General features: G+C 45.3%; 3 protein-coding genes and 1 pseudogene across 4 annotated transcripts; all 4 read right to left on the bottom strand.

The window, feature by feature from the left end:
• Positions 1–3,984: 3,984 nt before the first annotated feature.
• Positions 3,985–28,845, bottom strand: LOC142363185 (SUN domain-containing protein 1-like). The gene is made up of 20 exons (XM_075436057.1): positions 28,131–28,845; positions 27,608–27,798; positions 27,419–27,445; positions 27,123–27,314; positions 25,346–25,468; positions 24,249–24,332; positions 23,818–23,928; positions 22,304–22,402; positions 21,540–21,633; positions 21,369–21,427; positions 20,005–20,150; positions 19,623–19,847; positions 18,740–18,773; positions 12,887–13,049; positions 7,232–7,403; positions 6,605–6,689; positions 6,141–6,256; positions 5,486–5,653; positions 4,554–4,646; positions 3,985–4,098 (listed from the first exon to the last, which is right to left on the bottom strand). Exons 1-20 carry the CDS (start codon positions 28,427–28,429, stop codon positions 3,985–3,987), a joined length of 2,595 nt encoding a protein of 864 aa, XP_075292172.1. The 5' UTR covers positions 28,430–28,845.
• Positions 28,846–30,836: 1,991 nt separating this feature from the next.
• Positions 30,837–43,559, bottom strand: LOC142363184 (SUN domain-containing protein 1-like). Its single transcript, XM_075436056.1, is given in 18 exon segments — positions 30,837–30,950; positions 31,406–31,498; positions 32,338–32,505; positions 32,993–33,108; positions 33,457–33,541; positions 34,082–34,252; positions 34,338–34,562; positions 34,721–34,866; positions 36,084–36,142; positions 36,255–36,348; positions 37,019–37,117; positions 38,533–38,643; positions 38,964–39,047; positions 40,060–40,182; positions 41,837–42,028; positions 42,133–42,159; positions 42,322–42,512; positions 42,845–43,559. Coding segments are annotated over 18 exon segments (2,397 nt in total). The 5' UTR covers positions 43,144–43,559.
• Positions 43,560–45,470: 1,911 nt separating this feature from the next.
• LOC142363317 (SUN domain-containing protein 1-like) lies at positions 45,471–51,845 on the bottom strand. 2 transcript variants are annotated; one of them, XM_075436920.1, is made up of 6 exons: positions 51,295–51,845; positions 50,772–50,962; positions 50,584–50,610; positions 50,288–50,479; positions 47,411–47,495; positions 45,471–45,564 (listed from the first exon to the last, which is right to left on the bottom strand). In XM_075436920.1, exons 1-6 carry the CDS (start codon positions 51,591–51,593, stop codon positions 45,549–45,551), a joined length of 810 nt encoding a protein of 269 aa, XP_075293035.1. In that variant the 5' UTR covers positions 51,594–51,845; the 3' UTR covers positions 45,471–45,548. The 2 variants fall into 2 exon arrangements, 1 of the variants encoding a protein (XP_075293035.1); XR_012765653.1 differs by lacking the exon at positions 45,471–45,564 and adding an exon at positions 48,509–48,631 and having other exon boundaries at positions 47,422–47,495.
• Positions 51,846–53,998: 2,153 nt separating this feature from the next.
• LOC142363183 (SUN domain-containing protein 1-like) overlaps positions 53,999–56,355 on the bottom strand; it is a 12,880-nt pseudogene continuing 10,523 nt past the window's right edge.

Raw genomic sequence — 56,355 nt, 5'->3', positions numbered from 1 at the left:
TCCAACCATGAACATAACACCGCCAAGTCTACCACTAAACCATGTCCCTGAGCACCACATCTACAAGTCTTTTAAATACCTCCAGGGATGGCGACTCAGCCGCTTCCCTGGGCAGCCTGTGCCAATGCTTGACAACCCTTTCAGTGAAGATATCTATCCCAGTATCTCCTCTAAACCTCCCCTGGCACAATCTGACAGGAAAAATTGTTCTAAGCATGCCCACAAAGTTATCAGGAACCCACTATTCTCTAATCGAGTTGTCCCCCAGTCCATTGCTATGACGAAGGTAACCCTTAGCCATCTGGGAGGGCATACAAAAAGCATTTCAGGTTGCACAGTGACTGTTGTTACCAGTCTCCAACTCAAAGCACATCTGAGCAACGTCAAAGCGAGTGCAAAAGTCACCTCACCTAAAGGTCCTCTGCTACTTTTGCATCCGATTTCTCCAGACTCCAAACCCAGCACGGACACATCAGCAGCACTGTTTTGCTACAAAACAGACAGATGCTGCTAGTGATGAACATATCGGTACAGAAAAGAAAACATCAACCAGAATTTTGTAGATTTAGTCTTTTCATCAACATCTACAGCTAAGGCACAGTACCAAGTCTCAACATTCCCTTACACAAAAGTTATAGTCATTTGATGGCATCAGAAGAGAAGCTTCCAGGAAAGCAAAACAGATGTGGTTACGCTGGGTGCGTGGGAAGGCTCTGGAAGGCCGGGGGGGGAGGGGCAGGGCGGCGGGCCGGGCCCCACCTGAGGAAGAGCGTCCGGTACATCTGGTGCGCCTCGTAGCAGTCGCCCTTCTCGACGCTGGCGCGCAGCTTGCCCTCCACGCGCTGCACGCCGCCGCGGTTCCTGCCGCCGCCTTTGACGGCTTCCTGCTCCGCCGCCATCATCGCGGCCGCCATCGACGCAGCTGAGGGAAGGGGGCTCAGAGAGCGGAATGAACCCAAGCCCCAACATCTCAGGCACGAACTGGGGAGAGGGTATTGCAGACCGCTGAGACCCAGCCGGGGGGAGAGAGGAAGGGGGAGAAGGCATTTGGCAACAAAGCCCCTGCGTCTGCCCCTCGGGCAAGGGGCACTCCTTGGGTTTTACTGGCGTAGCGATTGCAGCAGGTGATCAAAAATACAGGAAAGAAACTTTGATTTCTTCTTTCAAGCATTACGCGCGCTTTCAAAAATTAAAACTCTTTTCTTTAAACATCTCACAGAATCACAGAATGGTAGGGGTTGGAAGGGACCTCTGTGGGTCATCTAGCCCAACCCTCCTGCCGGAGCAGGGTCACCTACAGTAGGTTGTAGAGGACCTTGTCCAGGCGGGTCTTGAATATCTCCAGAGAAGGAGACTCCACAACCTCCCTGGGCAGCCTGTTCCAGTGCTCCGTCACCCTCAGAGGGAAGAAAATCTTCCTCATATTCAGACGGAACTTCCTGTGCTTCAGTTTGTGCTCATTGCCCCTTGTCCTGTCACTGGGCACCACTGAAAAGAGCTTGGCCCCATCCTCCTGACACCCACCCTTCAGATATTTGTAAGCATTTATTAGGTCCCCTCGCAGCCTTCTCTTCTTCAGGCTGAACAAGCCCAGCTCCCTCAGCCTCTCCTCATAGCAGAGATGTTCCAGTCCCCTCACCATCCTTGTAGCCCTCCGCTGGACTCTCTCCAGTAGCTCCTCATCTTTCTTGAACTGGGGAGCCCAGAACTGGACAGAGTACTCTAGATAGAGGCCTCACTAGGGCAGTGTAGAGGGGAAGGAGAACCTTCCTCGACCTGCTGGCCACACTCCTTTTGATGCATCCCAGAATGCCATTGGCCTTCTTGGCAGCCAGGGCACACTGCTGGCTCATGGTTAACCTGTCGTCCACCAGGACACCCAGGTCCCTCTCCGCACAGCTGCTCTCCAGCAGGTCCGCCCCAAGCCTGTACTGATGCCTGGGGTTGTTCCTCCCCATGTGCAGGACCCTGCATTTGCCTTTGTTGAACCTCATCAGGTTCCTCTCTGCCCAACTTTCCAGCCTGTCCAGGTCACGCTGAATGGCAGCACAGCCTGCTAGTGTATCTACCACTCCTCCCAGTTTGGTGTCATCAGCAAACTTGCTGAGGGTACACTCTAACTCTTCATCCAGGTCATTGATGAAGAAGTTGAACAAGGCTGGGCCCAGTACTGACCCCTGGGGGACACCACTAGTTACCGGCCTCCAACTAGACTCAGCGCCGCTGATGACAACCCTCTGAGTTCTGCCATTCAGCCAGTTCTCAATCCACCTCACCGACCACTCATCCAGCCCATACTTCCTGAGCTTCCCTAGGACGATATTATGGGAGACTGTGTCGAAAGCCTTGCTGAAGTCTAGGTAGATAACATCTATGGCTCTCCCTTCATCTACCCGGCCAGTCATGTCATCGTAGAAAGCTATCAGATTGGTCAAGCATGATTTCCCCTTGGTGAATCCACGCTGACTACTCCTGATAACCTTCTTTCCTTCCACTTGCTTGTTGATGACCTCCAGGATAAGCTGCTCCATCACCTTTCCCGGGATGGAGGTGAGGCTGACCGGCCTGTAGTTCCCTGGGTCCTCCTTCTTGCCCTTGTTGAAGACTGGAGTGACACTGGCCTTTCTCCAGTCCTCCGGCACCTCTCCTGTCCTCCAGGACCTCTCAAAGAAGATGGAGAGTGGCTCAGCAATGACATCCGCCAGCTCCCTCAGCACTCGTGGGTGCATTCCATCGGGGCCCATGGATTTGTGGACGTCCAGATCGCTTAAGCGATCCCTCACACAGTCCTCCTCGACCAAGGGAAAGTCATCCTCTCTGTAGGCTTCCTCTCTTACCTCCGGGGCCTGGGATTCCTGAGGGCCTGCCTTGGCACTGAAGACTGAAGCAAAGAAGGCATTCAGTAGCTCTGCCTTCTCTGCATCCTCTCAACAGCATCTTGTCAGTTTGGAGGCAGCAGAGAAGAACAGACCGCACAGTGAAGGGCTCCGGAGCGAGTGATCGCACCGGGGAAACCTTTTCTCAGCGGCACAACAGCCGAGACAGCCGCCTGGCGAGAGAGAGCGTGCCCCCCCAAACCACCCTCCCCCAAAGAAGAGCGGGGTCAAGAGTGACGGCGGCACCCTCCCCCCTCACAAAAGCAGCCCCGAGGGAGCACGAGCGACCCGCAGTGCGGCCACCAGGACAGGCAAACAGGGCCTGCCACGGCAGTTGGCACGGCAGTTGGCACGGCAGCTGGCGCAGGCAGGGCCCCGACGCTCGGCCAGCTACCGGGGTAAATTCAGCCGGTGGTCATCACTTGCTCAGCTAGTAGCTAGGGTCTCCACTCGCCTGAAAGCCGTCACCAGGCGGAATACGGCGACCCAGACAGAGCTCCCGCATAAACAGGCAGCTGTGCAGGTCTCTGGCTGCAGGGAGTGCCCGAGCCTGTCACTGGTATGGGAGGGCAGCAGGCAGAACGCCTGCGTGCGCTGTGACCAGGTGGATGATCTGCTCGTCCTGGTGGCAGAGCTTAAAGAGGAGGCAGAAAGGTTCAGGAGCATCAGGGAGTGCGAGGGGGAAATAGACTGGTGGAGCCATGCCCTGCCACCCCCGAAACAAGCGCACAGGATGGACGTTCCGCAAGAAGCAGAAGATCCCCTGCCCTCTCGCCACCAGGCTGAAGGAGAGCACCTGAGAGACAGCGGGGAATAGAAACGGGTCCCTGCTCGGGGCGGCAGGCGAATCCCCTCCTGGCCTCCCTCTCCACACCAGGTGCCCTGACGCAATAGGTATGAGGCAATGGAACCGGAGGGGCAGGCAAATGACGAGGCGGACGAAGGCCCACGCACGGGCTTGCCCAGACCTAGGCAGTCAGCCCCACGCATCACGACTGCCTCCACGAAGAAAAAGGCAAGATTCCAGTCTTCTAGGCTTTCCGGCATATACAAAAATCGAGAACAAAATGCACAACCGTAAAACCAGTCCAAGCTGAAGTGCTGGAGATTATTCGGCAAGTTTCCCATGCACTCTGAACCGATAAAGGCAGGTATATTCCGGATGTCCCCAGTTAGAAAACACTCTCAGTTCCACTATTTGGAATGCGTTTTCACTTTTCTCCTGCAGAAGGAAAAAACAAACACACAAACCAGAGTTCGGTTTGGAGTATAAACAGGTGCAACTGAAGGCGCTTTCCTTCATTCCTGCAACTACCAACTTTGATTAACAACTGAGTGATGCCTTGGGAACCTTCTGCCACTTGGAACAGAACCTTCTTTGCCTTACAACCGGTTTGTTGGGGTTTTTTTTGTGAAGGGAGTCAGAAGCAGCATGAAGCAGACTCCTCATACGTTCGGTATCTTCACACCACTTGTGTCCACCTGGCACAAAACTTTCCTCCCCTCTAAACTATCCGAACCTTAGGTTTTGAGGCAGATCAGTAGCTACTTTCCACCTCAGTTTCTACAGTGCCCAACAGAGAATGAAGCCTTTTTCCTTCACTGCTCATTGTGCACTACCCTAGAAAATATGCGTGTGCTTCTTCTGACACTTGAAATCTTCTCATCCAGACTTACCATCACTGGAAAGGTCTGCAGTGGTTCTCCGTCTTGGTCGTAGACATACTGTCCTAGAAGCTTGCCGCCTTCTTGATATTCATTATCTAGACCCTACAACAACAGGAGAAAGACGTTTGCTTCCATCACATTTCAAGTCAAACCAAAGCCAGAAGCATGCCTACCTAACTGCCTGTCAACGCAAGTCTCTGAAACCGAGATCAGAATACTTCCCGTGGAACTTCATGCTTCTTCAGCCACAGCTCTGCATTTGACTTTCCTGAACTGCAAAGAGCTGTGCTATGTTTGTATGTTGCTGTTTTCATGGTCAAACCCCATCATTTCCATGGCACAACCAAGATCGCAGTGTACAATGTAAACTGCTCAGGACAAACAAGAATGAGAAAACAGCAACATCACAAACAAGACGGAAGCCAAGATTCAGATGCTTGCAGATGGCGGCTTCAGCATTTAATGGAGCTAGACAAATGTTCTCAGGGATCACAGCTACACTCTGATGTAGCCTGTGGTCTTCTGTTCTGCAGTCCTGCCTAAGCAGCTGTGGTGCTAGTTAAAATCAATTTAAAACACACTGAAGGCACATCACAGACAAGATGCAAAGCCAACACTGGGGAGGGAGAGGGTAAGCAGTAGGAGTGGTGGAAGGATGGAACAGTTCCAGTGCCTGAAAGAACGATACCAAATCAAAAACAGTCACCTCCCTCCAAAAATATTTACTACTGTATAAAGCAGGAAAAAAAGAAACAGCTCCCTCAAAATTAGCTGCAACACTTCTTATTCCTAATCTCAAAGCTGATTACAAAAACAGCAATTTTAAAAGCAAGCAGTTTCTCTCCTTAGCTGTCCTCCCTTCAGTCCTTATTTTCCAAGATCTGCGCCACAAATATTCTTTATGCATACAAATATCCTCTGAAGTTCACAGACAGACTTACATATACTGCAAAGCTCCTCAGAGCACTGGAGATCTCTCCTGTTGCTGAAAGTGCTTTTGGGATGTGTTCCAACGTAAAGGCAGTCGGATAGATCTTCCTTGAAAGTCGAACTACGAGATACCCCTGTGATCCTTTGAAAGCCCAGCAGTTTCCTGGATACACGTCCGGCTAGACAGGAGGAAAGGGGAGAGAACAGGATGGAACACAACAGCAACAACAAAACCTGCAGCCACAAGCATTTTGCCAGAAAGAGTTGTGGCGAATTCTGAATTATTAGGGACAGTCTTAGAGAGTAAGTGGCAGAATATAATCTATTTGGTAGCATCCTTCAGGGAGACAGCACATCCACCCAAACAGCCAGCAGCGTTTTGAAGATCCGCCTGGAGACTACTTCACAACAGGAACCCTCCCAGTGCTCACACTCTGCAGAAGTCCAGTGTACCACCCAAGCCTCCTAGCAGGGTCTTTGTTTTGCTAGAAGACGACTTGAGCAGTGCCCAGGAACTACCAGAAGAATGGCACTCTTGGGAACATGGTTCAAAGGACCCGTGCCCCACAGTGTGTTGCAGACAGAAACATCCAGCATCCAAGAAACAATCCAAACCCCTCAGCACAAAATAACATTGCTGAATTTCTTCACTCGGCCTTTAATTACCTGAATCACCGCCCTTGGAGGCTGAGAGAGGTACCACAGAGGAATTCCAAAGAGGCTGATCACTGCTGTTTTGCTTTCATAGGTTTCAGAACAGCGAGCACTCAGAATGCTGCCACCTTAAAAAAGAGGTATCAGGTTAGCCGAAATAATTACTCATTTCTTCCTGAAGACTTTTCAGCCAGAGATTTGTACAAAGCTTCGTGAACATACCAGTTCTTTTCCTCAAAACCAACTAGTAAAGATACTGTTCAAGTCTAGTCATTGGCTGGGGATACAATGCTTCTATCAAGTACAGTGTTCTTTTCAGCATGTTCAAGGTTTTTCACCTCAGAGGGCTAAAACATACACATTTTCCCTAGCGAGTTCAGTGGTGCGTACACCCCACGCAAGCAGATCTTTTGATATTTTTAGTAGATACTATAAATAACACAAATCGTGAAAGTGGAGTTTCCTCCACTATTTACCTCCAGATTCCAAGGCGAAATCCACCATACCAGTCTTGTCTTGAGAGAAAAGTTTCAGGGCATTGTTTACAATAGTCTGGACTTGCTACAGATATACACACAGAAGGGGAGAAAGGGAAGAATTTAATAATATCAACTGATAAAGTAATTGATCTATACACATCTGTATACATGTAGAATAAGCATCTTTTTGAGATGCTGCACTCCATCGCAAGTCTTTGAAAGCCTCTCTCAAGACAGAGGCCATTTTTAGTGCATGGTTTTTTGGCTTAAAATACAAATTCATACTGCATATTGACTGGTGCTTTCTTCAAAGGTTGCATTCTTTCCCCCACCTTCCCCAGACCCTGAGCTGCATTGCTTTGGTATAGCTGTTTTTTTGGGAATTCTGCAATTTTCAAGATAGCATACTTTGGAAAAAAAAAAACAACATTCGCAACAGGCAACAAGCAATGCTGTAAGCGTACGCTTCATCAAGCATTTTCTGTAGTTCTCCCCATTTCAATTCATGTTCTAAACATCTCTTCAAGTCACTGACGTTTATATTGACTGCGATGCTCCAAAAAATGCCTAGAAAAGGACTCCTGACGGTTTTAGTTGAACTTGCGAGAACTTCAACTCACTCACCGCTTCTGTGATTCCACGAACCCCTGCATTAGTCACAGCCTTTGTTACTACTGCAGATGTTAGCTTTTGGCTTGTCACAGACATATGGAGAGCGATCTTCTGGAGGATCTGCAACTCTAGATCCCGCAGAAAAGGCTGCAAATCACTTTTGCTCACAAAATTGGACGCAAGCCTGAATCAAATGGCTAGCAATCTGCATTACTAAAACAGGATATGTCGATCACCACCCAAAAGCACCAACAACTGACTATCTTACCTTTTGCTCCAGTCTCACATCTTGAGGATGTTGACCCATCATATTTCGTATTAGCGTCAATGTTTCGCTTTTGTCACTTTTCTGGGCAACCTGATCTTGAAGGTTCTGGAGTAGAAGCATCACTTTGCTATATTTTTCATCAAGGTGATGGTATCTCTCAGACAGAAAGGCCATTTGCTTTTCCAGCTCACTTTCACGACCAGAAGCAAAGATGTCGATGGAATCCTAAGGTATACAGAATATTTTTTTAATATATGTAAAGATCAAGACATTTATTCACATTAGCCTTGTGTGTCAAGTAGTTCTTGCCAAATATTGAAGGCATGGCAGTTAAGAAGTCTTCCAAGATACCAGAGTTCTTCCCTAGACTGTTCTCCCTTACCTCTGGAGGTTGCACAGAGTGCAAAGAATCAGCCTGCGGTTCACGAACACGGAGAGAGTCCTCTGTTCTCTGTATTCTATCAATTTTGATCCAGTTCAACAAAGGTAATAGTGAGAAGCAGCCATCAAACCCCCAGAACCATATACCTAGATCACAAACAAAAGGCAAAAAGGGTGTTCAAGAGAATTCCCCCTGAAGACTGCTTAGATCTACAGGTCGTCTTCCTACTTCGTGACACAAGCTACCTTAAGTTTGCAAGCTAGACGTCACACAGCGCACACTACTCCAGTCTAAACAAAAATCAGTATGAGCCAGCTGTCAAACTGTGAAGTCAAGCACTCAAGCACGTTGGGGAACATCCATCAGTACCGCTCACACCGTTGTATGGCAGGCAGCTTGCGCTTATGTCTCATGGTATATCCTCAATCTCATACTACTGCGTCCCTGGGACCTAGATCTCATTTACCAATTAAGACAGGCCATGCTCACTGAAGGCAGATGTAAAAAACTGCTTTTTATCTCCATGGAAAATATCTTGCCCTGTACCCTACGTACTACATACCACATTGTTTCCACGGAAGCCCAAGTTTCTTCCAACTTTTGTTAGATATTAGGCAATCTCGCAGTTCACAAACATGACGCTTGTTTTTGCACTGTCTTAGCAAGAAGTAGCAGCACTTTCTACACAGGGTAGGGAAGTTCTTCCTTTCTTATTCTCCCTAGTACAGAGGATTTTCAATCCTGACTGTAAGTTTCTGCAAAGCTTCATCTTCTCCCCAGAGTAGTTTCTAAAGTTTTTAGGACATGCGAAGACATGAACCTGCTTTTCAGAAACAGCCCACCACTTTCAGCAAGTGTTCGAAACTGAGTTTGTTTATTTCAAAGAAGACAGCTGGCCTGGAATACTGTCAACTAACCAGTCTAAACAGCAGTATTTTAAGCAACTCAAGGATGGTCCAGAGCAAGGGAAAGACTTCGGATGAGTTGCTCAAAGAACCTAACCCCACTTTTACGGAGATTAACAACAATCAAAGCAATCGGTACACAACCTGCTCTTTGTGACCTCACTGATATTCTTATCAAGGCAGGTGAAGAAAAAAGGACTTCAGTGCATTTACGCACCCACTCTCACTTTCTAAAGAGCTCTACGAAATTAAATTGAGGGTATTCCTTTCACGGCAAGGGGAAGGCTACTGACTTGTCAGTACTTTGAAAGCTTGAATTGCTGCCCTAGTCACAAACAAACTTGCTCTTTTTTGCTTCTGCGTCTTCTTCATAAACCGAGAGCTCAACTAAAAACGCTCTCTTGGAACGGCTGCAGTAAGCATACACCGGTCTGTAGTATAACTAAGCGATTCACGTACCTAGTAGAAACAGGAGCGGCAGAAGAAACAGGAACAGCTTGTAGGTCTTTGGAAGGCATCTAGAGAAAGAAAGAGGAAAGTTCACATGAAACAACACATTTCTCCTCTTGTATTGTTTTATAACTGGGTAAATCATTTGCTCACAAAACACTTTTCTCAAAGGATACGCACCTCTTTAGAAGAAACACCTTGAGAAAAGACATTAGAGTAGCAAGTTGATACCATCCAGTTCTGAGTAACCTGTACATGCCAGAAGCTGCCCTCCCTAGAAGACAAAAAGTGGTAGCGCGAAATGTCATTACTGCGGCACGTGTTCAAAGGAACCAAGCAGAGGGACATGCAACTGTGGCCAAGAATGCTTTGCAGAGCAGAGAAATGCGTGAGCACAGCCAACGCATACATTTTTAGATTAGCAGATATGTCTGGCTTCATCTGAGGGACTGTAGATCTAGCAACCCAGTATTTTGCAAAGCATCTTGGTGACTGAAGTGTCTCAAATCATTTTCCTTTGCTGAATAAAGGGCACTCCACAGATTCTTGATGCCTCTGTCATTCAAGCTAGCGAACGCTCATCTCACAGGGAAGATGCTATCCCTCTAGAAGATTCCTGGAAAAACTGACTCTCACTAGAACAAAAATAAAATGTTAAAACCCCTTTATTCAAATCTTCTGCACACCAATACCTCATACCTTGCTTTCCTTTCAAGGCAGCTTTTCAACCTGTCAAGTGTACCAACTGCCCCAAAGTGGAATCAATTAACAATATGACTTCTTCTTTCTAACATACAAGGTGTATGCTGTCCCTACACCTTGTTTTTCCTAATAGGTAAGCAGTGTGCCAAGCTTGTACGAAAGCCTCTAGTGCATTGCTATCAGTATCGCCATCGCTAGTCACCATGGAATAAAATGCACTCGGAAAGAAAATGAAACCATAGTTAAATTTAGGGTTGCCTTCACCATCAAGACCTTCAAGGGGGAGAAAAAAAAAAAATTGGTCCCAAAAGTAAGGAAGCGCCACAATCAACTACGATATCTGACAAGAACTCCAAGTAAAAGTCCCACTAAAAGTCCCACTGATTTTAATACTGCAAAGAAAAGCCACTTTATGATTGGTATTGAATGCATTTTGCAGTCCACTACATGAACAGAAACAGATCCATACATTCAGACGTCAATGTAGTAGGGTAACAGACAGTGAAAAGCATTCTGCCACGGGAGCAGCAAACTAAATATGAATGACAACTGCACCTTTTCTTACCTCCCATCTGACTTGAAAGCAGCTAATTACAAGCTTATGCCGTTTCTGTTGCTTGGTAACTACTTCGGTACTACCGTATTTTAAGATTCTGTTTGAAGAGCCAGGTATTTGAAAGTTTCGAACACATTCTACTGAGATTGAAACAACTCCAGGGCACAGGCACACTGACTGGAAACAAATAGTCATTGACGGTTGGACTTGATGATCTTAGAGGTCTTTTCCAACGTACGATTCTATGATTCTATGATATAGTCATTTGTTGATCTTCTCCTACACAACACCTGGAGTATTGTCTACGTAAAGTATTCTCCTCTTCAACGAAAAAAGTAGGTTCCAGAAAAGCATACTTGTACCTCCTTGCAAAAACAAACCAGCCAGCCACAGACAAAAACCCCCTCAGGAAACACTGCAGTGCCACGAATTTGAAACTGTCAGGTGAAGGTATGTTAAGTTGAAACACACTTCTGGCTATGCACAAACAAGAGAAAGCTTTTCCTTTGGCTTTGCAAAGACAAGCTACGTGTTTACCATTCTTCAAATACAGTACTCTATGCACAGATGACAACAGAGAATTACATCTATACAATCTACGGTGCTGCATCACATATACGTTTGCCTGGCACATTCACTTGACTGTGCAACGCGTCCTGATGCTGACCACACCAGTAAATCAAGTTTACTCACTGGACTGTGAATTTCCAGCAGGCAGACATCTAAAACAAAAGAGTGAGTACGTGCACACGTCTGAGGGCAGAACGGAAACATGGATGGGGAAAGAGGGAAGATGAGGACACACGTTCATACACGCCAACCCAGAAGCAACTTCCCCACTTGAAGACACTTCAAGACCTCCCTACTTTAGCTACACTAGTTTAACTACCAGGAGTTTAAAAAAAAACAAGTGTTTTTAAAAGATTTCTTCATCTCTCAATCATTACAAATCTTTAACTCTGAACAAATCAAAAAATGGTTTTGTCTTTCATCCCTTTCTCTCTGGTTTATCCTACAGAGGCAAGTTTACAGGCAGACAAGCTTCCCATCATTACCCCAGGAACTCTACTCCGCACTTCGACATTTGATTCTCTCAGAACCCCCAGGAAAACTTACAATCAAGGCAAATCAGCAACACAAGGCAATCACTAACAGATTAAACAGAGGAATCGGCAGGAAAGAAACGTACTAAAACAGAAGTTTAGCCTCAAGCAGAAGCCTCATACTTACACTCGAAGGAAACACTGCTGCGTAGCTGAGCCGAGCTCCTTGCTACAGGGCACTGCGCAGCAGAAGACCAGCTTCTAGAACCACCCAGCATTGTGACCCAAGAATCTAAACGCTCCGGTGCTTTTCTCCAGTGTTCTAGGCTAGCTTTCTTAAGGCGTCTGTCCCTTCTTGGGCCACAGGGATGTACAGAGATGTCACACGTTATTTCCAACGTTCCTGGGGCTTTTGTTTCTAAAAAAATAATAAAAAAAAAGAGCCGAGCACAATATTGTCAATGAAAGCAGCTCCTTCTCCCCAAAATCCTAAACAAAAACACAAGCGTTAAAGACCCCAGAACATTACAAAGTAATAATGTCATTTGTATTGTAGAATCACGGGATCATTTAGGTTGGAAAAGACCTTGAAGATCATCAAGTCCAACCATGAACATAACACCGCCAAGTCTACCACTAAACCATGTCCCTGAGCACCACATCTACAAGTCTTTTAAATACCTCCAGGGATGGCGACTCAGCCGCTTCCCTGGGCAGCCTGTGCCAATGCTTGACAACCCTTTCAGTGAAGATATCTATCCCAGTATCTCCTCTAAACCTCCCCTGGCACAATCTGACAGGAAAAATTGTTCTAAGCATGCCCACAAAGTTATCAGGAACCCACTATTCTCTAATCGAGTTGTCCCCCAGTCCATTGCTATGACGAAGGTAACCCTTAGCCATCTGGGAGGGCATACAAAAAGCATTTCAGGTTGCACAGTGACTGTTGTTACCAGTCTCCAACTCAAAGCACATCTGAGCAACGTCAAAGCGAGTGCAAAAGTCACCTCACCTAAAGGTCCTCTGCTACTTTTGCATCCGATTTCTCCAGACTCCAAACCCAGCACGGACACATCAGCAGCACTGTTTTGCTACAAAACAGACAGATGCTGCTAGTGATGAACATATCGGTACAGAAAAGAAAACATCAACCAGAATTTTGTAGATTTAGTCTTTTCATCAACATCTACAGCTAAGGCACAGTACCAAGTCTCAACATTCCCTTACACAAAAGTTATAGTCATTTGATGGCATCAGAAGAGAAGCTTCCAGGAAAGCAAAACAGATGTGGTTACGCTGGGTGCGTGGGAAGGCTCTGGAAGGCCGGGGGGGGAAGGGCAGGGCGGCGGGCCGGGCCCCACCTGAGGAAGAGCGTCCGGTACATCTGGTGCGCCTCGTAGCAGTCGCCCTTCTCGACGCTGGCGCGCAGCTTGCCCTCCACGCGCTGCACGCCGCCGCGGTTCCTGCCGCCGCCTTTGACGGCTTCCTGCTCCGCCGCCATCATCGCGGCCGCCATCGACGCAGCTGAGGGAAGGGGGCTCAGAGAGCGGAATGAACCCAAGCCCCAACATCTCAGGCACGAACTGGGGAGAGGGTATTGCAGACCGCTGAGACCCAGCCGGGGGGAGAGAGGAAGGGGGAAAAGGCATTTGGCAACAAAGCCCCTGCGTCTGCCCCTCGGGCAAGGGGCACTCCTTGGGTTTTACTGGCGTAGCGATTGCAGCAGGTGATCAAAAATACAGGAAAGAAACTTTGATTTCTTCTTTCAAGCATTACGCGCGCTTTCAAAAATTAAAACTCTTTTCTTTAAACATCTCACAGAATCACAGAATCACAGAATGGTAGGGGTTGGAAGGGACCTCTGTGGGTCATCTAGCCCAACCCTCCTGCCGGAGCAGGGTCACCTACAGTAGGTTGTAGAGGACCTTGTCCAGGCGGGTCTTGAATATCTCCAGAGAAGGAGACTCCACAACCTCCCTGGGCAGCCTGTTCCAGTGCTCCGTCACCCTCAGAGGGAAGAAAATCTTCCTCATATTCAGACGGAACTTCCTGTGCTTCAGTTTGTGCTCATTGCCCCTTGTCCTGTCACTGGGCACCACTGAAAAGAGCTTGGCCCCATCCTCCTGACACCCACCCTTCAGATATTTGTAAGCATTTATTAGGTCCCCTCGCAGCCTTCTCTTCTTCAGGCTGAACAAGCCCAGCTCCCTCAGCCTCTCCTCATAGCAGAGATGTTCCAGTCCCCTCACCATCCTTGTAGCCCTCCGCTGGACTCTCTCCAGTAGCTCCTCATCTTTCTTGAACTGGGGAGCCCAGAACTGGACAGAGTACTCTAGATAGAGGCCTCACTAGGGCAGTGTAGAGGGGAAGGAGAACCTTCCTCGACCTGCTGGCCACACTCCTTTTGATGCATCCCAGAATGCCATTGGCCTTCTTGGCAGCCAGGGCACACTGCTGGCTCATGGTTAACCTGTCGTCCACCAGGACACCCAGGTCCCTCTCCGCACAGCTGCTCTCCAGCAGGTCCGCCCCAAGCCTGTACTGATGCCTGGGGTTGTTCCTCCCCATGTGCAGGACCCTGCATTTGCCTTTGTTGAACCTCATCAGGTTCCTCTCTGCCCAACTTTCCAGCCTGTCCAGGTCACGCTGAATGGCAGCACAGCCTGCTGGTGTATCTACCACTCCTCCCAGTTTGGTGTCATCAGCAAACTTGCTGAGGGTACACTCTAACTCTTCATCCAGGTCATTGATGAAGAAGTTGAACAAGGCTGGGCCCAGTACTGACCCCTGGGGGACACCACTAGTTACCGGCCTCCAACTAGACTCAGCGCCGCTGATGACAACCCTCTGAGTTCTGCCATTCAGCCAGTTCTCAATCCACCTCACCGACCACTCATCCAGCCCATACTTCCTGAGCTTCCCTAGGACGATATTATGGGAGACTGTGTCGAAAGCCTTGCTGAAGTCTAGGTAGATAACATCTATGGCTCTCCCTTCATCTACCCGGCCAGTCATGTCATCGTAGAAAGCTATCAGATTGGTCAAGCATGATTTCCCCTTGGTGAATCCACGCTGACTACTCCTGATAACCTTCTTTCCTTCCACTTGCTTGTTGATGACCTCCAGGATAAGCTGCTCCATCACCTTTCCCGGGATGGAGGTGAGGCTGACCGGCCTGTAGTTCCCTGGGTCCTCCTTCTTGCCCTTGTTGAAGACTGGAGTGACACTGGCCTTTCTCCAGTCCTCCGGCACCTCTCCTGTCCTCCAGGACCTCTCAAAGAAGATGGAGAGTGGCTCAGCAATGACATCCGCCAGCTCCCTCAGCACTCGTGGGTGCATTCCATCGGGGCCCATGGATTTGTGGACGTCCAGATCGCTTAAGCGATCCCTCACACAGTCCTCCTCGACCAAGGGAAAGTCATCCTCTCTGTAGGCTTCCTCTCTTACCTCCGGGGCCTGGGATTCCTGAGGGCCTGCCTTGGCACTGAAGACTGAAGCAAAGAAGGCATTCAGTAGCTCTGCCTTCTCTGCATCCTCTCAACAGCATCTTGTCAGTTTGGAGGCAGCAGAGAAGAACAGACCGCACAGTGAAGGGCTCCGGAGCGAGTGATCGCACCGGGGAAACCTTTTCTCAGCGGCACAACAGCCGAGACAGCCGCCTGGCGAGAGAGAGCGTGCCCCCCCAAACCCCCCTCCCCCAAAGAAGAGCGGGGTCAAGAGTGACGGCGGCACCCTCCCCCCTCACAAAAGCAGCCCCGAGGGAGCACGAGCGACCCGCAGTGCGGCGACCAGGACAGGCAAACAGGGCCTGCCACGGCAGTTGGCAAGGCAGTTGGCACGGCAGCTGGCGCAGGCAGGGCCCCGACGCTCGGCCAGCTACCGGGGTAAATTCAGCCGGTGGTCATCACTTGCTCAGCTAGTAGCTAGGGTCTCCACTCGCCTGAAAGCCGTCACCAGGCGGAATACGGCGACCCAGACAGAGCTCCCGCATAAACAGGCAGCTGTGCAGGTCTCTGGCTGCAGGGAGTGCCCGAGCCTGTCACTGGTATGGGAGGGCAGCAGGCAGAACGCCTGCGTGCGCTGTGACCAGGTGGATGATCTGCTCGTCCTGGTGGCAGAGCTTAAAGAGGAGGCAGAAAGGTTCAGGAGCATCAGGGAGTGCGAGGGGGAAATAGACTGGTGGAGCCATGCCCTGCCACCCCCGAAACAAGCGCACAGGATGGACGTTCCGCAAGAAGCAGAAGATCCCCTGCCCTCTCGCCACCAGGCTGAAGGAGAGCACCTGAGAGACAGCGGGGAATGGAAACGGGTCCCTGCTCGGGGCGGCAGGCGAATCCCCTCCTGGCCTCCCTCTCCACACCAGGTGCCCTGACGCAATAGGTATGAGGCAATGGAACCGGAGGGGCAGGCAAATGACGAGGCGGACGAAGGCCCACGCACGGGCTTGCCCAGACCTAGGCAGTCAGCCCCACGCATCACGACTGCCTCCACGAAGAAAAAGGCAAGATTCCAGTCTTCTAGGCTTTCCGGCATATACAAAAATCGAGAACAAAATGCACAACCGTAAAACCAGTCCAAGCTGAAGTGCTGGAGATTATTCGGCAAGTTTCCCATGCACTCTGAACCGATAAAGGCAGGTATATTCCGGATGTCCCCAGTCAGAAAACACTCTCAGTTCCACTATTTGGAATGCGTTTTCACTTTTCTCCTGCAGAAGGAAAAAACAAACACACAAACCAGAGTTCGGTTTTGAGTATAAACAGGTGCAACTGAAGGCGCTTTCCTTCATTCCTGCAACTACCAACTTTGATTAACAACTGAGTGATGCCTTGGGAACCTTCTGCCACTTGGAACAGAACCTTCTTTGCCTTACAACCGGTTTGTTGGGGTTTTTTTTGTGAAGGGAGTCAGAAGCAGCATGAAGCAGACTCCTCATACGTTCGGTATCTTCACACCACTTGTGTCCACCTGGCACAAAACTTTCCTCCCCTCTAAACTATCCGAACCTTAGGTTTTGAGGCAGATCAGTAGCTACTTTCCACCTCAGTTTCTACGGTGCCCAACAGAGAATGAAGCCTTTTTCCTTCACTGCTCATTGTGCACTACCCTAGAAAATATGCGTGTGCTTCTTCTGACACTTGAAATCTTCTCATCCAGACTTACCATCACTGGAAAGGTCTGCAGTGGTTCTCCGTCTTGGTCGTAGACATACTGTCCTAGAAGCTTGCCGCCTTCTTGATATTCATTATCTAGACCCTACAACAACAGGAGAAAGACGTTTGCTTCCATCACATTTCAAGTCAAACCAAAGCCAGAAGCATGCCTACCTAACTGCCTGTCAACGCAAGTCTCTGAAACCGAGGTCAGAATACTTCCCGTGGAACTTCATGCTTCTTCAGCCACAGCTCTGCATTTGACTTTCCTGAACTGCAAAGAGCTGTGCTATGTTTGTATGTTGCTGTTTTCATGGTCAAACCCCATCATTTCCATGGCACAACCAAGATCGCAGTGGACAATGTAAACTGCTCAGGACAAACAAGAATGAGAAAACAGCAACATCACAAACAAGACGGAAGCCAAGATTCAGATGCTTGCAGACGGCGGCTTCAGCATTTAATGGAGCTAGACAAATGTTCTCAGGGATCACAGCTACACTCTGATGTAGCCTGTGGTCTTCTGTTCTGCAGTCCTGCCTAAGCAGCTGTGGTGCTAGTTAAAATCAATTTAAAACACACTGAAGGCACATCACAGACAAGATGCAAAGCCAACACTGGGGAGGGAGAGGGTAAGCAGTAGGAGTGGTGGAAGGATGGAACAGTTCCAGTGCCTGAAAGAACGATACCAAATCAAAAACAGTCACCTCCCTCCAAAAATATTTACTACTGTATAAAGCAGGAAAAAAAGAAACAGCTCCCTCAAAATTAGCTGCAACACTTCTTATTCCTAATCTCAAAGCTGATTACAAAAACAGCAATTTTAAAAGCAAGCAGTTTCTCTCCTTAGCTGTCCTCCCTTCAGTCCTTATTTTCCAAGATCTGCGCCACAAATATTCTTTATGCATACAAATATCCTCTGAAGTTCACAGACAGACTTACATATACTGCAAAGCTCCTCAGAGCACTGGAGATCTCTCCTGTTGCTGAAAGTGCTTTTGGGATGTGTTCCAACGTAAAGGCAGTCGGATAGATCTTCCTTGAAAGTCGAACTACGAGATACCCCTGTGATCCTTTGAAAGCCCAGCAGTTTCCTGGATACACGTCCGGCTAGACAGGAGGAAAGGGGAGAGAACAGGATGGAACACAACAGCAACAACAAAACCTGCAGCCACAAGCATTTTGCCAGAAAGAGTTGTGGCGAATTCTGAATTATTAGGGACAGTCTTAGAGAGTAAGTGGCAGAATATAATCTATTTGGTAGCATCCTTCAGGGAGACAGCACATCCACCCAAACAGCCAGCAGCGTTTTGAAGATCCGCCTGGAGACTACTTCACAACAGGAACCTTCCCAGTGCTCACACTCTGCAGAAGTCCAGTGTACCACCCAAGCCTCCTAGCAGGGTCTTTGTTTTGCTAGAAGACGACTTGAGCAGTGCCCAGGAACTACCAGAAGAATGGCACTCTTGGGAACATCGTTCAAAGGACCCGTGCCCCACAGTGTGTTGCAGACAGAAACATCCAGCATCCAAGAAACAATCCAAACCCCTCAGCACAAAATAACATTGCTGAATTTCTTCACTCGGCCTTTAATTACCTGAATCACCGCCCTTGGAGGCTGAGAGAGGTACCACAGAGGAATTCCAAAGAGGCTGATCACTGCTGTTTTGCTTTCATAGGTTTCAGAACAGCGAGCACTCAGAATGCTGCCACCTTAAAAAAGAGGTATCAGGTTAGCCGAAATAATTACTCATTTCTTCCTGAAGACTTTTCAGCCAGAGATTTGTACAAAGCTTCGTGAACATACCAGTTCTTTTCCTCAAAACCAACTAGTAAAGATACTGTTCAAGTCTAGTCATTGGCTGGGGATACAATGCTTCTATCAAGTACAGTGTTCTTTTCAGCATGTTCAAGGTTTTTCACCTCAGAGGGCTAAAACATACACATTTTCCCTAGCGAGTTCAGTGGTGCGTACACCCCACGCAAGCAGATCTTTTGATATTTTTAGTAGATACTATAAATAACACAAATCGTGAAAGTGGAGTTTCCTCCACTATTTACCTCCAGATTCCAAGGCGAAATCCACCATACCAGTCTTGTCTTGAGAGAAAAGTTTCAGGGCATTGTTTACAATAGTCTGGACTTGCTACAGATATACACACAGAAGGGGAGAAAGGGAAGAATTTAATAATATCAACTGATAAAGTAATTGATCTATACACATCTGTATACATGTAGAATAAGCATCTTTTTGAGATGCTGCGCTCCATCGCAAGTCTTTGAAAGCCTCTCTCAAGACAGAGGCCATTTTTAGTGCATGGTTTTTTGGCTTAAAATACAAATTCATACTGCATATTGACTGGTGCTTTCTTCAAAAGTTGCATTCTTTCCCCCACCTTCCCCAGACCCTGAGCTGCATTGCTTTGGTATAGCTGTTTTTTTGGGAATTCTGCAATTTTCAAGATAGCATACTTTGGAAAAAAAAAAACAACATTCGCAACAGGCAACAAGCAATGCTGTAAGCGTACGCTTCATCAAGCATTTTCTGTAGTTCTCCCCATTTCAATTCATGTTCTAAACATCTCTTCAAGTCACTGACGTTTATATTGACTGCGATGCTCCAAAAAATGCCTAGAAAAGGACTCCTGACGGTTTTAGTTGAACTTGCGAGAACTTCAACTCACTCACCGCTTCTGTGATTCCACGAACCCCTGCATTAGTCACAGCCTTTGTTACTACTGCAGATGTTAGCTTTTGGCTTGTCACAGACATATGGAGAGCGATCTTCTGGAGGATCTGCAACTCTAGATCCCGCAGAAAAGGCTGCAAATCACTTTTGCTCACAAAATTGGACGCAAGCCTGAATCAAATGGCTAGCAATCTGCATTACTAAAACAGGATACGTCGATCACCACCCAAAAGCACCAACAACTGACTATCTTACCTTTTGCTCCAGTCTCACATCTTGAGGATGTTGACCCATCATATTTCGTATTAGCGTCAATGTTTCGCTTTTGTCACTTTTCTGGGCAACCTGATCTTGAAGGTTCTGGAGTAGAAGCATCACTTTGCTATATTTTTCATCAAGGTGATGGTATCTCTCAGACAGAAAGGCCATTTGCTTTTCCAGCTCACTTTCACGACCAGAAGCAAAGATGTCGATGGAATCCTAAGGTATACAGAATATTTTTTTAATATATGTAAAGATCAAGACATTTATTCACATTAGCCTTGTGTGTCAAGTAGTTCTTGCCAAATATTGAAGGCATGGCAGTTAAGAAGTCTTCCAAGATACCAGAGTTCTTCCCTAGACTGTTCTCCCTTACCTCTGGAGGTTGCACAGAGTGCAAAGAATCAGCCTGCGGTTCACGAACACGGAGAGAGTCCTCTGTTCTCTGTATTCTATCAATTTTGATCCAGTTCAACAAAGGTAATAGTGAGAAGCAGCCATCAAACCCCCAGAACCATATACCTAGATCACAAACAAAAGGCAAAAAGGGTGTTCAAGAGAATTCCCCCTGAAGACTGCTTAGATCTACAGGTCGTCTTCCTACTTCGTGACACAAGCTACCTTAAGTTTGCAAGCTAGACGTCACACAGCGCACACTACTCCAGTCTAAACAAAAATCAGTATGAGCCAGCTGTCAAACTGTGAAGTCAAGCACTCAAGCACGTTGGGGAACATCCATCAGTACCGCTCACACCGTTGTATGGCAGGCAGCTTGCGCTTATGTCTCATGGTATATCCTCAATCTCATACTACTGCGTCCCTGGGACCTAGATCTCATTTACCAATTAAGACAGGCCATGCTCACTGAAGGCAGATGTAAAAAACTGCTTTTTATCTCCATGGAAAATATCTTGCCCTGTACCCTACGTACTACATACCACATTGTTTCCACGGAAGCCCAAGTTTCTTCCAACTTTTGTTAGATATTAGGCAATCTCGCAGTTCACAAACATGACGCTTGTTTTTGCACTGTCTTAGCAAGAAGTAGCAGCACTTTCTACACAGGGTAGGGAAGTTCTTCCTTTCTTATTCTCCCTAGTACAGAGGATTTTCAATCCTGACTGTAAGTTTCCGCAAAGCTTCATCTTCTCCCCAGAGTAGTTTCTAAAGTTTTTAGGACATGCGAAGACATGAACCTGCTTTTCAGAAACAGCCCACCACTTTCAGCAAGTGTTTGAAACTGAGTTTGTTTATTTCAAAGAAGACAGCTGGCCTGGAATACTGTCAACTAACCAGTCTAAACAGCAGTATTTTAAGCAACTCAAGGATGGTCCAGAGCAAGGGAAAGACTTTGGATGAGTTGCTCAAAGAACCTAAGCCCACTTTTACGGAGATTAACAACAATCAAAGCAATCGGTACACAACCTGCTCTTTGTGACCTCACTGCTATTCTTATCAAGGGAGGTGAAGAAAAAAGGACTTCAGTGCATTTACGCACCCACTCTCACTTTCTAAAGAGCTCTACGAAATTAAATTGAGGGTATTCCTTTCACGGCAAGGGGAAGGCTACTGACTTGTCAGTACTTTGAAAGCTTGAATTGCTGCCCTAGTCACAAACAAACTTGCTCTTTTTTGCTTCTGCGTCTTCTTCATAAACCGAGAGCTCAACTAAAAACGCTCTCTTGGAACGGCTGCAGTAAGCATACACCGGTCTGTAGTATAACTAAGCGATTCACGTACCTAGTGGAAACAGGAGCGGCAGAAGAAACAGGAACAGCTTGTAGGTCTTTGGAAGGCATCTAGAGAAAGAAAGAGGAAAGTTCACATGAAACAACACATTTCTCCTCTTGTATTGTTTTATAACTGGGTAAATCATTTGCTCACAAAACACTTTTCTCAAAGGATACGCACCTCTTTAGAAGAAACACCTTGAGAAAAGACATCAGAGTAGCAAGTTGATACCATCCAGTTCTGAGTAACCTGTACATGCCAGAAGCTGCCCTCCCTAGAAGACAAAAAGTGGTAGCGCGAAATGTCATTACTGCGGCACGTGTTCAAAGGAACCAAGCAGAGGGACATGCAACTGTGGCCAAGAATGCTTTGCAGAGCAGAGAAATGCGTGAGCACAGGCAATGCATGCAGCTTATTAACATCTAGATAGCACAAGCACGACAGCATTGTAACACCAGCTACTCAACAAAACCTACAGCCACGCAAAAATATGAAATGCTCATTTGTTAGAACAACGCTATCTTGCCAGAAGTCAATGTTTGAATCGAAGTTACCACACAATGAAGACAGTTCAAGATGTTTCAAGAAATGCACAGATTAGCAGCATCAGTTTTTGCTAAGAGGAATACCAAGATGGGCAGTGACTACCAAACCAAAACACGCCCCGTTATTCTTGGCACCCCATATTCTGTGCTATTCACACACTTGTTCCCGCATGAAGCGGTCCGCTTAGTCTCCCATTATGCCTGCGAACAGAAATATACCCTCTCATTACGCATATTTTGGTCAATAAAGAAAAGCAGCACATGCATTTCAAGACACCAAAGCTACAGCATAAGCATAGTTGAATTAGTGTACGCCATGTCCTGCAGAGTCCTAGTTTGTCAAAAGGAACGGGCAATGCGCGCGCACACACACACACACACAGAGACTGAGACAGTCACCTGGAGAAAGAACGGCCAGCCAAAGTAGAGACACCACCTTCTGAGACACAAGCCATCCTGTTGCTCCCACTGTTTGCAACACGTCAAGCATAAAGTAACCTAGATTACAACAAATTCACTTCTTGTGGTAACATACATATACGTGCTTAATGTTCTTTCCCAGCACATGCAGTAAAACAGATGCGATCCCCTGCACATCACACGTTCCGCAATATTTTAAACCATACCTTCCAGTAATCTACAGACTTGGTTCTTCACTGTTTAGAAGCAAAGCAAGCCACTAATAAATATGAAGCCAAGTAAAAGCAAGCCAATTTAGAAACACAATTTTCATCTACAGAGATCAACAGAATGATCAACAGCATCTGTGTAGCGTATCACTTTTCCAAAAATCAAAGTTTACCTTTTGCAGCTTGTTTATCTAACAATGTCATGCTAAGTGTAGAAGAAGAGTAAAAAAGTAGTACCACAAAAACAAGTTTTAAGCACATCATTACTTTAAAAGCATCTGATTTGTTCTGAGTTCTACATCAAGTTCATTGTCTGGGTTCATGTGCAGAAGAAGGAACAATTAAAAGTTTTAAATCCTAGTGAAAGAATTAATGATGCCTGAGAAATACTCACAAATAATAGAAAATATTCCCTACTAAAAGTTACAAGCAGTAAACGTTCAATAAACTGAATGTTCCCAAGGATCTTCAGCAGGTCAATTTTGAGGCTCTTAGAAAGAACAAAACCAACAACAACAACAAACCCCAACAGACTAGAACAAAGTGCTGTGACTTGAAGCCCACTGAAGCCAACAATTACTATTTCCAAGACTAGGACTGCTCATTCTACAGAACATACTACGTAGTACAAATTGAGAAAATAATCCTACATTTTTAGATTAGCAGATATGTCTGGCTTCATCTGCGGGACTATAGATCTACCAACCCAATATTTTGCAAAACATTTAGGTGACTGAAGTGTCTCAAATCATTTTCCTTTGCTGAATAAGGGGCACTCCACAGATTCTTGATGCCTCTGTCATTCAAGCTAGCAAACGCTCATCTCACAGGGAAGATGCTATCCCACTAGAAGACTCCTGGAAAAACTGACTATCACTAGAACAAAAATAAAATGTTAAAACCCCTTTATTCAAATCATCTGCACACCAATACCTCATACCTTGCTTTCTTTTCAAGGCAGCTTTTCAACCTGTCAAGTGTACCAACTGCCCCAAAGTGGAATCAATTAACAATATGACTTCTTCTTTCTAACATACAAGGTGTACGCTGTCCCTACACCTTGTTTTTCCTAATAGCTAAGCAGCGCGCCAAGCTCGTACAAAAGCCAGTATCACAGCAAGAATCAAACAGAAGAGCTGTTCATTAATTTTCTAGACACTTTACACTTTTCATCTACTTTGATAGATGAAGATAAGAAAACAAACGCAAAACAATATGTAGGATTAACATTGTGAGATTGCGATTCAAAACAAAAACAAGAGAAAAAAAAAGGTCCAAGTCAACCTGCATAAGAAAAGGTGTGCCAAATGGTCCTTGCTACCCTTTTAGCCCGTAAAGATTGCATGTGGTCTGTGGCGTACAGTTCAAGAGGTTTCTTCCCCTTACAGTCATCACCGGTTGGTGGTGGTAACAGTCGATTAATGGGACAAAGCCAGGATCAAATCAAGATTGTTACAAGAAAACTTGAACAAGTCTATGTCATCACACCAGTTATCAAACCAAAAACCACTAAGCAAACTACAGCAGAGTCAATCTTGCTTGGGGAAATCTTACAGTACACCAGGCAATCGGCATTCTTGCCCCTACGTTCAAGTTGCCAAACAATCGTTGACTTTGCAGCTTCCCTAGAGTCAGGGGCCATCTGATATTACTGTTACAGCAACAACCTGGTGTACAGCCCAAGGCTGAAAGACAACATCAGTCATTCTACTTACATATCGATTCCTCATTTACACCAAGATGGCCATCTTCTCTGTAAAACTCCTTCACATTCATGCTTCCACAGTAGTCTGAGTGAGCTGCAACGCATTCAAACAGCATACATGGAATGTAACTCAAGTTCAAAGCCTTTCACATATGCGCATTTGAGCTATCATGGATACAGATTTCAGCTAAACTGGCTTGGTTCACTACTAAAGCCAGGTTAGTCACAGAAAAACTGAAAAACAACCAAAGCAGCAGCCTACTCTGTGCAAACTTCTTTTTTTTCCTTCTGTAAATAACAGGGGGCCTTTTCATTCAAAAACCTTTCTTGCTTCTTTTCAGATAGCAAAGTTAGTACAAAAGTCCCCAAGTAACAACTCCTCAAATCTTCAGCTCCTATTCCCATCATCCTGTCAAACAGGCCAAGCAATACCTCTTTGTACAGGTTTTACCGGAGATCTTAGAAGACTGAGAAGAGAGCGTTAGCAAGTTACAAGGCACTGAGGCAGAGAGAACAGGAGAGCGCAAAGTTTTATTCACACACAGAAATCGGTTACCTTCTGCCTATGGCAATTTCACTTCACTCACAGAGCAGGCGTTACAGAAGAGAAAGCACTAAAGAAGAATGGAACATTTTCGGGGAAAACAAGATGTGCTTTAGAGTAGTGCGGAGTGATGATGGCAGTTTTAGTTTTGCAAGACAGATCTCATCAAGCTTTAATGGCACAGTGGGCTTAAGGGTACGAAGACAGTCCAAACCTACAGACATTGAAGAGTTAGGATTTGACACTCTCACAGCAAACAGTTTAAAAAAAAAAAATCAACTTCAGTTTCTCAATTTAAACATTACCTTCTACCACTTCCTAGTCAAAATCAACATGTGAATCTTAACTGTAACACGTATCTCACATATGTGAATCCTGATACTTCCAAAACAGGGGGAAAGTAGGAAAAGGGTAGCACAACTGAAAAGAGAGAAAGACAGGAGCCAGCCAAAAGACTATAGAAAAAGAACACCGTAGTGCCAAAGATGAAGTCCGTAAGAAAAAAACCCAGCAGACACACTCCAGCTTTTTGTGGAGACCAAGGAAGACAACTGAAAAGGTACCTTTTAATTCACAACCCAGCTTCAGCAAAACCATTTGAAACAGTTGCACTAACAGTGATGCAAAAGATGCTGCAGTGTGTTTGACCAATCGCAGAATCTTACTCATGTAGAAACAGGTTCCTCCTGTTGGAAAAAACAGTGTGAATACAAATTGTTCACCTACCTAAAGATGTACTTCTGTCCTCTGGTGACCGCTAACTTGTCGAAGAGTGAGGAAAAAGCATGGAAAACCTTTGTTTAGCCAGGAGTGTGAAACTTAAGCAAGCGTGGTTTGAAAAGGCTGGATGCACTGGGTATTAGAGCAGAGCTTTTGGAAGAACTACACATCCTAGGGAAAACACCTTCAAGACAGAATCTATGACTTCAGCAAGAATACCTTTTCTTCATCAGAATTAAGAACTCTACACAGCAATGAATTCCTTGCTTACACTACTCAGGATTTCCCAAGGATGATGTGAGCTGTTGATACTGATTTTGTGGGTTACAGCTCCAAAGCGACAAACTGCATTCTTCTTGTGGATTGGAAAGGGTGAGGACTTCTCACCTCCTCCTCTGCCTCTGCATTGCAGGAAGTTCCTGCAGCGGTCTGTCTCAAGTGCTAGAGACACACACTTCTGCAGAGCCACGGGAACAAAGCGGCAGTCCTCCATACTGCTGCTCTCCTAGAATCAGCCACATTCCCAAAACCTGCCATGACTGTGTGCCTCTTCCCCCGCCCTCCCGAAGTTGAACCCAAACTACTCAGTTCAAGTTCAAATGCATGTGCAAAGATGAGTTCCTTGTAGAATTCTCCTGCGTGAATACAAACTCAGGAGCACAGAAAGTAGGTTTCATACAGTGTCCCTTGTAATTCATGACGCTAAGCCAACAGAATTCCTACCTGTGATACCGATTTACCAAAAAGATATACTTGCCCCAAAGCACTTGAAGTCACACCTCACAGTCCGAACTAACGGATTTCTTGCTACTGAGAACATACTTCATTCAAGAATAGCACACTGACAGAATTCCAAAATCGGTTCCTAATTCAAGGCCACTCACGAAACAACTTCCTGAGAACTGAGGACTACCAACCATCAAGAAATTACAGATGGTATACAAGAGGCAGGCAGATGCAGTCAGGACACTGAGGACAAGCATCCCTATAATGGAGATTGCCTTGAAAAGGCAGAACCTTGTTTACAGCAGATTCATTTGGTTTTGAGCTTTAGGAATATGGTCACCAGGGAGTCTATCTGGAATCAGTTTTCCCCTTTGGAGTTCCATTTTTCAAGGACTTGAGGTTTAGCTTCTAAAAACATTCTAATAAGCTGCACGGTTAAATGAGGAGAAAAAACCCAAAGCAAAGTAGGACAGCATCTCTCCAATTTCTTGCATAACAGAAGCACTGCAAAGTAACTGTTCTGCTCAATTTTGAAAGTTCACGTAAGAATAAAAAAAAGCATCAAAAATCTGGACCATACAGAAGCAGTTTCATCTGAAAACCCTTACCAAAACCTTAGAAATAGACACGTATTCGAAAACCGTGTAAGTCCTACAGTAGCACTGAAAAAGAAAAGCTGATCATTAGATATCAGAAGCCAACAAGTACGCAAAGTTTCAAATGAAACAGAGGAAGGTATTCCTTGTAAGCTGATATCTAGAATTTGGATATTGATAAATTTAGCAGGGCAGGAAGAGTACTTAAAGAACACTACATGAAAAAAGCATCAACTGAACTGTACACCATTCTGCCATCCACATGAAAAAAAAAAAAAAAAAAGAGAAAGTAACTTACTGGATGCATGTTTCTGGCTCCTATCCCTGGAGTAAATTCTGGAAGATGGCACACGAGAAGGCGAGTATGCTGTCAGAACCTCCTTCCGTTCAGAAAGCATGCTGCAATCCCTGCAAGTGTAGCCATTGACCACTGTGCTGTTTTCTGCTGTTTCTGTATCACCATTTCCCTGCATTAGTGTAGTATCACTACCTAGCCAACCAAGAGTAAAACATATAGAGCACTGCTATCAGTATCGCCGTCGCTAGTTACCGTTGAATAGAATGCACTCGGAAAGAAAATGAAACCATAGTTACCTTTAGGGTTGCCTTCATCATCAAGATCTTCAAAGGGAAAAAAAAAAAAAATTTGGTCTTAAAAGTAAGGAAGTGCCACAATCAACTATGATATCTGACAAGAACTCCAAGTAAAAGTCCCACGTTCATACATGCCAACCCAGAAGCAGCTTTCACAGTCTGATACAAGCAATGGCAATGATTACCTACCCCAGAAATTAGTAACTTCTCTCTGCTCTCGAATCCGGGATTCACCCAATGCACTGGATACAATTGATGCATCACTGGCATGGCTATTGAAACTGCTTTGGCAGATAATGGAAGAGTGGGACAGATTCTTCCTTGGTGTGTGTCTTGCACTGCCAGATTTCTTATTCACACTTGGGCGGTGCTTCAGCACCCTACGAAACAGAGCAAAGACACATACGATACAGCACGAAAGATGCAAATTTCTCTTTGTCTCTCACTTTAAATGAAAAAGAAAGGCAGGGTATGTTAACACTGACATGACTAAACGGCTCAAATCAGGTTTAAAAGACAGTCCTCCAACATCTACGCTTTTGCAAAGACTTCACTGCAAACCACACACTGAGCATAATTCTCAGAGTATGGCAGTCAATGCCGAGAACAAAGAATGAAGCAGCCGGGAAACTAGGTTTGTACTGTCATGTTCAAACAGCAAGTCTCAAGACTCTAACCGAGAAATTAACTTGTGACGACAAAAAGTGCTTACTTGGAAGACTGCTCTCTGAAGGACAGGTTTCCAGCGTAAGAGCTGTCAGGATGGGTATCCTTTGGTGCATCACTGGATTTCTTCAATGCCGCAGCAGATAACCGTAAGCTACGCCGCAACATTCTTGGCGAATCAAATACTGGATCTATTTTATTTTCAGTCTCAAAATCCAAAGCAGACGAAGAATAACTCGAACTGCAGCATGAAGGCTTCTGAAACATGAAGAGCAAAGTTACCTGAGGTGAAGAGAAAATTCCCCTCGTAACAAACACGCCCTTCAAGCTAGTCTGAGTTTCCATTCAAAGCAGTTTATCCGGGGTTATGGAGCAACTCCTACAAGACACGCCACATAATACAAACAGCTTAGAAGTACGTCGATAGTCAAGGTTCTCTTCAGCAATTCACATTGCAAGTTGAACAACTGAAAGCAAATGCTAGTTAGAAAGAAACAACCACCATGGAAACCCATGTTTGAAGTCAAACCAGAGCAAGCATTCGTTGTACAGCTTTAGACACACAGTTCTTTGGGGACCAAGTGGAGAGAGGAAGCCATTCAGGACAGTTTCTTTGCCACGCTGAGCCACAAATTCAAAATCAGGATGCACTCGGAGTTTCAAGGTAAAGACTCATTTAGAGCCAAAGCTGATATTTTAAACATTTGGGTTGCCCGTTCCTTGCTTGGAGAACCAAAGATCCATATGCCACACTACTCCAAGTTTCCACTTCCCAGCAAGTAAGAACTTCCCCACTTGAAGACACTTCAAGACCTCCCTACTTTAGCTACACTACTTTAACTACCAGGAGTTTAAAAAAAAACAAGTGTTTTTAAAAGATTTCTTCATCTCTTAATCATTACAAATCTTTAACTCTGAACAAATCAAAAAATGGTTTTGTCTTTCATCCGTTTTTCTCTGGTTTATCCTAGATACATATTATGCAATCTCGCAGTTCACAAACATGACGCTTGTTTTTGCACTGTCTTAGCAAGAAGTAGCAGCACTTTCTACACAGGGTAGGGAAGTTCTTCCTTTCTTATTCTCCCTAGTACAGAGGATTTTGAATCCTGACTGTAAGTTTCTGCAAAGCTTCATCTTCTCCCCAAAGTAGTTTCTGAAGTTTTTAGGACATGCAAAGACATGAACCTGCTTTTCAGAAACAGCCCACCTCTTTCAGCAAGTGTTTGAAACTGAGTTTGTTTATTTCAAAGTAGACAGCTGGCCTGGAATACTGTCAACTAACCAGTCTAAACAGCAGTATTTTAAGTGCGGCAGGGCCCAGGTCCGAGTCCCCGGGGGACACTGTACGCTGGCGGGGGGGCAGGCCCGGGCCATCCCCTCCTGGGGCTGCCAAGGGACACTTGGGGACTGGGGGGCGAAACTCAGCGCTGCCCGTCACCCAGGCCATCTCACACGGCCGGGCCGGGCCCAGCCGGGCCGGAGCGACCCGCGGGCCCCGCGCTGCTCTCAGGCCAGGCCCGCGCCCAGCTTGGGCTGGCGCCGCTAGCCCTACCCTCCGCGGCACGTACCCGCCCCGCCGCCCCGCAGCCCAATGAGGGCACAGGAGGTCGAGATCGGCAGAAGCGCCGGCCAATTACGAGCGGGCGCTGGCGCGGCGGGCGGCAGGGGACCCGGGTGCATGGGAAGGCTCTGGAACGCCGGGCGGGGAGGGGCAGGGCGGCGCGCCGGGCCCCACCTGAAGAAGAGCGTCCGGTACATCTGGGCTCCGGAGCGAGGGATTGCACCGGGGAAACCTTTTCTCAGCGGCACAACAGCCGAGACAGCCGCCTGGCGAGAGAGAGCGTGCCCCCACCAAACCCCCCCCCCAAAGAAGAGCGGGGTCAAGAGTGACGGCGGCACCCTCCCCCCTCACAAAAGCAGCCCCGAGGGAGCACGAGCGACCCGCAGTGCGGCGACCAGGACAGGCAAACAGGGCCTGCCACGGCAGTTGGCACGGCAGCTGGCGCAGGCAGGGCCCCGAGGCTCGGCCAGCTACCGGGGTAAATTCAGCCGGTGGTCATCACTTGCTCAGCTAGTAGCTAGGGTCTCCACTCGCCTGAAAGCCGTCACCAGGCGGAATACGGCGACCCAGACAGAGCTCCCGCATAAACAGGCAGCTGTGCAGGTCTCTGGCTGCAGGGAGTGCCCGAGCCTGTCACTGGTATGGGAGGGCAGCAGGCAGAATGCCTGCGTGCGCTGTGACCAGGTGGATGATCTGCTCGTCCTGGTGGCAGAGCTCAAAGAGGAGGCAGAAAGGTTCAGGAGCATCAGGGAGTGCGAGGGGGAAATAGACTGGTGGAGCCATGCCCTGCCACCCCCGAAACAAGCGCACAGGATGGATGTTCCGCAAGAAGCAGAAGATCCCCTGCCCTCTCGCCACCAGGCTGAAGGAGAGCACCTGAGAGACAGCGGGGAATGGAAACGGGTCCCTGCTCGGGGCGGCAGGCGAATCCCCTCCTGGCCTCCCTCTCCACACCAGGTGCCCTGATGCAATAGGTATGAGGCAATGGAACCGGAGGGGCAGGCAAATGACGAGGCGGACGAAGGCCCACGCACGGGCTTGCCCAGACCTAGGCAGTCAGCCCCACGCATCACGACTGCCTCCACGAAGAAAAAGGCAAGATTCCAGTCTTCTAGGCTTTCCGGCATATACAAAAATCGAGAACAAAATGCACAACCGTAAAACCAGTCCAAGCTGAAGTGCTGGAGATTATTCAGCAAGTTTCCCATGCACTCTGAACCGATAAAGGCAGGTATATTCCGGATGTCCCCAGTTAGAAAACACTCTCAGTTCCACTATTTGGAATGCGTTTTCACTTTTCTCCTGCAGAAGGAAAAAACAAACACACAAACCAGAGTTCGGTTTGGAGTATAAACAGGTGCAACTGAAGGCGCTTTCCTTCATTCCTGCAACTACCAACTTTGATTAACAACTGAGTGATGCCTTGGGAACCTTCTGCCACTTGGAACAGAACCTTCTTTGCCTTACAACCGGTTTGTTGGGGGTTTTTTTGTGAAGGGAGTCAGAAGCAGCATGAAGCAGACTCCTCATACGTTCGGTATCTTCACACCACTTGTGTCCACCTGGCACAAAACTTTCCTCCCCTCTAACCTATCCGAACCTTAGGTTTTGAGGCAGATCAGTAGCTACTTTCCACCTCAGTTTCTACGGTGCCCAACAGAGAATGAAGCCTTTTTCCTTCACTGCTCATTGTGCACTACCCTAGAAAATATGCGTGTGCTTCTTCTGACACTTGAAATCTTCTCATCCAGACTTACCATCACTGGAAAGGTCTGCAGTGGTTCTCCGTCTTGGTCGTAGACATACTGTCCTAGAAGCTTGCCGCCTTCTTGATATTCATTATCTAGACCCTAGAACAACAGGAGAAAGACGTTTGCTTCCATCACATTTCAAGTCAAACCGAAGCCAGAAGCATGCCTACCTAACTGCCTGTCAACGCAAGTCTCTGAAACCGAGGTCAGAATACTTCCCGTGGAACGTCATGCTTCTTCAGCCACAGCTCTGCATTTGACTTTCCTGAACTGCAAAGAGCTGTGCTATGTTTGTATGTTGCTGTTTTCACGGTCAAACCCCATCATTTCCATGGCACAACCAAGATCGCAGTGTACAATGTAAACTGCTCAGGACAAACAAGAATGAGAAAACAGCAACATCACAAACAAGACGGAAGCCAAGATTCAGATGCTTGCAGACGGCGGCTTCAGCATTTAATGGAGCTAGACAAATGTTCTCAGGGATCACAGCTACACTCTGATGTAGCCTGTGGTCTTCTGTTCTGCAGTCCTGCCTAAGCAGCTGTGGTGCTAGTTAAAATCAATTTAAAACACACTGAAGGCACATCACAGACAAGGTGCAAAGCCAACACTGGGGAGGGAGAGGGTAAGCAGCAGGAGTGGTGGAAGGATGGAACAATTCGAGTGCCGGAAAGAACGATACCAAATCAAAAACAATCACCTCCCTCCAAAAACGTTTACTACTGTATAAAGCAGGAAGAAAAGAAACAGCTCCCTCAAAATTAGCTGTAACACTTCTTATTCCTAATCTCAAAGCTGATTACAAAAACAGCAATTTTAAAAGCAAGCAGTTTCTCTCCTTAGCTGTCCTCCCTTCAGTCCTTATTTTCCAAGATCTGCGCCACAAATATTCTTTATGCATACAAATATCCTCTGAAGTTCACAGACAGACTTACATATACTGCAAAGCTCCTCAGAGCACTGGAGATCTCTCCTGTTGCTGAAAGTGCTTCTGGGATGTGTTCCAACGTAAAGGCAGTCAGATAGATCTTCCTTGAAAGTCAAACTACGAGATACCCCTGTGGTCCTTTGAAAGCCCAGCAGTTTCCTGGATACACGTCCGGCTAGACAGGAGGAAAGGGGAGAGAACAGGATGGAACACAACAGCAACAACAAAACCTGCAGCCACAAGCATTTTGCCAGAAAGAGTTGTGGCGAATTCTGAATTATTAGGGACAGTCTTAGAGAGTAAGTGGCAGAATATTATCTATTTGGTAGCATCCTTCAGGGAGACAGCATATCCACCCAAACAGCCAGCAGCGTTTTGAAGATCCGCCTGGAGACTACTTCACAACAGGAACCCTCCCAGTGCTCACACTCTGCAGAAGTCCAGTGTACCACCCAAGCCTCCTAGCAGGGTCTTCGTTTTGCTAGAAGACGACTTGAGCAGTGCCCAGGAACTACCAGAAGAATGGCACTCTTGGGAACATCGTTCAAAGGACCCGTGCCCCACAGTGTGTTGCAGACAGAAACATCCAGCATCCAAGAAACAATCCAAACCCCTCAGCACAAAATAACATTGCTGAATTTCTTCACTCGGCCTTTAATTACCTGAATCACCGCCCTTGGAGGCTGAGAGAGGTACCACAGAGGAATTCCAAAGAGGCTGATCACTGCTGGTTTGGTGTCATAGGTTTTAGAACAGCGAGTACTCAGAATGCTGCCACCTTAAAAAAGATGTATCAGGTTAGCCGAAATAATTACTCATTTCTTCCTGAAGACTTTTCAGCCAGAGATTTGTACAAAGCTTCGTGAACATACCAGTTCTTTTCCTCAAAACCAACTAGTAAAGATACTGTTCAAGTCTAGTCATTGGCTGGGGATACAATGCTTCTATCAAGTACAGTGTTCTTTTCAGAATGTTCAAGGCTTTTCACCTCAGAGGGCTAAAACATACACATTTTCCCTAGCGAGTTCAGTGGTGCGTACACCCCACGCAAGCAGATCTTTTGACATTTTTAGTAGATACTATAAATAACACGAATCGTGAAAGTGGAGTTTCCTCCACTATTTACCTCCAGATTCCAAGGCGAAATCCACCATATCAGTCTTGTCTTGAGAGAAAAGTTTCAGGGCATTGTTTACAATAGTCTGGGCTTGCTACAGATATACACATAGAAGAGGAGAAAGGGAAGAATTTAATAATATCAACTGATAAAGTAATTGATCTATACACATCTGTATACATGTAGAATAAGCATCTTTTTGAGATGCTGCACTCCATCGCAAGTCTTTGAAAGCCTCTCTCAAGACAGAGGCCATTTTTAGTGCATGGTTTTTTGGCTTAAAATACAAATTCATACTGCATATTGACTGGTGCTTTCTTCAGAAGTTGCATTCTTTCCCCCACCTTCCCAAGACCCTGAGCTGCATTGCTTTGGTATAGCTGTTTTTTGGGAATTCTGCAATTTTCAAGATAGCATACTTTGGAAAAAAAAACCAACATTCGCAACAGGCAACAAGCAATGCTGTAAGCGTACGCTTCATCAAGCATTTTCTGTAGTTCTCCCCATTTCAATTCATGTTCTACACGTCTCTTCAAGTCAGTGACATTTATATTGACTGCGATGCTCAAAAAAATGCCTAGAAAAGGACTCCTGACGGTTTTAGTTGAACTTGCGAGAACTTCAACTCACTCACCGCTTCTGTGATTCCACGAACCCCTGCATTAGTCACAGCCTTTGTTACTACTGCAGATGTTAGCTTTTGGCTTGTCACAGACATATGGAGAGCGATCTTCTGGAAGATCTGCAACTCTAGATCCCGCAGAAAAGGCTGCAAATCACTTTTGCTCACAAAATTGGACGCAAGCCTGAATCAAATGGCTAGTAATCTGCGTTACTAAAACAGGATACGTCGATCAGCACCAGAAAGCACCAACAACTGACTATCTTACCTTTTGCTCCAGTCTCGCATCTTGAGGATGTTGACCCATCATATTTCTTATTAGCGTCAATGTTTTGCTTTTGTCACTTTTCTGGGCAACCTGATCTTGAAGGTTCTGGAGTAGAAGCATCACTTTGCTATATTTTTCATCAAGGTGATGGTATCTCTCAGACAGAAAGGCCATTTGCTTTTCCAGCTCACTTTCACGACCAGAAGCAAAGATGTTGATGGTACCCTAAGGTATACAGAATTTTTTTTTTAATATATGTAAAGATCAAGACATTTATTCACATTAGCCTTGTGTGTCAAGTAGTTCTTGCCAAATATTGAAGGCATGGCAGTTAAGAAGTCTTCCAAGATACCAGAGTTCTTCCCTAGACTGTTCTCCCTTACCTCTGGAGGTTGCACAGAGTGCAAAGAATCAGCCTGCGGTTCACGAACACGGAGAGAGTCCTCTGTTCTCTGTATTCTATCAATTTTGATCCAGTTCAACGAAGGTAATAGTGAGAAGAAGCCATCAAACCCCCAGAACCATATACCTAGATCACAAACAAAAGGCAAAATGGGTGTTCAAGAGAATTCCCCCTGAAGACTGCTTAGATCTACAGGTCGTCTTCCTACTTTGCAACACAAGCTACCTTAAGTTTGCAAGCTAGACGTCACACAGCGCACACTACTCCAGTCTGAACAAAAATCAGTATGAGCCAGCTTTCAAACTGTGAAGTCAAGCACTCAAGCACATTGGGGAACATCCATCAGTACCGCTCACACCGTTGTATGGCAGGCAGCTTGCGCTTATGTCTCATGGTATATCCTCAATCTCATACTACTGCGTCCCTGGGACCTAGATCTCATCTACCAATTAAGACAGGCCATGCTCACTGAAGGCAGATGTAAAAACTGCTTTTTATCTCCATGGAAAATATCTTGCCCTGTACCCTACGTACTACATACCACATTGTTTCCACGGAAGCCCAAGTTTCTTCCAACTTTTGTTAGATATTAGGCAATCTCGCAGTTCACAAACATGACGCTTGTTTTTGCACTGTCTTAGCAAGAAGTAGCAGCACTTTCTACAGAGGGTAGGGAAGTTCTTCCTTTCTTATTCTCCCTAGTACAGAGGATTTTCAATCCTGACTGTAAGTTTCTGCGAAGCTTCATCTTCTCCCCAGAGTAGTTTCTAAAGTTTTTAGGACATGCGAAGACATGAACCTGCTTTTCAGAAACAGCCCACCACTTTCAGCAAGTGTTTGAAACTGAGTTTGTTTATTTCAAAGTAGACAGCTGGCCTGGAATACTGTCAACTAACCAGTCTAAACAGCAGTATTTTAAGCAACTCAAGGATGGTCCAGAGCAAGGGAAAGACTTTGGATGAGTTGCTCAAAGAACCTAACCCCACTTTTACGGAGATTAACAACAATCAAAGCAATCGGTACACAACCTGCTCTTTGTGACCTCACTGCTATTCTTATCAAGGGAGGTGAAGAAAAAAGGACTTCAGTGCATTTACTCACCCACTCTCACTTTCTAAAGGGCTCTATGAAATGAAATCGAGGGTATTCCTTTCACGGCAAGGGGAAGGCTACTGACTTGTCAGTACCTTGAAAGCTTGAATTACTGCCCTAGTCACAAACAAACTTGCTCTTTTTTGCTTCTGCGTCTTCTTCATAAACCGAGAGTTCAACTAAAAACGCTCTCTTGGAACGGCTGCAGTAAGCATACACCGGTCTGTAGTATAACTAAGCGATTCACGTACCTAGTAGAAACAGGAGCGGGAGAAGAAACAGGAACAGCTTGTAGGTCTTTGGAAGGCATCTAGAGAAAGAGAGAGCAAAGTTCACATGAAACAACACATTTCTCCTCTTGTATTGTTTTATAACTGGGTAAATCATTTGCTCACTGAACACTTTTCTCAAAGGATACGCACCTCTTTAGAAGAAACACCTTGAGAAAAGACATCAGAGTAGCAAGTTGATACCATCCAGTTCTGAGTAACCTGTACATGCCAGAAGCTGCCCTCCCTAGAAGACAAAAAGTGGTAGCGCGAAATGTCATTACTGCGGCACGTGTTCAAAGGAACCAAGCAGAGGGACATGCAACTGTGGCCAAGAATGCTTTGCGGAGCAGAGAAATGCGTGAGCACAGGCAATGCATGCAGCTTATTAACATCTAGATAGCACAAGCACGACAGCATTGTAACACCAGCTGCTCAACAAAACCTACAGCCACGCAAAAATATGAAATGCTCATTTGTTAGAACAACGCTATCTTGCCAGAAGTCAATGTTTGAATCGAAGTTACCACACAATGAAGACAGTTCAAGATGTTTCAAGAAATGCACAGATTAGCAGCATCAGTTTTTGCTAAGAGGAATACCAAGATGGGCAGTGACTACCAAACCAAAACACGCCCCGTTATTCTTGGCACCCCATATTCTGTGCTATTCACACACTTGTTCCCGCATGAAGCGGTCCGCTTAGTCTCCCATTATGCCTGCGAACAGAAATATACCCTCTCATTACGCATATTTTGGTCAATAAAGAAAAGCAGCACATGCATTTCAAGACACCAAAGCTACAGCATAAGCATAGTTGAATTAGTGTACGCCATGTCCTGCAGAGTCCTAGTTTGTCAAAAGGAACGGGCAATGCGCGCGCACACACACACACACACAGAGACTGAGACAGTCACCTGGAGAAAGAACGGCCAGCCAAAGTAGAGACACCACCTTCTGAGACACAAGCCATCCTGTTGCTCCCACTGTTTGCAACACGTCAAGCATAAAGTAACCTAGATTACAACAAATTCACTTCTTGTGGTAACATACATATACGTGCTTAATGTTCTTTCCCAGCACATGCAGTAAAACAGATGCGATCCCCTGCACATCACACGTTCCGCAATATTTTAAACCATACCTTCCAGTAATCTACAGACTTGGTTCTTCACTGTTTAGAAGCAAAGCAAGCCACTAATAAATATGAAGCCAAGTAAAAGCAAGCCAATTTAGAAACACAATTTTCATCTACAGAGATCAACAGAATGATCAACAGCATCTGTGTAGCGTATCACTTTTCCAAAAATCAAAGTTTACCTTTTGCAGCATGTTTATCTAACAATGTCATGCTAAGTGTAGAAGAAGAGTAAAAAAGTAGTACCACAAAAACAAGTTTTAAGCACATCATTACTTTAAAAGCATCTGATTTGTTCTGAGTTCTACATCAAGTTCATTGTCTGGGTTCATGTGCAGAAGAAGGAACAATTAAAAGTTTTAAATCCTAGTGAAAGAATTAATGATGCCTGAGAAATACTCACAAATAATAGAAAATATTCCCTACTAAAAGTTACAAGCAGTAAACGTTCAATAAACTGAATGTTCCCAAGGATCTTCAGCAGGTCAATTTTGAGGCTCTTAGAAAGAACAAAACCAACAACAACAACAAACCCCAACAGACTAGAACAAAGTGCTGTGACTTGAAGCCCACTGAAGCCAACAATTACTATTTCCAAGACTAGGACTGCTCATTCTACAGAACATACTACGTAGTACAAATTGAGAAAATAATCCTACATTTTTAGATTAGCAGATATGTCTGGCTTCATCTGAGGGACTATAGATCTACCAACCCAATATTTTGCAAAACATTTAGGTGACTGAAGTGTCTCAAATCATTTTCCTTTGCTGAATAAGGGGCACTCCACAGATTCTTGATGCCTCTGTCATTCAAGCTAGCAAACGCTCATCTCACAGGGAAGATGCTATCCCACTAGAAGACTCCTGGAAAAACTGACTATCACTAGAACAAAAATAAAATGTTAAAACCCCTTTATTCAAATCATCTGCACACCAATACCTCATACCTTGCTTTCTTTTCAAGGCAGCTTTTCAACCTGTCAAGTGTACCAACTGCCCCAAAGTGGAATCAATTAACAATATGACTTCTTCTTTCTAACATACAAGGTGTACGCTGTCCCTACACCTTGTTTTTCCTAATAGCTAAGCAGCGCGCCAAGCTCGTACGAAAGCCAGTATCACAGCAAGAATCAAACAGAAGAGCTGTTCATTAATTTTCTAGACACTTTACACTTTTCATCTACTTTGATAGATGAAGATAAGAAAACAAACGCAAAACAATATGTAGGATTAACATTGTGAGATTGCGATTCAAAACAAAAACAAGAGAAAAAAAAAGGTCCAAGTCAACCTGCATAAGAAAAGGTGTGCCAAATGGTCCTTGCTACCCTTTTAGCCCGTAAAGATTGCATGTGGTCTGTGGCGTACAGTTCAAGAGGTTTCTTCCCCTTACAGTCATCACCGGTTGGTGGTGGTAACAGTCGATTAATGGGACAAAGCCAGGATCAAATCAAGATTGTTACAAGAAAACTTGAACAAGTCTATGTCATCACACCAGTTATCAAACCAAAAACCACTAAGCAAACTACAGCAGAGTCAATCTTGCTTGGGGAAATCTTACAGTACACCAGGCAATCGGCATTCTTGCCCCTACGTTCAAGTTGCCAAACAATCGTTGACTTTGCAGCTTCCCTAGAGTCAGGGGCCATCTGATATTACTGTTACAGCAACAACCTGGTGTACAGCCCAAGGCTGAAAGACAACATCAGTCATTCTACTTACATATCGATTCCTCATTTACACCAAGATGGCCATCTTCTCTGTAAAACTCCTTCACATTCATGCTTCCACAGTAGTCTGAGTGAGCTGCAACGCATTCAAACAGCATACATGGAATGTAACTCAAGTTCAAAGCCTTTCACATATGCGCATTTGAGCTATCATGGATACAGATTTCAGCTAAACTGGCTTGGTTCACTACTAAAGCCAGGTTAGTCACAGAAAAACTGAAAAACAACCAAAGCAGCAGCCTACTCTGTGCAAACTTCTTTTTTTCCTTCTGTAAATAACAGGGGGCCTTTTCATTCAAAAACCTTTCTTGCTTCTTTTCAGATAGCAAAGTTAGTACAAAAGTCCCCAAGTAACAACTCCTCAAATCTTCAGCTCCTATTCCCATCATCCTGTCAAACAGGCCAAGCAATACCTCTTTGTACAGGTTTTACCGGAGATCTTAGAAGACTGAGAAGAGAGCGTTAGCAAGTTACAAGGCACTGAGGCAGAGAGAACAGGAGAGCGCAAAGTTTTATTCACACACAGAAATCGGTTACCTTCTGCCTATGGCAATTTCACTTCACTCACAGAGCAGGCGTTACAGAAGAGAAAGCACTAAAGAAGAATGGAACATTTTCGGGGAAAACAAGATGTGCTTTAGAGTAGTGCGGAGTGATGATGGCAGTTTTAGTTTTGCAAGACAGATCTCATCAAGCTTTAATGGCACAGTGGGCTTAAGGGTACGAAGACAGTCCAAACCTACAGACATTGAAGAGTTAGGATTTGACACTCTCACAGCAAACAGTTTAAAAAAAAAAAATCAACTTCAGTTTCTCAATTTAAACATTACCTTCTACCACTTCCTAGTCAAAATCAACATCTGAATCTTAACTGTAACACGTATCTCACATATGTGAATCCTGATACTTCCAAAACAGGGGGAAAGTAGGAAAAGGGTAGCACAACTGAAAAGAGAGAAAGACAGGAGCCAGCCAAAAGACTATAGAAAAAGAACACCGTAGTGCCAAAGATGAAGTCCGTAAGAAAAAAACCCAGCAGACACACTCCAGCTTTTTGTGGAGACCAAGGAAGACAACTGAAAAGGTACCTTTTAATTCACAACCCAGCTTCAGCAAAACCATTTGAAACAGTTGCACTAACAGTGATGCAAAAGATGCTGCAGTGTGTTTGACCAATCGCAGAATCTTACTCATGTAGAAACAGGTTCCTCCTGTTGGAAAAAACAGTGTGAATACAAATTGTTCACCTACCTAAAGATGTACTTCTGTCCTCTGGTGACCGCTAACTTGTCGAAGAGTGAGGAAAAAGCATGGAAAACCTTTGTTTAGCCAGGAGTGTGAAACTTAAGCAAGCGTGGTTTGAAAAGGCTGGATGCACTGGGTATTAGAGCAGAGCTTTTGGAAGAACTACACATCCTAGGGAAAACACCTTCAAGACAGAATCTATGACTTCAGCAAGAATACCTTTTCTTCATCAGAATTAAGAACTCTACACAGCAATGAATTCCTTGCTTACACTACTCAGGATTTCCCAAGGATGATGTGAGCTGTTGATACTGATTTTGTGGGTTACAGCTCCAAAGCGACAAACTGCATTCTTCTTGTGGATTGGAAAGGGTGAGGACTTCTCACCTCCTCCTCTGCCTCTGCATTGCAGGAAGTTCCTGCAGCGGTCTGTCTCAAGTGCTAGAGACACACACTTCTGCAGAGCCACGGGAACAAAGCGGCAGTCCTCCATACTGCTGCTCTCCTAGAATCAGCCACATTCCCAAAACCTGCCATGACTGTGTGCCTCTTCCCCCGCCCTCCCGAAGTTGAACCCAAACTACTCAGTTCAAGTTCAAATGCATGTGCAAAGATGAGTTCCTTGTAGAATTCTCCTGCGTGAATACAAACTCAGGAGCACAGAAAGTAGGTTTCATACAGTGTCCCTTGTAATTCATGACGCTAAGCCAACAGAATTCCTACCTGTGATACCGATTTACCAAAAAGATATACTTGCCCCAAAGCACTTGAAGTCACACCTCACAGTCCGAACTAACGGATTTCTTGCTACTGAGAACATACTTCATTCAAGAATAGCACACTGACAGAATTCCAAAATCGGTTCCTAATTCAAGGCCACTCACGAAACAACTTCCTGAGAACTGAGGACTACCAACCATCAAGAAATTACAGATGGTATACAAGAGGCAGGCAGATGCAGTCAGGACACTGAGGACAAGCATCCCTATAATGGAGATTGCCTTGAAAAGGCAGAACCTTGTTTACAGCAGATTCATTTGGTTTTGAGCTTTAGGAATATGGTCACCAGGGAGTCTATCTGGAATCAGTTTTCCCCTTTGGAGTTCCATTTTTCAAGGACTTGAGGTTTAGCTTCTAAAAACACTCTAATAAGCTGCACGGTTAAATGAGGAGAAAAAACCCAAAGCAAAGTAGGACAGCATCTCTCCAATTTCTTGCATAACAGAAGCACTGCAAAGTAACTGTTCTGCTCAATTTTGAAAGTTCACGTAAGAATAAAAAAAAGCATCAAAAATCTGGACCATACAGAAGCAGTTTCATCTGAAAACCCTTACCAAAACCTTAGAAATAGACACGTATTCGAAAACCGTGTAAGTCCTACAGTAGCACTGAAAAAGAAAAGCTGATCATTAGATATCAGAAGCCAACAAGTACGCAAAGTTTCAAATGAAACAGAGGAAGGTATTCCTTGTAAGCTGATATCTAGAATTTGGATATTGATAAATTTAGCAGGGCAGGAAGAGTACTTAAAGAACACTACATGAAAAAAGCATCAACTGAACTGTACACCATTCTGCCATCCACATGAAAAAAAAAAAAAAAAAAGAGAAAGTAACTTACTGGATGCATGTTTCTGGCTCCTATCCCTGGAGTAAATTCTGGAAGATGGCACACGAGAAGGCGAGTATGCTGTCAGAACCTCCTTCCGTTCAGAAAGCATGCTGCAATCCCTGCAAGTGTAGCCATTGACCACTGTGCTGTTTTCTGCTGTTTCTGTATCACCATTTCCCTGCATTAGTGTAGTATCACTACCTAGCCAACCAAGAGTAAAACATATAGAGCACTGCTATCAGTATCGCCGTCGCTAGTTACCATTGAATAGAATGCACTCGGAAAGAAAATGAAACCATAGTTACCTTTAGGGTTGCCTTCATCATCAAGATCTTCAAAGGGAAAAAAAAAAAAAATTTGGTCTCAAAAGTAAGGAAGTGCCACAATCAACTATGATATCTGACAAGAACTCCAAGTAAAAGTCCCACGTTCATACACGCCAACCCAGAAGCAGCTTTCACAGTCTGATACAAGCAATGGCAATGATTACCTACCCCAGAAATTAGTAACTTCTCTCTGCTCTCGAATCCGGGATTCACCCAATGCACTGGATACAATTGATGCATCACTGGCATGGCTATTGAAACTGCTTTGGCAGATAATGGAAGAGTGGGACAGATTCTTCCTTGGTGTGTGTCTTGCACTGCCAGATTTCTTATTCACACTTGGGCGGTGCTTCAGCACCCTACGAAACAGAGCAAAGACACATACGATACAGCACGAAAGATGCAAATTTCTCTTTGTCTCTCACTTTAAATGAAAAAGAAAGGCAGGGTATGTTAACACTGACATGACTAAACGGCTCAAATCAGGTTTAAAAGACAGTCCTCCAACATCTACGCTTTTGCAAAGACTTCACTGCAAACCACACACTGAGCATAATTCTCAGAGTATGGCAGTCAATGCCGAGAACAAAGAATGAAGCAGCCGGGAAACTAGGTTTGTACTGTCATGTTCAAACAGCAAGTCTCAAGACTCTAACCGAGAAATTAACTTGTGACGACAAAAAGTGCTTACTTGGAAGACTGCTCTCTGAAGGACAGGTTTCCAGCGTAAGAGCTGTCAGGATGGGTATCCTTTGGTGCATCACTGGATTTCTTCAATGCCGCAGCAGATAACCGTAAGCTACGCCGCAACATTCTTGGCGAATCAAATACTGGATCTATTTTATTTTCAGTCTCAAAATCCAAAGCAGACGAAGAATAACTCGAACTGCAGCATGAAGGCTTCTGAAACATGAAGAGCAAAGTTACCTGAGGTGAAGAGAAAATTCCCCTCGTAACAAACACGCCCTTCAAGCTAGTCTGAGTTTCCATTCAAAGCAGTTTATCCGGGGTTATGGAGCAACTCCTACAAGACACGCCACATAATACAAACAGCTTAGAAGTACGTCGATAGTCAAGGTTCTCTTCAGCAATTCACATTGCAAGTTGAACAACTGAAAGCAAATGCTAGTTAGAAAGAAACAACCACCATGGAAACCCATGTTTGAAGTCAAACCAGAGCAAGCATTCGTTGTACAGCTTTAGACACACAGTTCTTTGGGGACCAAGTGGAGAGAGGAAGCCATTCAGGACAGTTTCTTTGCCACGCTGAGCCACAAATTCAAAATCAGGATGCACTCGGAGTTTCAAGGTAAAGACTCATTTAGAGCCAAAGCTGATATTTTAAACATTTGGGTTGCCCGTTCCTTGCTTGGAGAACCAAAGATCCATATGCCACACTACTCCAAGTTTCCACTTCCCAGCAAGTAAGAACTTCCCCACTTGAAGACACTTCAAGACCTCCCTACTTTAGCTACACTACTTTAACTACCAGGAGTTTAAAAAAAAACAAGTGTTTTTAAAAGATTTCTTCATCTCTTAATCATTACAAATCTTTAACTCTGAACAAATCAAAAAATGGTTTTGTCTTTCATCCGTTTTTCTCTGGTTTATCCTAGATACATATTATGCAATCTCGCAGTTCACAAACATGACGCTTGTTTTTGCACTGTCTTAGCAAGAAGTAGCAGCACTTTCTACACAGGGTAGGGAAGTTCTTCCTTTCTTATTCTCCCTAGTACAGAGGATTTTGAATCCTGACTGTAAGTTTCTGCAAAGCTTCATCTTCTCCCCAAAGTAGTTTCTGAAGTTTTTAGGACATGCAAAGACATGAACCTGCTTTTCAGAAACAGCCCACCACTTTCAGCAAGTGTTTGAAACTGAGTTTGTTTATTTCAAAGTAGACAGCTGGCCTGGAATACTGTCAACTAACCAGTCTAAACAGCAGTATTTTAAGCAACTCAAGGATGGTCCAGAGCAAGGGAAAGACTTTGGATGAGTTGCTCAAAGAACCTAACCCCACTTTTACGGAGATTAACAACAATCAAAGCAATCGGTACACAACCTGCTCTTTGTGACCTCACTGCTATTCTTATCAAGGGAGGTGAAGAAAAAAGGACTTCAGTGCATTTACTCACCCACTCTCACTTTCTAAAGGGCTCTATGAAATGAAATCGAGGGTATTCCTTTCACGGCAAGGGGAAGGCTACTGACTTGTCAGTACCTTGAAAGCTTGAATTACTGCCCTAGTCACAAACAAACTTGCTCTTTTTTGCTTCTGCGTCTTCTTCATAAACCGAGAGTTCAACTAAAAACGCTCTCTTGGAACGGCTGCAGTAAGCATACACCGGTCTGTAGTATAACTAAGCGATTCACGTACCTAGTCGAAACAGGAGCGGGAGAAGAAACAGGAACAGCTTGTAGGTCTTTGGAAGGCATCTAGAGAAAGAGAGAGCAAAGTTCACATGAAACAACACATTTCTCCTCTTGTATTGTTTTATAACTGGGTAAATCATTTGCTCACTGAACACTTTTCTCAAAGGATATGCACCTCTTTAGAAGAAACACCTTGAGAAAAGACATCAGAGTAGCAAGTTGATACCATCCAGTTCTGAGTAACCTGTACATGCCAGAAGCTGCCCTCCCTAGAAGACAAAAAGTGGTAGCGCGAAATGTCATTACTGCGGCACATGTTCAAAGGAACCAAGCAGAGGGACATGCAACTGTGGCCAAGAACACTTTGCGGAGCAGAGAAATGCGTGAGCACAGGCAATGCATGCAGCTTATTAACATCTAGATAGCACAAGCACGACAGCATTGTAACACCAGCTGCTCAACAAAACCTACAGCCACGCAAAAATATGAAATGCTCATTTGTTAGAACAACGCTATCTTGCCAGAAGTCAATGTTTGAATCGAAGTTACCACACAATGAAGACAGTTCAAGATGTTTCAAGAAATGCACAGATTAGCAGCATCAGTTTTTGCTAAGAGGAATACCAAGATGGGCAGTGACTACCAAACCAAAACACGCCCCGTTATTCTTGGCACCCCATATTCTGTGCTATTCACACACTTGTTCCCGCATGAAGCGGTCCGCTTAGTCTCCCATTATGCCTGCGAACAGAAATATACCCTCTCATTACGCATATTTTGGTCAATAAAGAAAAGCAGCACATGCATTTCAAGACACCAAAGCTACAGCATAAGCACAGTTGGATTAGTGTACGCCACGTCCTGCAGAGTCCTAGTTTGTCAAAAGGAACGGGCAATGCGCGCGCACACACACACACACACAGAGACTGAGACAGTCACCTGGAGAAAGAACGGCCAGCCAAAGTAGAGACACCACCTTCTGAGACACAAGCCATCCTGTTGCTCCCACTGTTTGCAACACGTCAAGCATAAAGTAACCTAGATTACAACAAATTCACTTCTTGTGGTAACATACATATACGTGCTTAATGTTCTTTCCCAGCACATGCAGTAAAACAGATGCGATCCCCTGCACATCACACGTTCCGCAATATTTTAAACCATACCTTCCAGTAATCTACAGACTTGGTTCTTCACTGTTTAGAAGCAAAGCAAGCCACTAATAAATATGAAGCCAAGTAAAAGCAAGCCAATTTAGAAACACAATTTTCATCTACAGAGATCAACAGAATGATCAACAGCATCTGTGTAGCGTATCACTTTTCCAAAAATCAAAGTTTACCTTTTGCAGCTTGTTTATCTAACAATGTCATGCTAAGTGTAGAAGAAGAGTAAAAAAGTAGTACCACAAAAACAAGTTTTAAGCACATCATTACTTTAAAAGCATCTGATTTGTTCTGAGTTCTACATCAAGTTCATTGTCTGGGTTCATGTGCAGAAGAAGGAACAATTAAAAGTTTTAAATCCTAGTGAAAGAATTAATGATGCCTGAGAAATACTCACAAATAATAGAAAATATTCCCTACTAAAAGTTACAAGCAGTAAACGTTCAATAAACTGAATGTTCCCAAGGATCTTCAGCAGGTCAATTTTGAGGCTCTTAGAAAGAACAAAACCAACAACAACAACAAACCCCAACAGACTAGAACAAAGTGCTGTGACTTGAAGCCCACTGAAGCCAACAATTACTATTTCCAAGACTAGGACTGCTCATTCTACAGAACATACTACGTAGTACAAATTGAGAAAATAATCCTACATTTTTAGATTAGCAGATATGTCTGGCTTCATCTGAGGGACTATAGATCTACCAACCCAATATTTTGCAAAACATTTAGGTGACTGAAGTGTCTCAAATCATTTTCCTTTGCTGAATAAGGGGCACTCCACAGATTCTTGATGCCTCTGTCATTCAAGCTAGCAAACGCTCATCTCACAGGGAAGATGCTATCCCACTAGAAGACTCCTGGAAAAACTGACTATCACTAGAACAAAAATAAAATGTTAAAACCCCTTTATTCAAATCATCTGCACACCAATACCTCATACCTTGCTTTCTTTTCAAGGCAGCTTTTCAACCTGTCAAGTGTACCAACTGCCCCAAAGTGGAATCAATTAACAATATGACTTCTTCTTTCTAACATACAAGGTGTACGCTGTCCCTACACCTTGTTTTTCCTAATAGCTAAGCAGCGCGCCAAGCTCGTACGAAAGCCAGTATCACAGCAAGAATCAAACAGAAGAGCTGTTCATTAATTTTCTAGACACTTTACACTTTTCATCTACTTTGATAGATGAAGATAAGAAAACAAACGCAAAACAATATGTAGGATTAACATTGTGAGATTGCGATTCAAAACAAAAACAAGAGAAAAAAAAAGGTCCAAGTCAACCTGCATAAGAAAAGGTGTGCCAAATGGTCCTTGCTACCCTTTTAGCCCGTAAAGATTGCATGTGGTCTGTGGCGTACAGTTCAAGAGGTTTCTTCCCCTTACAGTCATCACCGGTTGGTGGTGGTAACAGTCGATTAATGGGACAAAGCCAGGATCAAATCAAGATTGTTACAAGAAAACTTGAACAAGTCTATGTCATCACACCAGTTATCAAACCAAAAACCACTAAGCAAACTACAGCAGAGTCAATCTTGCTTGGGGAAATCTTACAGTACACCAGGCAATCGCCATTCTTGCCCCTACGTTCAAGTTGCCAAACAATCGTTGACTTTGCAGCTTCCCTAGAGTCAGGGGCCATCTGATATTACTGTTACAGCAACAACCTGGTGTACAGCCCAAGGCTGAAAGACAACATCAGTCATTCTACTTACATATTGATTCCCTCATTTACACCAAGATGGCCATCTTCTCTGTAAAACTCCTTCACATTCATGCTTCCACAGTAGTCTGAGTGAGCTGCAACGCATTCAAACAGCATACATGGAATGTAACTCAAGTTCAAAGCCTTTCACATATGCGCATTTGAGCTATCATGGATACAGATTTCAGCTAAACTGGCTTGGTTCACTACTAAAGCCAGGTTAGTCACAGAAAAACTGAAAAACAACCAAAGCAGCAGCCTACTCTGTGCAAACTTCTTTTTTTTCCTTCTGTAAATAACAGGGGGCCTTTTCATTCAAAAACCTTTCTTGCTTCTTTTCAGATAGCAAAGTTAGTACAAAAGTCCCCAAGTAACAACTCCTCAAATCTTCAGCTCCTATTCCCATCATCCTGTCAAACAGGCCAAGCAATACCTCTTTGTACAGGTTTTACCGGAGATCTTAGAAGACTGAGAAGAGAGCGTTAGCAAGTTACAAGGCACTGAGGCAGAGAGAACAGGAGAGCGCAAAGTTTTATTCACACACAGAAATCGGTTGCCTTCTGCCTATGGCAATTTCACTTCACTCACAGAGCAGGCGTTACAGAAGAGAAAGCACTAAAGAAGAATGGAACATTTTTGGGGAAAACAAGATGTGCTTTAGAGTAGTGCGGAGTGATGATGGCAGTTTTAGTTTTGCAAGACAGATCTCATCAAGCTTTAATGGCACAGTGGGCTTAAGGGTACGAAGACAGTCCAAACCTACAGACATTGAAGAGTTAGGATTTGACACTCTCACAGCAAACAGTTTAAAAAAAAAAAATCAACTTCAGTTTCTCAATTTAAACATTACCTTCTACCACTTCCTAGTCAAAATCAACATCTGAATCTTAACTGTAACACGTATCTCACATATGTGAATCCTGATACTTCCAAAACAGGGGGAAAGTAGGAAAAGGGTAGCACAACTGAAAAGAGAGAAAGACAGGAGCCAGCCAAAAGACTATAGAAAAAGAATACCGTAGTGCCAAAGATGAAGTCCATAAGAAAAAAACCCAGCAGACACACTCCAGCTTTTTGTGGAGACCAAGGAAGACAACTGAAAAGGTACCTTTTAATTCACAACCCAGCTTCAGCAAAACCATTTGAAACAGTTGCACTAACAGTGGTCAAACACACTGCAGCATCTTTTGCATCAATCGCAGAATCTTACTCATGTAGAAACAGGTTCCTCCTGTTGGAAAAAACAGTGTGAATACAAATTGTTCACCTACCTAAAGATGTATTTCTGTCCTCTGGTGACCGCTAACTTGTCGAAGAGTGAGCAACAAGCATGGAAAGCCTTTGTTTAGCCAGGAGTGTGAAACTTAAGCAAGCGTGGTTTGAAAAGGCTGGATGCACTGGGTATTAGAGCAGAGCTTTTGGAAGAACTACACATCCTAGGGAAAACACCTTCAAGACGGAATCTATGACTTCAGCAAGAATACCTTTTCTTCATCAGAATTAAGAACTCTACACAGCAATGAATTCCTTGCTTACACTACTCAGGATTTCCCAAGGGTGACGTGAGTTGTTGATACTGATTTTGTGGGTTACAGCTCCAAAGCGACAAACTGCATTCTTCTTGTGGATTGGAAAGGGTGAGGACTTCTCACCTCCTCCTCTGCCTCTGCATTGCAGGAAGTTCCTGCAGCGGTCTGTCTCAAGTGCTAGAGACACACACTTCTGCAGAGCCACGGGAACAAAGCGGCAGTCCTCCATACTGCTGCTCTCCTAGAATCAGCCACATTCCCAAAACCTGCCATGACTGTGTGCCTCTTCCCCCGCCCTCCCGAAGTTGAACCCAAACTACTCAGTTCAAGTTCAAATGCATGTGCAAAGATGAGTTCCTTGTAGAATTCTCCTGCGTGAATACAAACTCAGGAGCACAGAAAGTAGGTTTCATACAGTGTCCCTTGTAATTCATGACGCTAAGCCAACAGAATTCCTACCTGTGATACCGATTTACCAAAAAGATATACTTGCCCCAAAGCACTTGAAGTCACACCTCACAGTCCGAACTAACGGATTTCTTGCTACTGAGAACATACTTCATTCAAGAATAGCACACTGACAGAATTCCAAAATCGGCTCCTAATTCAAGGCCACTCACGAAACAACTTCCTGAGAACTGAGGACTACCAACCATCAAGAAATTACAGATGGTATACAAGAGGCAGGCAGATGCAGTCAGGACACTGAGGACAAGCATCCCTATAATGGAGATTGCCTTGAAAAGGCAGAACCTTGTTTACAGCAGATTCATTTGGTTTTGAGCTTTAGGAATATGGTCACCAGGGAGTCTATCTGGAATCAGTTTTCCCCTTTGGAGTTCCATTTTTCAAGGACTTGAGGTTTAGCTTCTAAAAACACTCTAATAAGCTGCACGGTTAAATGAGGAGAAAAAACCCAAAGCAAAGTAGGACAGCATCTCTCCAACTTCTTGCATAACAGAAGCACTGCAAAGTAACTGTTCTGCTCAATTTTGAAAGTTCACGTAAGAATAAAAAAAAGCATCAAAAATCTGGACCATACAGAAGCAGTTTCATCTGAAAACCCTTACCAAAACCTTAGAAATAGACACGTATTCGAAAACCGTGTAAGTCCTACAGTAGCACTGAAAAAGAAAAGCTGATCATTAGATATCAGAAGCCAACAAGTACGCAAAGTTTCAAATGAAACAGAGGAAGGTATTCCTTGTAAGCTGATATCTAGAATTTGGATATTGATAAATTTAGCAGGGCAGGAAGAGTACTTAAAGAACACTACATGAAAAAAGCATCAACTGAACTGTACACCATTCTGCCATCCACATGAAAAAAAAAAAAAAAAAAAAGAGAAAGTAACTTACTGGATGCATGTTTCTGGCTCCTATCCCTGGAGTAAATTCTGGAAGATGGCACACGAGAAGGCGAGTATGCTGTCAGAACCTCCTTCCGTTCAGAAAGCATGCTGCAATCCCTGCAAGTGTAGCCATTGACCACTGTGCTGTTTTCTGCTGTTTCTGTATCACCATTTCCCTGCATTAGTGTAGTATCACTACCTAGCCAACCAAGAGTAAAACATATAGAGCACTGCTATCAGTATCGCCGTCGCTAGTTACCGTTGAATAGAATGCACTCGGAAAGAAAATGAAACCATAGTTACCTTTAGGGTCGCCTTCATCATCAAGATCTTCAAAGGGAAAAAAAAAAAAATTTGGTCTCAAAAGTAAGGAAGTGCCACAATCAACTATGATATCTGACAAGAACTCCAAGTAAAAGTCCCACGTTCATACACGCCAACCCAGAAGCAGCTTTCACAGTCCGATACAAGCAATGGCAATGATTACCTACCCCAGAAATTAGTAACTTCTCTCTGCTCTCGAATCCGGGATTCACCCAATGCACTGGATACAATTGATGCATCACTGGCATGGCTATTGAAACTGCTTTGGCAGACAATGGAAGAGCGGGACAGATTCTTCCTTGGTGTGTGTCTTGCACTGCCAGATTTCTTATTCACACTTGGGCGGTGCTTCAGCACCCTACGAAACAGAGCAAAGACACATACGATACAGCACGAAAGATGCAAATTTCTCTTTCTCTCTCACTTTAAATGAAAAAGAAAGGCAGGGTATGTTAACACTGACATGACTAAACGGCTCAAATCAGGTTTAAAAGACAGTCCTCCAACATCTACGCTTTTGCAAAGACTTCACTGCAAACCACACACTGAGCATAATTCTCAGAGTATGGCAGTCAATGCCGAGAACAAAGAATGAAGCAGCCGGGAAACTAGGTTTGTACTGTCATGTTCAAACAGCAAGTCTCAAGACTCTAACCGAGAAATTAACTTGTGACGACAAAAAGTGCTTACTTGGAAGACTGCTCTCTGAAGGACAGGTTTCCAGCGTAAGAGCTGTCAGGATGGGTATCCTTTGGTGCATCACTGGATTTCTTCAATGCCGCAGCAGATAACCGTAAGCTACGCCGCAACATTCTTGGCGAATCAAATACTGGATCTATTTTATTTTCAGTCTCAAAATCCAAAGCAGACGAAGAATAACTCGAACTGCAGCATGAAGGCTTCTGAAACATGAAGAGCAAAGTTACCTGAGGTGAAGAGAAAATTCCCCTCGTAACAAACACGCCCTTCAAGCTAGTCTGAGTTTCCATTCAAAGCAGTTTATCCGGGGTTATGGAGCAACTCCTACAAGACACGCCACATAATACAAACAGCTTAGAAGTACGTCGATAGTCAAGGTTCTCTTCAGCAATTCACATTGCAAGTTGAACAACTGAAAGCAAATGCTAGTTAGAAAGAAACAACCACCATGGAAACCCATGTTTGAAGTCAAACCAGAGCAAGCATTCGTTGTACAGCTTTAGACACACAGTTCTTTGGGGACCAAGTGGAGAGAGGAAGCCATTCAGGACAGTTTCTTTGCCACGCTGAGCCACAAATTCAAAATCAGGATGCACTCGGAGTTTCAAGGTAAAGACTCATTTAGAGCCAAAGCTGATATTTTAAACATTTGGGTTGCCAGTTCCTTGCTTGGAGAACCAAAGATCCATATGCCACACTACTCCAAGTTTCCACTTCCCAGCAAGTAAGAACTTCCCCACTTGAAGACACTTCAAGACCTCCCTACTTTAGCTACACTACTTTAACTACCAGGAGTTTAAAAAAAAACAAGTGTTTTTAAAAGATTTCTTCATCTCTTAATCATTACAAATCTTTAACTCTGAACAAATCAAAAAATGGTTTTGTCTTTCATCCGTTTTTCTCTGGTTTATCCTAGATATATATTATGCAATCTCGCAGTTCACAAACATGACGCTTGTTTTTGCACTGTCTTAGCAAGAAGTAGCAGCACTTTCTACACAGGGTAGGGAAGTTCTTCCTTTCTTATTCTCCCTAGTACAGAGGATTTTCAATCCTGACTGTAAGTTTCTGCAAAGCTTCATCTTCTCCCCAAAGTAGTTTCTGAAGTTTTTAGGACATGCAAAGACATGAACCTGCTTTTCAGAAACAGCCCACCACTTTCAGCAAGTGTTTGAAACTGAGTTTGTTTATTTCAAAGTAGACAGCTGGCCTGGAATACTGTCAACTAACCAGTCTAAACAGCAGTATTTTAAGTGCGGCAGGGCCCAGGTCCGAGTCCCCGGGGGACACTGTACGCTGGCGGGGGGGCAGGCCCGGGCCATCCCCTCCTGGGGCTGCCAAGGGACACTTGGGGACTGGGGGGCGAAACTCAGCGCTGCCCGTCACCCAGGCCATCTCACACGGCCGGGCCGGGCCCAGCCGGGCCGGAGCGACCCGCGGGCCCCGCGCTGCTCTCAGGCCGGGCCCGCGCCCAGCTTGGGCTGGCGCCGCTAGCCCTACCCTCCGCGGCACGTACCCGCCCCGCCGCCCCGCAGCCCAATGAGGGCACAGGAGGTCGAGATCGGCAGAAGCGCCGGCCAATTACGAGCGGGCGCTGGCGCGGCGGGCGGCAGGGGACCCGGGTGCATGGGAAGGCTCTGGAACGCCGGGCGGGGAGGGGCAGGGCGGCGCGCCGGGCCCCACCTGAAGAAGAGCGTCCGGTACATCTGGGCTCCGGAGCGAGGGATTGCACCGGGGAAACCTTTTCTCAGCGGCACAACAGCCGAGACAGCCGCCTGGCGAGAGAGAGCGTGCCCCCCCCAAACCCCCCCCAAAGAAGAGCGGGGTCAAGAGTGACGGCGGCACCCTCCCCCCTCACAAAAGCAGCCCCGAGGGAGCACGAGCGACCCGCAGTGCGGCGACCAGGACAGGCAAACAGGGCCTGCCACGGCAGTTGGCACGGCAGCTGGCGCAGGCAGGGCCCCGAGGCTCGGCCAGCTACCGGGGTAAATTCAGCCGGTGGTCATCACTTGCTCAGCTGGTAGCTAGGGTCTCCACTCGCCTGAAAGCCGTCACCAGGCGGAATACGGAGACCCAGACAGAGCTCCCGCATAAACAGGCAGCTGTGCAGGTCTCTGGCTGCAGGGAGTGCCCGAGCCTGTCACTGGTATGGGAGGGCAGCAGGCAGAATGCCTGCGTGCGCTGTGACCAGGTGGATGATCTGCTCGTCCTGGTGGCAGAGCTCAAAGAGGAGGCAGAAAGGTTCAGGAGCATCAGGGAGTGCGAGGGGGAAATAGACTGGTGGAGCCATGCCCTGCCACCCCCGAAACAAGCGCACAGGATGGATGTTCCGCAAGAAGCAGAAGATCCCCTGCCCTCTCGCCACCAGGCTGAAGGAGAGCACCTGAGAGACAGCGGGGAATGGAAACGGGTCCCTGCTCGGGGCGGCAGGCGAATCCCCTCCTGGCCTCCCTCTCCACACCAGGTGCCCTGATGCAATAGGTATGAGGCAATGGAACCGGAGGGGCAGGCAAATGACGAGGCGGACGAAGGCCCACGCACGGGCTTGCCCAGACCTAGGCAGTCAGCCCCACGCATCACGACTGCCTCCATGAAGAAAAAGGCAAGATTCCAGTCTTCTAGGCTTTCCGGCATATACAAAAATCGAGAACAAAATGCACAACCGTAAAACCAGTCCAAGCTGAAGTGCTGGAGATTATTCGGCAAGTTTCCCATGCACTCTGAACCGATAAAGGCAGGTATATTCCGGATGTCCCCAGTTAGAAAACACTCTCAGTTCCACTATTTGGAATGCGTTTTCACTTTTCTCCTGCAGAAGGAAAAAACAAACACACAAACCAGAGTTCGGTTTGGAGTATAAACAGGTGCAACTGAAGGCGCTTTCCTTCATTCCTGCAACTACCAACTTTGATTAACAACTGAGTGATGCCTTGGGAACCTTCTGCCACTTGGAACAGAACCTTCTTTGCCTTACAACCGGTTTGTTGGGGGTTTTTTTGTGAAGGGAGTCAGAAGCAGCATGAAGCAGACTCCTCATACGTTCGGTATCTTCACACCACTTGTGTCCACCTGGCACAAAACTTTCCTCCCCTCTAACCTATCCGAACCTTAGGTTTTGAGGCAGATCAGTAGCTACTTTCCACCTCAGTTTCTACGGTGCCCAACAGAGAATGAAGCCTTTTTCCTTCACTGCTCATTGTGCACTACCCTAGAAAATATGCGTGTGCTTCTTCTGACACTTGAAATCTTCTCATCCAGACTTACCATCACTGGAAAGGTCTGCAGTGGTTCTCCGTCTTGGTCGTAGACATACTGTCCTAGAAGCTTGCCGCCTTCTTGATATTCATTATCTAGACCCTACAACAACAGGAGAAAGACGTTTGCTTCCATCACATTTCAAGTCAAACCAAAGCCAGAAGCATGCCTACCTAACTGCCTGTCAACGCAAGTCTCTGAAACCGAGATCAGAATACTTCCCGTGGAACGTCATGCTTCTTCAGCCACAGCTCTGCATTTGACTTTCCTGAACTGCAAAGAGCTGTGCTATGTTTGTATGTTGCTGTTTTCACGGTCAAACCCCATCATTTCCATGGCACAACCAAGATCGCAGTGTACAATGTAAACTGCTCAGGACAAACAAGAATGAGAAAACAGCAACATCACAAACAAGACGGAAGCCAAGATTCAGATGCTTGCAGACGGCGGCTTCAGCATTTAATGGAGCTAGACAAATGTTCTCAGGGATCACAGCTACACTCTGATGTAGCCTGTGGTCTTCTGTTCTGCAGTCCTGCCTAAGCAGCTGTGGTGCTAGTTAAAATCAATTTAAAACACACTGAAGGCACATCACAGACAAGGTGCAAAGCCAACACTGGGGAGGGAGAGGGTAAGCAGCAGGAGTGGTGGAAGGATGGAACAATTCGAGTGCCGGAAAGAACGATACCAAATCAAAAACAATCACCTCCCTCCAAAAACGTTTACTACTGTATAAAGCAGGAAGAAAAGAAACAGCTCCCTCAAAATTAGCTGCAACACTTCTTATTCCTAATCTCAAAGCTGATTACAAAAACAGCAATTTTAAAAGCAAGCAGTTTCTCTCCTTAGCTGTCCTCCCTTCAGTCCTTATTTTCCAAGATCTGTGCCACAAATATTCTTTATGCATACAAATATCCTCTGAAGTTCACAGACAGACTTACATATACTGCAAAGCTCCTCAGAGCACTGGAGATCTCTCCTGTTGCTGAAAGTGCTTCTGGGATGTGTTCCAACGTAAAGGCAGTCAGATAGATCTTCCTTGAAAGTCAAACTACGAGATACCCCTGTGGTCCTTTGAAAGCCCAGCAGTTTCCTGGATACATGTCCGGCTAGACAGGAGGAAAGGGGAGAGAACAGGATGGAACACAACAGCAACAACAAAACCTGCAGCCACAAGCATTTTGCCAGAAAGAGTTGTGGCGAATTCTGAATTATTAGGGACAGTCTTAGAGAGTAAGTGGCAGAATATAATCTATTTGGTAGCATCCTTCAGGGAGACAGCACATCCACCCAAACAGCCAGCAGCGTTTTGAAGATCCGCCTGGAGACTACTTCACAACAGGAACCCTCCCAGTGCTCACACTCTGCAGAAGTCCAGTGTACCACCCAAGCCTCCTAGCAGGGTCTTCGTTTTGCTAGAAGACGACTTGAGCAGTGCCCAGGAACTACCAGAAGAATGGCACTCTTGGGAACATCGTTCAAAGGACCCGTGCCCCACAGTGTGTTGCAGACAGAAACATCCAGCATCCAAGAAACAATCCAAACCCCTCAGCACAAAATAACATTGCTGAATTTCTTCACTCGGCCTTTAATTACCTGAATCACCGCCCTTGGAGGCTGAGAGAGGTACCACAGAGGAATTCCAAAGAGGCTGATCACTGCTGGTTTGGTGTCATAGGTTTTAGAACAGCGAGTACTCAGAATGCTGCCACCTTAAAAAAGATGTATCAGGTTAGCCGAAATAATTACTCATTTCTTCCTGAAGACTTTTCAGCCAGAGATTTGTACAAAGCTTCG

This window comes from Opisthocomus hoazin, chromosome 15, assembly GCF_030867145.1.
Source record: "Opisthocomus hoazin isolate bOpiHoa1 chromosome 15, bOpiHoa1.hap1, whole genome shotgun sequence".
Lineage (NCBI taxonomy): Eukaryota > Metazoa > Chordata > Aves > Opisthocomiformes > Opisthocomidae > Opisthocomus > Opisthocomus hoazin.
This window is presented reverse-complemented; position numbering and strand designations above follow the sequence as displayed.

Bases quoted from the DNA above. Each gene is read 5' to 3' on its own strand.
- LOC142363185 (XM_075436057.1), bottom strand. From the start codon at position 28,429: ATGGAAACTCAGACTAGCTTGAAGGGCGTGTTTGTTACGAGGGGAATT. The intron at 27,799-28,130 runs GTAAGCACTTTT...TCTGTTTCGTAG, and splicing joins TTCAGAGAGCAGTCTTCCAA to GGTGCTGAAGCACCGCCCAA. The intron at 21,634-22,303 runs GTGACTGTCTCA...TTTGTCTTCTAG, and splicing joins GCTGGCCGTTCTTTCTCCAG to GGAGGGCAGCTTCTGGCATG.
- LOC142363317 (XM_075436920.1), bottom strand. From the start codon at position 51,593: ATGGAAACTCAGACTAGCTTGAAGGGCGTGTTTGTTACGAGGGGAATT. The intron at 50,963-51,294 runs GTAAGCACTTTT...TCTGTTTCGTAG, and splicing joins TTCAGAGAGCAGTCTTCCAA to GGTGCTGAAGCACCGCCCAA. The intron at 50,611-50,771 runs GTAGGTAATCAT...TTCCCTTTGAAG, and splicing joins AGAAGTTACTAATTTCTGGG to ATCTTGATGATGAAGGCGAC.